The 66,781-nt window shown below is 44.1% G+C and overlaps 1 protein-coding gene and 1 non-coding gene across 2 annotated transcripts; one reads left to right on the forward strand and one right to left on the reverse strand.

Moving 5' to 3' along the window:
• The first annotated feature begins 18,434 nt into the window (after window positions 1-18,434).
• TRNAS-GGA (transfer RNA serine (anticodon GGA)) lies at window positions 18,435-18,506 on the forward strand. The gene has a single exon. It is a non-coding gene; the product is annotated as a tRNA-Ser (tRNA).
• Window positions 18,507-22,509: 4,003 nt separating this feature from the next.
• LOC138069261 (neuroblastoma breakpoint family member 4-like) lies at window positions 22,510-56,162 on the reverse strand. Its single transcript, XM_068960496.1, has 14 exons — window positions 55,985-56,162; window positions 53,918-54,032; window positions 52,640-52,854; window positions 51,534-51,585; window positions 47,069-47,277; window positions 45,804-45,855; window positions 44,719-44,933; window positions 43,716-43,767; window positions 42,901-43,076; window positions 41,858-41,909; window positions 40,897-41,129; window positions 36,181-36,408; window positions 33,800-33,986; window positions 22,510-22,849 (listed from the first exon to the last, which is right to left on the reverse strand). The coding sequence occupies exons 1-14, from the start codon at window positions 56,160-56,162 to the stop codon at window positions 22,510-22,512; spliced, it is 2,304 nt and encodes a 767-aa protein (XP_068816597.1).
• Window positions 56,163-66,781: the final 10,619 nt, after the last annotated feature.

The raw sequence follows: 66,781 nt of genomic DNA on the forward strand, positions 1-66,781 counted from the left end.
ATGGTCCTTGCCCTCCAACCATGTCCTCTGCCTGCCTTTTGCCTGTGGAAAGCTTCAGTCAAAGAATAAATTTAATCAGAGGCATGCTGAAACAAAGGAGAACAGTCTAAGGAGACTAAATAATAATAGGAGCTTTAGTTCTTTCTCATGTGCTCAACAGACAGTATTATCTCAATAGATGATAGAAATTCTGAGCCATATCCAGGGAGCTGTCTTATGGATACCAAAACACCAGGTGGAGAAGTTAACTGTATTGATGACCAGACTATACCCAGGACTTAAGCTGCCATAATTTCAAGAATTGACTGCAAAGAAATGAGAACAAGTGTACCATGGAACTGAAGATTTTTAAAATATAAATTTATTTATTTTAATTGGAGGTTAATTACTTTAAAATATTGTATTGATTTTGCATACATCAACATGAATCCACCACGGGTGTACACGTGTTCCCCATCCTGAACCCCCCTTCCAGCTCCCTCCCCGTACCATCCCTCTGGGTGATCCCAGTGCACGAGCCCCAAGCATCCTGTATCATGCATTGAACCTGGACTGGCGATTCGTTTCATATATGATATTATACATGTTTCAGTGCCATTCTCCCAAATCATCCCACCCTCTCCCTCTCCTACAGAGTCTGAAAGACTGTTCTATACATCTGTGTCTCTTTTGCTGTCTCGCATACAGGGTTATCGTTACCATCTTTCTAAATTCCATATATATGTGTTAGTATACTGCATTGGTGTTTTTCTTTCTCACTTACTTCACTCTGTATAATAGGCTCCAGTTTCATTCACCTCACTAGAACTGATTCAAATGTATTCTTTTTAATGGCTGAGTAATACTCCAGTACTTTGGTCACCTCATGCGAAGAGTTGACTCATTGGAAAAGACTCTGATGCTGGGAGGGACTGGGGGCAGGAGGAAAAGTGGATGACAGAGGATGAGATGGCTGGATGGCATCACTGACTCGATGGACGTTGAGTTTGAGTGAACTCCGGGAGTTGGTGATGGACAGGGAGGCCTGGTGTGCTTCAATTCATGGGGTCACAAAGAGTCGGACACGACTGAGCGACTGAACTGAACTGAATACTCCATTGTGTATATGTACCACAGCTTTCTTATCCATTCATCTGCTGATGGACATCTAGGTTGCTTCCATGTCCTGGCTATTAGAAACAATGCTGTGATGAACATTGGGGTACACATGTCTCTTTCAATTCTGGTTTCCTCAGTGTTTATGCCCAGCTGTGGGATTGCTGGGTCATAAAGCAGTTCTATTTCCAGTTTTTCAAGGAATCTCCACACTGTTCTCCATAGTGGCTGTACTAGTTTGCATTCCCACCAACAGTGTAAGAGGGGAACTGAAGATAAACTGTACCTAAAACAACCAAGATGATGCTGGTCACGCCACTGATGACCAACTGAAGTTGACTGCGAGATGACCACCTGCATGTTACCACCTCCAACCCCATCTATAAAAGCTCTCACCCACTACTTGTGTGTGGGGGATGACCTTTGGACAGATGTCTGCCACCCTTTTCCCCAGCTGCTGGCATCTGAAGTAAAACAAACTTTCCTTTCCACCAACCTGGCCTGCTTATTGGCTTTTGAGCAGTGAGTAGCTGGACCCCTCATGCATACATTTCAGTAACAATATCACCAGCCAGAATTTGGGAAAGGTCAAAAGGAGAAAAGAGACTCCCGGCCGTATGCCCTACCAACCTCCAAGAATCCTTCTGGCTGGATCCATCTTGGTTGAGTGATGTGCATGCCACCAGTAAGGACCCTAAGAGTTATTGGCCAGAGACAACCTGGAAACTAACCCCATCACCATAAAATCCGAGACTGTGAGTCACATGGCACAGCAATTTTCCTGGCTTCCCGGACCCTGCTGCTCTCTGCCCAGGGGCCACTTCCTAGTAAAGTCTCTTGCTTTCTGTGTCTCCTCAGACAATTCATTTCTAAGTGTTAGACAAGAGCCCACTCCTGGGCCCTGGTAGAGGTCCCCCTTCCTGCAACATACCCATGGGTTAGGCATCCAAAAATTCAACTGCAGATTGAAATATTCAGATAAAATGTCCCAGAAAGTTCCAAAAGCAAAACTTAAATCTGTTGAGCATATTTGCATAGAATTTACATTGTATTAGGTGTTTAAGTAACCTGAGATGATTTAAAGTGTACAGGAGGATAGGTTATATGCAAATGTTATACCACTTGATATAGTGAACTTGAGCATCGGCAGATTTTACTATTAGTGGGGGGTGCTGAAACCAATCTCAGGAGTATACTGAGATATGACTGGATTAGATATAGATATCCTCTGAAATATTACCTATATAAAAGAACACTAGAGCCAATTTCATGTCCATTAATTGGAGACCATTTATAATAGTCCATTCATAGTCTGAAAGGGTCTGCAGTTGTTTAAAAGAACAAAACAGATGATAAAAATGCTGACAGTGAAGGACAGATACAAGCTACCAGGTATCAAGTGTTTACTACATGCTAGGCACTGGACTAAATGCTTTACCTGCACAACTTATTTAAAACCTTGGGCAACCCATGTAGGAAGAACTCCTATTTGTCCCATTTTTAAGTGAAAAATTGAGCCACAGAATATTCCAGAAACTTAGTCAAAGTCACAATGTAACTCAGTCAAGTTTGAACCTACAGCTTGAGATATCAGAGTGCTCTGATTTCTCGTTGTAGAGATCTCCAATGAGAAAGAAAAATACCAGCCTCTGATGTCCTGAGATGGCCTGACACTTACAGTCTGACTGATTTCTTCTCTTGTTGGAAATAAACAATCTCAGATACAGAATATCAACTTGTTTTATTGAGACCTTGATAAAATCAATAAAAGAAGGCACCCTCATAATTTTGCCCAGAGAAAAATAAGGTCACTGGGCAACCTACAAAATCTCAAACATCTTCCTCTTTTCATAAGGAAATAACTGCTACTTCTTACTCCAATCATAGAATTGCCCACACTAACAGTATTCAACATGGAGCAAACCATGTTTTTTCCAATCTTTCCCCAAATCACAAATTACCCAACCAAGCCCAAATCCTATAATAGGATTACACCCAACCACACCTTGAAACCAAGTATCCTGAAGGCCAAGTTCCTCTGGGAGTTTATTTTAAAATTATTTATCAAAAAATATTATTCCTTTTCTTGTCCAACACCTGATCCTCTCAAGACTGAGTATCAAAGAAAAGCAGGCCACTGAAATGGAACAGGACCCTGTGGGGCTCTCCTATTTACAAAAGCCTTTCCATGTCCCTCATTTCATATTTGTTGGGTAAAAGTTTCAGCTTCCTAGACCTTCACTGGATTTCAAAGGCCAGATTCAAACTAATTAGAGTGAGGGAATGCAGAGACAAAGATGGTCAAGAAATAATAATACATGTTCTGAGTTAAAGTTACCCAAAAGGGGAATATGGCCAACATTTAGACATGGAGGTGGAGCAGCTGTTGTTCTCTGAAGGTTGTTCACAGTATCGAGCAGATACCAGATCACCACAGTCCCAAGCCCTACAAACACTTAGCAGCAGGTGCCAAGAGGTGACAGCTACACTGTGACACACGTTTCCCAAGACCTCCCTAAGCTTCACTTTGGTAGCTGGAAGTCCTTGCACTGTTGGATTGACACGTTTGTTGACTCTTCAACTTCTCTCCTGAGTGGACACGACTGAGCTACTCAACAACTTCCCTCCTGAGCTTTCACTTCCCCAATTCTTCCCACAATTGGAAAGAAAGAAACAATAATGCAGCCATGGGGCAGGGTCCAGGTTCCAACTTAAGGAACGTACATAACTATCTGATACATATCTCTTAATTTCTCCAGGAACTAGGGCCTCACCCACGTGGGAAGGATGGTGGGAGGATGGTAAATTCAGGCAGAGCACAGGAACCCCAGATTAGTTAGAACCGGAAGACTGACTGAGATTCCTGGAACAGGACCGTGTTACCTCACCACCAACCAGTCCAGGATCACATACCCTGCAGCTCTCCCCCTAAATTACTGGCTATAAAAACTCTTCCCCAAAACTCATCAGGGAGTCTGAGCCTTTTGAACAGGCAAGAGACCCCTTTCTCCTTGACCGGCCCTGCAATAAGTCTTTCTCTGCTTCAGACTCCTGTATTTCCTTTTGTTCGGCCTTACTGTACCTCCAGCACACAAACTGCTGATACACAATCCAGCAGAGCCTGAAGGGCACGGGTGCACATAGTGTGGAGTGGGGCACGGTGGTCGCCTCGGTTTCCACCCCCCAACGAAGCCGGCAGCGCCTTCCCCCCATTCTACCCTGGGCTCCCAGGGAGGGGACATCCCACGAAGTCCCAAGGGCTCTTCTGGGGACGTTCAGAGTTCCCAGGGCAGCGGGAAGAGGACGATTGCAAAGAGGAAAAGGACTTTTTCCCTGGCGGGAATTTTACCTCAGGGCAGAGAACTCTACAAATGCAGGGGGAGCGGGTGCATTTAGGGGAGGCCTAAAAGTCCCTCCCTGTCGCTCACCCCGAATGGATTTCAACTCTCTCCACCACGTCCAAACCTGAAGAGACGGCCGCGGGCCGGCGCCCCCTGGCGTCACGGAGGAAGGGGCTCGGATCCGGGTGACGAGAGGCGGGGCGGGAGGCGAGTCCTGGACCCTCCCAGCTGAGTACGGCCTGGATCAGCTGTGGGATAACATACTTAGTCGCGGTTCGATCGTGTAGCGGTGAGCGCTCTGGACTCTAAATCCAGCGATCCAGGTTCAGATCTCGGTGGAACATTTCTGTTTAACTAGAAGAACGCTTTTTACTCCCCTAATAGAACCTGTTTTCCGGCTCCCGCATCCGCGAGCAGCACGTTGCGCACGGATTTGGCAGGCATGTGTGAGATCATCCCTTGCGTCTGGGTCTCCGCTGGCCCCGGGCGGCTCTGCCCGTCACTGGCCGTCCGAGGCCCGGGCCGGCCGCCAGGGGGCGCAGCGACCGCGCCATTGCCATCGCCCTGTCGGGTCCCTTGGGTCTCGCGGGTAAAAGGCAGAGACAGAGCCCCCAGAGTCCTGCCTCCCCAGGGGGCTTCGCACCGCACGTCTTGTAACTGCACGGCTGTCCTTGTGATTTTGAAATAATGTTTTGCACCAAGAGAAACCAGAAATTCTTAGAGAAATGACTGACTCCAAGTCAGAAAATAGTCAAGATGAGACAGAAGCACCTTGTCATACTGATATCAAGAAAGGTCTCAAAGAGAATTAGAATCTTATCAAAAGGATGAAGAGCCAACTTGAAGTCACTTTCACTACTGAAAGAGAAGGTAATTGGAGTATCAGTAAGGGCTATATTGCAATAAATTGAATTACTTTAATGTGCTTTAAACTTCAAATTCATATTAGCATGGGGAGGGGGAAATAAGCTTATTGGTGACCACAAAGGATACTTGGGAAATTGCTCATTAAGTTGCAGTTTTCTTTACAGAGGGTACCACTAAGTAAGTAAACAGTATTTAGGGGAAGTTTCTTTTTATACAACTGTTCCAGTAAATAACACATAATGATGGAATATCACCATTTTACTCCACATAATCAATTAATGGGCATAGAGCTTGAACTCGAAGAACTGCTAATACTATTTGAAGAAACACCCAGGACTTGATGTGTCTCCTGATCAGAGAGCACATACCACTTCTGAGGCAGTCTTGCCAAGAGATTAAACATGAATCTCCTCAGTCTCTATGACAAATAGGGAGAAACATGGAAGCAGTAACAGATTTGATTTTCCTGGGCTCCAAAATCACTGTGTAAGGTGACCGCAGCCATGAAATTAAAAGACGCTTGCTCCTTAGAAGGAAAGCTATGATAAACTAGACAGTGTATTAAAAAGTAGAGACATTACTTTGTGAACAAAGGTCCGTAAAGTCAAAGCTATGGTTTTTCCAGTAGTCATGTATGGATATGAGAGTTAGTCATAAAGAAGGCTGATGCTTTCTAACTAGGGTGTTGGAGAAGACTCTTGAGAGCCCCTTGGGCAGCAAGGAGATCAAATCAGTCAATCCTAAAGGAAATCAGCCCTGAATATTCATTGGAAGGACTGATGCTGAAGCTGAAGCACCAATACTTTGGCCACCTGATGCAAAGAACCGACTCGTTGGAAAAGACCCTGATGCTGGGAAAGATCGAAGGCAGGAGGAGAAGGGGACAACAGAGGATGGGGTGGTTGGATAGGATCACTGATTCAATGGACATGAGTTTCAGCAAATGAAACTGATGTTAAAGGACAGGGAAGCCTGGCGTGCTGCAGTCCGTGGGCTCACAAAGAGGTGGACTAGACTTAGTGACTGAACAACAAGTAGGACTGAGGAACTGGATTTTAATTATATTTAATTTATAATTCATGTAAAAGTAAAGTTAAAAACTGAAGACTTGCACAATATTTTTCTATTAACATAGCTTTAAAACTCTGGTAGAATTACATTTCCTTTACTGTGGTGTAGTATTAATTAGCATGTAGAAGATTATGTTTGTATTATTGTGTGCTTATAAAGGGGCTTCCCCAGTGGCTCAGCAGTAAAGCATCCTCCTGGAGTGCCGGAGCTGCGGGTTTGATCCCTGGGTTGGGAAGATCCCCTGGAGGAGGGCATGGCAACCTGCTCCAGTATTCTTGCCTGGAGAACCCCATGGACAGAGGCGCCTACAGTCCATAGTGTGGCAAAGAGTCAGACACGGCTAAAGTGACTTAGCATACAGGCACTTGCTTATGATGCTTATACTTTTTTAGTTTTCAGTGGGGCTACTAGAAAAATTTGCATTACGTATGTGGCTTGCATTTTCTTTTCTTTTCTTTTTTTTTTTATAGCATGGCTCTAGATTTTACCACCAAAAAGGAAACATAGAGAACAGAAGAATTTTTTAAATTACATTCAGGTATACAATTTAGATTGCTGTAATGCTACAGAACAGAAAACTCAGTTTCTTCAACAAATGATTAAAAACAAAAGGCATGTAAGAGACCAGGAGAGAGCTAGAGCGAGAGAGTAAGAGCAAGAAAGAGAAAGGAAGGAAGGAAGGAAGAAACCAAGGGCAAACATATATGTAAAGACTTAAACACATATGCTACTGATTACAGTTTGTGGATTTTATTTGGATACCAAGAAAGGATACTAACTTAAAAACAATAATTGGAACAACTTTGAACAATATTTTATGATATTAAAGATGTTTAATTATGAATAAATGTAATGCTATGAGGATAATACTTTCAAAAATAGTTCTCATTTAGAGAAACTTATCCATGGGGTCACAAAGAGTCAGGCACAACTGAGAGACTTCACTTTTCTTTCACTGATGTAATTGGGGCTTCCTAGGTGGCGCAGTGGTAAAGAATCTGCCTGTCAATGTAGGAGACCCAAGAGTTGCAGTTTGATCTCTGGGATGGGAAGATCCCCTGGAGAAGGAAATGGCAACCCACTCCAGTATTCTTGCCTGGAAAATTCCATGGACGGGGGAGCCTAGTGGGCTATAGTCCATGGCGTCGCAAGCAACTGGACATGACTGAGCACACACTGGCATAATCACAGATGAAATATGATGTCTGAGATTTGCTTTAAATGATATAGGAATAGGTAAGTGGGCGGACTATAGTAAAACAAGTTCAGCCATAAGTTGATCATTGTTCTGTTATGTCTACTTTTATGTACTATTGAAATTCTGCATTTGAAAAAGAATGATAGGAGAGCACAAGTCTACCTGAAATAATGGCAGCTGAATCTCTCAACATGAAATTCAGAGGGCTAGGGACTAACATAGAGAGTCAAGGACACCACTCAAAACCCTGCCCCAAACAACCAGGGCCCAGAGAACACTATAGATCCCAAGTGGTTTGTATTCAGCTCTGTGTGGGAGCCACACAGCAGTAGCAGGACCAGCAAAGACTGCACATGGAGGAGAGGACAGCAGGGAGGGAGTACTCGGGAGGGGACTCAGGTAAAATTACTCACAGAAAGAGCATCTGGATAAACTCATAAGATGTCTGAGACCTGGTTGGCTATAGCTCTGGCGATTAGGGAATTGACAGGAACGGGTTTCACAGTGCAGAGAATCAGAGGGTGGCAACCTTGAAGAGGCCCAATTACTGAGATCAAGTGTGAGACCTAGCAGAAGGGAGCATACTTCGGATGCTTGTAGTGAAGAAAAAGAATGGTGCAACTGGCAGAAATGAAAGTTCCCACTGAAGGAAACAGAATCCCAGAATCAGGAGACATATGATACCTTTCCCAAAACCTTATCTCTGCTAAGGTAATTGCACAAGACAGACCAAGAACTAAGGAATCAACTATGCCAATCAAAGCACTAGTTTGTTCCTACCTAGAACTAATCATGTAGCAGACACTTATTCCAAGGTGACAAAAAAAAAAAAAAATATACAAAGAGTCAAAATGTTAGTTCTTGAAAAGATTCCCTTCAAAATCACCCACAAAACATAGGATAAATGTAAAATAGCATCTGTATCTGAATTGTTTCTGAACAAAACATTTGTAGAAGCACACAAACACACACATGGGGAAAAGCCCCAAAACTTCAAATGAGAAATACACAAGAGAGAAGTAAACAAGAAAGAAGAAATGAGAATTGCCAGAAATTAGAAAAAAATTGAAGAAAATAAAATTCTCTGAAAAAGAGGCTAAATGACAAGGTACCTAAGGGATCATATTTGTGTAAAATTATAAGGGACAATGAACTAAAAATAGTGAAAGATCAAACAGAATAGAAATGAATAAAAGATAATGAGAAAGGATCAGAGAGAAAGTCATAAAGACCTGGGAAAAACAGAACTGGAACAGTCAGCTTTAAGACCTTTCCCAGTAGAAGCTACTAGATTAAAAAAAATTTTTTTTTCCTGTGAAACCCCAGGTCTCCCTTTGCCCTCAGTAGAAAGAAACTCAATTTACATTCTACATCTCAACACAACATACAAAGCAAGATGATTAAAAAAAAAACAATAAATTCATTGTGGAAAAGTCATTTATGTTCTCCTAAGCTGTTCATTCAGACTTAAATTGAAGAAAGTAGGGAAAACCACTAGACCATTCAGGTATGACCTAAATCAAACCCCTTATGATTATACAGTGGAACTGACAAATAGATTCAAGGGATTAAATCTGATAGAGTGCCTGAAAAACTACAGGCAGAGGTGTGTGACATTGTACAGGAGGCAGTGATCAAGATCATCCAAAAAAAAAGAAATACAAAAAGGCAAAATGGTTGTCTGAGGATGACTTATAAATAGCTGAGAAGAGAAGCTGAAGGCAAAGGAGAAAAGGAAAGATATACCCATCTGAATGCAGAGAGATAAAAAAGCCTTCCTAAGTGATCAATGCAAAGAAATAGAGGAAAACAATAGAATGTGAAAGACTAGAGATCTCTTCAAGAAAATTAGAGATACCAAGGGAACATTTCATGCAAAGATGGGCAACAAAAAGGACAAAAACAGTATGGACCTAACAGATGTAGAAGAAGTTAAGAAGAGGTGGGAAGAATACACAGAAGAACTATACAAAAAAGATCTTCATGACCCAAATAACAACAACCGTGTGATCCCTAGAGCCAGACATCCTGGAGCACAAAGTCAAGTGGGCCTTAGGAAGCATCAAAACGAAGAAAGCTAGTGGAGGTGATGGAATTCCAGCCGAGCTATTTCAAATCCTAAAAGAAAATGCTGTGAAAGATGCTGCACTCAAAATGCCAGCAAATTTGGAAAAGTCAGCAGTGGCCACAGGACTGGAAAAGGTCAGTTTTCATTCCAATCCCAAAGAAAGGCAATGCCAAAGAATGTTCAAACTACCACACAATTGCACTCATCTCACACACTAGCAAAGTAATGCTCAAAATTCTCCAAGCCAGCCTTCAACAGTATGTGAACTGAGAACTTCCAGATGTTTAAGCTGGTTTTAGAAAAGGCAGAGGAACCAGAGATCAAATTGCCAACATCCACTGGATCATAGAAAAATCAAGAGAGTGCCAGAAAAACATCTACTTCTGCTTTATTGACAATATCAAAGCCTTTGACTATGTGGATCACACAAACTGTGGAAAATTTTGAAAGAGATGGGAATACCAGACCACCTGGCCTGCCTCCTGAGCAATCTGTATACAGGTCAAGAAGCAACTGTTAGAACCGGACATGGAACAACTGACAGGTTCCAAACTGGGAAAGGAGTACTTCAGGGCTGTATATTGTCACTCTGCTTATTTAACTTACATGCAGAGTACATCATATGAAATGCCAGGCTGGAAGAAGCACAAGCTGGAATCAAGATTGCTGGGAGAAATATCAATAACCTCATATATGTAGATATCACCACCCTTATGGCAGAAAGCAAAGAGAAACTAAAGAGCCTCTTGTTGAAAGAGGAAAGTGAAAAAGCTGACTTAAAACAGCATTCAAAAAACTAAGATCATGGCATCTGGTCCCATCACTTCATGACAAATAGATGGGGAAACAGTGGAAACAGTTACAGACTTTATTTTCTTGGGCTCCAAAATCACTACAGATGGTGACTGCAGCCATGAAATTAAAAGACACTTGCTCCTTGGAAGGAAAGCCATGACAAACGTAGACAGCATATTGAAAAGCAGAGACATTACTCTGCCAATAATGGTCCATCTAGTCAAAGCTATGGTTTTTGTAGTAGTCAGGCATGGATGTGAGAGTTGGATCAGAAAGAAAGCTGAGCACTGAAGAATTTATGCTTTTGAATTGTGGTGTTGGAGAAGACTCTTGAGTCCCTTGCGCTGCAAGAAGATCCAACCAGTCAATCCTAAAGGAAATCAGTCCTGAATATTCATTGGAAGGACTGATGCTGAAGCTCCAATACTTTGGCCACTTGATGTGAAGAACTGACTCCTTAGAAAAGACCTTGATTCTGGGAAAGATTGAAGGCAGAAGGAGAAGGGGACAACAGAAGATGATATGGTTGGATGGCATCAGCAACTCAATGGACATGAGTTTGAGCAAGCTCTGGGAGTTGGTGATGGACAGGGAAGCCTGGCATGCTGCAGTCCATGGGGTTTCAGAGTTGGACACGACTGAGTGGCTGAAGTGAACTGACTGAAGCTGTCCATGCATCAAACCAATAATAGATATGCCAAACTTAGGTAGTCCTCATTCCATTATGAGGAATCTTTAAGGATGAACTCTAATATTTAGAGTTCCTCCAGAACTGACTGAGGAAACTTTGAATTCTGTACATCTGGTCATCATTGCCTATATGTAAGTGTAGATTTAAGATAGTGGGTATTGGGCCCTGCTATGCAGGCAGCCTGGGCATGCTCTTGACCTTCTGCAGGGAATCTGTTGGCACTCTCAGGGTGGAACAACCATCCTGTGCCAGCAGAGGGTCCAAAGGACCCAGTGGGTCTCTCCTCCGGCTCCTACATCTACCCTACCAGTAAATAGATGGGGAAAAATGTAGTATATAAAGGCTATACATTTGATTGTGTTGAAATAATACTATAAGAAGTGATAAGTAAAGACAGAAGAAAAAAGTATAATAATGTCCTTGATCATCACAGTGATAAAAAGTTGAAGTTGACAGATATCACTTAAAAAATTATACTTCAAATATTAGAAATGTACAACATACTAAGGGATTAAGAGGTAAAAAAATTCAGTGCATTAGCTATCTAGTCCTTCCTAAATATCAAATACATACACACAAATATGGCATACACAAATAAAATAAAATAACACAGAGGATAAGCACAATAAATACAATCTACTACAAATGGTAAATATAGCTTAAAAGATGTGGGAGAGTTTAAGATATAAAGATGAGTAGGAAAAGCAAGAATATTTATATTAATTTATATCCATATCGACTAAAATCAATCATGATAATAATGGATTATAACACTGAATTTTAAAAATGCACTAGTCCAGAGTGAAATTCAACATAAAACCTTTAATAATATAGAAGGGGTAGAAATTGTCCTTCCCACAGCATGAGGCCTGCAATACAAGTTTATAGAATGATAGAATTAAAAATTTCCAGTGCACAAACACAAATATAATAATTGACACATATCAGGGATGGTAAAATTTTCAGAGAAAGAGTATCATACAATATGATGTTCATACACTCTCAAATTACCACTAATCAAATTATTGATTATAGACAGAAAAATATGTCATTCCAGTGAATGGGCCTTATGAGCCCCTGCATAACAAAGTGTCCAATGCTAAAATGGCAATAGTGGTGACAGGAAGAGTGGACATTCTTAGACTCCAAAGGGGCTGCACTAGGAAGCACATAGTATACACTAGCTGGTGTTCTTGGCAAAAAGGGTTCACCTGAATTTAATTGTGAGGAAATAATCAGACAACTGCAAAATATAGATCACTGAGCAGACAACTGGCCTGTCCTCTGCAAACAGGTCAATGTCTGCCATCAAAGACATCTATGAAAAGGAGAGGAGATGTTTGTGGTTCCAAAGGACTAAAGAAATATAGTAGTAACACACTATAGTAACATATACTTCTTTAGTCCTTTGGAAACTGAAACATCTCTTTTCCTTTTCTTTTTGTCTTACTTGGGGAGATATTGACTTTTTAAAATTTTTTTAAAATTAACTGTTTGAAGAAAGACAGGCCAGTTGTCTTGTTCAATGATCTAAATTCTGCAGTTATCTGATAACTACCTCATGATTAAATTCAGGACAGACACTTTCAGCAAGAACACCGTATAGTAAATGCTGTCTGCTCCTAGCACAGTCCATCTAGTGGCAAAGAATGACAGGGTTGATATGGTGCATTCTTCCAATTGCTCCCATGCTGGTGTCTAGAGGATGAATATTGAGGGGAACAAGAGTTAAGGTCTCTCCAAACTGTGTATCCATCAAAGCATTGGTCTCCTTCTCAATGGATGACACTTGGAGGCTGATGAGTGAGATTTCTCCCATCAATTCTGTTTCATGGAGAGTGGTTGTTGGTTGGGATGCTGATTTTCAGGTAAGGATCCCTCCAGTGTTCTGTTTGGGCTTTAACTTGCTGTGTAGGTCTTTTTCATCAAATGGAAAAGGTAAATTTTATGGTGTGGTTTCTTAGAAATTGGCAATATCTTTTCTTAGTTCTTAAGTAACTGGTATCTGCAAAAGACAGAAAGAAAGAGAGGAGAGGAAGGGAGAGAGAGGAAATGTGAGTGTTTGTTAGGTTCTGGTGATAGCTGAGCCTGGAGGGATGGCCACATGGTAACTGAGGCCAGGGGCAGACAGAGCTCCTGTTGACAGTAAGAGCTGAATTGAAAAAGTGAGATCCATGAGTTAGAAGGAATACCTCCCTAAACTTTCACCCAGCCTGTGGTGCAGCATCTAGGGACCCCTGTCCTCACCCCCCTTGTGCTTGGTGATAGCTCAGCTCAATGCTGCTTCCAAGCCTTAACTGGATCCCCCATCACTTAGTCCTCAACAGTCATTTCATTCTCGAATCCCCTTCATCTGGACCAAATGCTAGCTTTCCACACATACCAGGGATGAATGTGCTGCACACTCCTCGTACAGAAACAGACCGCTATGGGAGCAGAGGCGCCTCAGTAGAAAGACACCCTCTTCTTCCTCTACATCCCTGCCTTCTGAGGAGGAGTAGGCTACGGGGAGAATCCTGGAATGTGAGCACCAACAGGGACCTCAGAATGCATCCAAGTCCAATTCCAAAATTTACAGATGAGGAGCTATGCTTTCCTGGGGCTAAGGACTATCCAAACCCACATGGCTTGTTACTGACAACCCAGGCCACAGGCCCTTCCTATACATTTAGGGGAAGGGAGAGGAAAGGCTCCAATCTGGAGAAGTCCATAGTTAATAGAGGGTGTTTGGTCACCCTCCTGGACAGGAAAAACACTTTACAGAAAAATCCTGTTCCAAAGAGGCTGAGGAACGAATGAAAAAACAGGAAACTTGAAATCAGCAAAGAGAGAGCAGGGTGTAACTGTGGCTCAACCTATTTGCATCCCATGGATAGCAGAATACAATGAAGGTGATTGCATGCTGGATCCACCTGAGTCATTTCTAGGAATATTCTCAACATCTAGACAAAGAAAACTCTGAAGTGAAAAAGCATTCATTTTAGATATACTAGATTCTCATGACTTTTTAAATCAAACTTTCCCCAGAATTTCTCCTAGTATTTTATGCTAGCACATAGAAGAGCATGAAAAAGAAGAAACATTTAAGAATGAGGCCTAAGATTCATTATGGAGTTTTGCATACATAAAATATTTAAAGAAAAAACAATTTGTTAACTCTATAATTCTAAGCCAATTAGTAGGCTGGGAAACCCATTTAGTGAATAGTGAACCACAAGTTGCAGTTGCATTAACAGTAGAAATGAAAGCACTGAGTTTCATTCTTATGGTAACAGGAGGTAGTATTTTTTTTTTTTTGGAAGTGGAAAGTAATATTTTATACTCTGGGTAATGTTTCTATGTAATGTTTATTTTAAATTTACATTTATTTAAATTTCTGTTTACTATAGAAATTGTGAGAAACTTGGATTCAAACAGGGATTATATATCTAACTCATCTGTATTTTTTTTCTCTCATTTCTCTTCTCTAGGTTGTACAGTTGAGAGGAAAAATGCTAATTCCTTAGTGGCTGCTATTCAGCTTTTTTATGAAGCAGCCACATACTGGCCGCTGCCATAAATGCTACTGATAGCCAATCAGATCCACAGACCTTCTAATCCCTGATGCATATTAGCAGAGTTTTGAAAGATATTGACACCCAAACCTCACCCCAGAACATTAAAATCATAATTTCTATGGTTTGGGTTAAGGTATTCATATTAGATCAAAACTCACCCAGTTTTTATTTTATAATAGCATGATTTAGAACTACTCACTAGACCTATATATTTCATACCACTCTTTTTTTCTCTCTTGATAGAGTCTACCATGCACTTATTTCTCCCTGACCCTAAAGATTTTTTGGTCTTTCTCAGACCCTCTCATATAAATAACTTGTCTTTTCAACTAGATTTGACTGAAGCAATGACTATCTTGTATATCTCCCTGGGTCTTCATTAATGTGGCCCTAAGTTAATTCACTACAATGCTGTCCTACATTCCCTGCCCTCAGATTCCAACTCAGTTCATTTTTGGGGATTTTTACTTAACGTGTAGAAAGAGTAATTTCAAGAAAAGAAGGGAAGAGGTCTGAATGCCTGTGCATCTCATGCTCTATGAATATCGAAAACCTGGCCTCTGTATCTCCATTTGGCCAATGTCCCTTTAAGGATCCATCTACTGTCCTCTACCTAATGCCAGTTCCAGTGAGTTCCTGGAAGCCCCCTGCACATTAGCAAAGTTCTGTCCACCAAGGCCTGAGGGGAAACAAGACTCAGGTCAGTCCAGCACTTCTACCTATGACCCAGGTTCTTATTTAGTTTTTGTAATCAGGACTCTTTTTCCTCAGTTTCAACACTTCTTATTCAGGTGGACAAATTGAGGGTTAAGGATTTTCCTAGGTTAGATTCTCCAAAAGTCAACCCACATGCAAGTAATTCATTAAAACATGATCCTGGAAGAAAGAATTTGTTAGGGAGCAGGGGTGGGTGGGATGCAAGTAAAGGAAGGAGAGGAAACCAAGAAAGTGTGTGACTTTTGTACCATGTGTTCAGCATGGTACATGCTAAACGACACTCTTACGATAAAGAACACCATGGATCTGGGCTTCCCTTTGGCTAATAGGAAAGGTCAGAGGGAACAGAGGACAGCAGCAGCACAGCAGAGCTCAGGGTGCAAACAGGAGACTGAGATGGAAGGGCACTGCAGGTGGCAGCCCCCATGGAAAGCAGAGGAAAGACCACACAGAGGTAGTGTCAGCTGTTAAGTGAACAAGTGAGGAAGAGAAAAATCAGTGGGAGACTGAGCTATAACCTTAGATAAGGAGCATAAGGAAGAAGTGCATGGGATTACCTCTGTACCCTAAGCTTGAAGACCAGGGAATCCGCACGCTAGTCTCCATTTGCTGAAGAGCAGTTTTCTTCTGATAATCTTCTGTTTCAGGACACTTAAGCCCTTAATCTTGCTACAGACTGAACACTTAAGCGTTCTTGCTGTGGAGCCCTTATCCTCCAGGTTGGGAGGGTTCTTCATTCCGATGGAAGCATCCAAACTCAGCTCTGAAGATAAAACCACAGCCAATAGGATCCATTGTTATTTAGGATGTTTCTATGACTTACTCCTCCACCCAGGAAGGACATCAAGTACAGAAACTGTCCAAGAACAGGAAAGGCTATCTGAAAGTCCATGGTGAAGTGAATCCAATGGAGAAACTTTATATATTTTCTTTTTTGTTGATCTTCCTTATACTAGCCAATATTGGTAAGACTGCCACGGGGCAAACATGTTCCCAAATGCCAAAACAGAGTAAAGAAATAAAATTGATGACAACTTCTTTCCTAGGTAGAAAAGACAAAGGCAAGAAATTCCTGCAGGACACAGATTGTAGTGTTGGAAGGGAAGAGATCGTAGAGATGAAAAAGTCAAAGTTGAGGGAAAACCTCATAAGAGGAAAGAAGTGAGGAAGTCTAAATTGGAAAAATGTTAAATGTGCCTCAATATAGACTTCACACATATATACACAGTGTATATAATATTTATACATAATAAGTGAGGCATGGACAATATAATAAAAATGCAACAATACTCTCAAGTGTGTCTGTGTTTGTGTAATGCAACAAATGAATGAAGGAGTTGAGATATGGAATGGATCATTCTAATGGCTTCTTGATGAGTTGAATTTGGAAAAGAAAAAAGAAAAATAAGGAGAGAAAAGCTCTGGTGGGTGACAGGAACTAGGAGTTATGGGGGGTGGGAGTCACAGGGTGGAGGGGTATGAAAATAAAGGGTATTAAAATTACCCTTTGCTGCAAAATCTGCTGTGAAGCCTGGATTCCTGCTCATGTTTCCATGGAAGATGACCAGGAAACAGTCACTGAGGAAGTGGGGGTCGGTCTGGGCTGGGAATGTGGGAAGCCAAGCACAAGAAAAGGAGAGACGAGAGGGAAGAGAAGACAATAAATGCTACAAGACCCAGTGGCTCTTGTCACGCTCTGCACCCCTGCCCGCCCTGAGCACTTTCCTTGAGACTCTCCATGCTGCCACAAGGGGGCTCCTTCCCATCTCAGCTCCGCCTGAGGACCTGGGTCTCTCCTCATTCCTCAGATGAGGCCACAGCCTGAGGCATGAGCGCCAGGTAGCAGAGGATGTGGAGAGCGATGGAGGGTGAGAATGAATACGTCCCAGATGAAATGGATGTGAGGGTCTGAAAGCTCTTTTAAGGAAATTTGAGCATATGTGGACTCGGAAGAGATGAAAACTAGGAGACGGACATGGAGATGAGTGGAGAGAATGAATTAAATGAAGTGTCATAAAAGAGACTGATCACTGCGCTTCATGGATAGGGTGGAAAGAGGGGAAAACAAGGGAAAATAAACTGGATGTGAAAAGCAAACACGACCCTGTGTTGCAGGGCCAGTGTTTACATTGCTGTTGAATGTTACTAATACACTGTTACTGAGAGCACCTAATAGGGGTAAATTGATTTGATGATGGATGTTGAAAGGAGAGAAAAATACTGACCAAGTTGCCTTTCTGAGAAAGCAAAGCAAGATGGGGTCCAGAGAAAGTGGACCCTAAAAATTATGCCGTCTCAGAAGAAACAACCATTGTGCAATCATTTTGTAAATGTTAAAGCAACAGAAAGACACAGTGCTTAGATATTACATATCCATAATGGTTATCATCACTTTTTAGTGAATCAGACACTCTGGACATTATGTTGTTTAAGACTCCCAACAATTACGGAAAGGAGATAGAATTTTTCAAGCGTTCAGATGAGGGACAAGAGAGATAAGTACATAAGAAGATAAATAACTTGGCCCAGTTAAACAAGCAGGAATTTGCGAACCCAGGGCCTGAGGCTGAGCTGGTCCTAAGTCACCTCACTCTGTTAGAGTGTTACAGGTTTCAACTGGGCCAACAGCGGGCGTGGGAGAGGCCCTCTGCCTCCTCCACACACAGCCCTGTGACAACCCACACATGGACCGGAGCTTCCTAATCCCCTTTTCTTTCTTACCTAGAAAGAGCGGTCCTTGGTTTACAGAATCAGGGTTGGTAGTAAAGCCCCAGATGGTGGAGAAAAGACCAAGCGTGACTTTGCTGTCACCACAGTCGAACTGCTGGTCCAGCTGCCGCTGCAGACAATTGGTCACGTGGGTGATTTTCTGAAGCTGTGCTTGTGAAGTTGGCACCTCTGACCCTGGGAAACTCACAGGCCCCCAATGACAGTCCTCCCAGGTGCAACTGGAAAGGAAAAGAGGGTTCAGAATGACCAATGGAAGTTTTTTCTTGATAAGCCCTACCAGACACGCATTTCTGATATCCCTGCTTCCCTGGTGGCTCAGAGGTTAAAGCATCTGCCTGGAATGCTGGGGACCCAGGTTCAATCCCTGGGTTGGGAAGATCCCCTGGAGAAGGAAATGGCAACCCACTCCGGTACTCTTGCCTGGAGAATCCCATGGAGGGAGGAGCCTGGTAGGCTACAGTCCACAGGGTCACAAAGAGTCGGACACGACTGAGCAACTTCACTTCACTTCACTTCACTGCCCATGAGTAAAACCCAATAGCCCAGACAACAAAGACAGACATCAATGTGAAGAAGATGTCATATTTATGGCTGTGACTGGGGTGCTGAGATGGCAGGTGCTAGGCTGCAGTGTCCTTGAAACGAGTAATCACCCACTTGAGTCTAGAGAGTTTGGGGTGGCACAGGAGGTCAGGGTTCTTATTCTGTTATTAGCCTTAGTCCTGTAGCCTAGAGAGAAAGAAGGTTCTAGACAGGCCTCTAGGTATAGGGGAGAAAGAAAAAAAGAACTATGGGAGACATACAGCATAAAAGCTTCAGATACCACTAGAAAAGGGAGTTGAGAAACTATCGCATATTCTGGAGCCCTTTGAACTTCCTTGCTTGAAATGTTTGTCTACCCTTCCACTCACTCATACATGTATATATTCTGTTCCCACATGGGGTAGAGTGGGGATGGACAGATGGACATATTGGAACCCTCTTTGTCTCTCTTCAGAGAGATAACACAAGGTGCAGTCCTTATATTACAAGCCCCTCCAGTGGGGACTAGACAGTGCTCCTAATGAAATCTGTTTATACATCTACTGTGAAATGGGTACATATTCTCAGAACGTGGGCTTACCTAAAACATGAAGTACCCTCATCCAGTCTGGGTCAGGCTCAGGTGGGGTCACAGCCCCCAGAACCTGCTCCACATTGATGTGGGGCTCTCCTCCCATCCCCTCCTTATACCTCCACACCCTCAATGAGGTTTGCTTCTGTAACTGTCTCTCACATATCTGTTACCACTTAGTCTTCCAGAGAGCATCTGTGTCTGACTCTCATCAAAGATTCATCCAACCTCCTTCCAACTGTTTTCTCTGATTCAGTCCTCTCCACATTCTCAAAGGTCACCTGTCTTATCACCTAAAATCCTGTTTTATCACATGCTCCTTGGCTTATGGAAATTCATCCTCCCTTCCCTACTACATAAATCTAACCTCTTTACTCACCTTTCGAGTCCTCCTATTCTGGCCCTTCTTTCTTCTGCAACATCGCTGCCCACAGCTCCCTCTGCAAATCCTCCCGGGACTCAGGCTGGCCCCTTCCTGACCCCAGCCCTGCACCAGGAGTCTCTGGAGCCTCCGGGTGTTTTTCCACAAGCACTTCTCTCAGCCTGGTGCGCCCTTCATATTTCCACCAGGCAAAGTTCATTCATCATTAATCATCATATTTTAGGACAGTCAGATTTTATGATAATTCCTGTTGGGCTGATGGATAAAACTTTGTACATTAACAAATCTGGTGGGTGAAATAATTGTTAAAACCACATATCCCCTCATTCCCCAATGTTATTTGAATCAATGTCTAGGACTGTTTTTAATTATCACTGCATAATTTCATCATCTAATTTGATTTGTCTTTTCCAGACTAATGGGTTTTATTAAACCTATGCTTTGAATATTCTTTACATTTGCATGGGAAAAAGATATAACACTTTATCCAACATTGACAACATTGCCCAATATTATGAGCATAGGGAAAAGCCTCCAATTGGAGATCAAGTTTTAATTTAAAAATCAGGTGTTTATTATGTCTACAGGATTTCTCCTTGCAGGGAGAGGGTGGGGTGGACCCAACCTGTGCCAACGCTGCTGCAACACAGCTAGCCACACTGTCTCAGGTTATCATGTAGCAGCCAAGCAAACACAGGCTCTGGCAGCACAATGGACTCCTAGAAATTCTGTGTTTTCAAGACCAATTTTTAAATTATATTTGTTTATTATTTTTGGCTTCCCTGGGTCTTTGTGCTCTTCATTGCTGTGCATGGGCTTTCTCTAGTTGCTATGATTGGGGGCTACTCTCTAGTTGTGGTGACAAGCTTTTCCATTCACTGGTTTCCTTTATTGCAGAGCAAGGATTCTAGGGTGCTATCAGGCATCAGTAGTTGTGGTATGAAGGCTGTAGAACAATGGCTCAGTAGTTGTGGCCCACAGGATTGGATGTCCCGTGGCATATAGGATCTTAGTTCCCTGTCTTGGGGTCAAACCTGTGTCCTCTACATTGGGAGGCAGATTCTAACAACCAGATCACAAGGGAACCCGAAGGTCAATTTTTCAAATACTGAGATGCGACATGAATTTTTTTGTTTCCAGTTACTTTCCTTGCCATGAAATACCTGTCAGTGTGGTAAGGCCAAACAAGCAGAGGCAGATACACATCTCATGCTGGGTTTAATAAAAAGGAGAGTGCAGGAAAGTACAAAAAATCCTGTGACTGATTAGTAGCCCTGCATCAACTGACTGAAGGTTACTATAATTGAGAGGGATTCATAAAGGCGCCTATACAAGTACATGGTGAAAACAGAAAACCTTGTTATAGGGACAATTTGTGGTTGTCCAAACAGAAGAAATAGGCATATTTAGCACTTTCCAATTCCCTGCATCTGAGATAACCAGATGTCACTACTGAACTCAGACCCATGTTTCTCCATAGTTACCCAGAACAGATGAGGTCTTGGTCTTCGTCTTCCTCAAGAAAAGCATAATTTCCTACCGATAAATTCAGACAGGGCCAGAAACATAAAGCAGATCCCCCTATGTAAATTAATAATGCAGTGTCCAGTACTTCCACCAGGACAACAATCTCACCAGTGAGACGATAGAATATTTTAAAAGGATAGTCCAGGTGTCTCAGGTTGTGTATCTCAGACTCTACTTGGTTTGCTTTCCCAAGACATCAGGCAAGATCTCCCTGACCTTGTAGAGCCTCACCTCAGTATCCTCTTCCAAGTCTCCCTAAAAAGTTAAACATTCATCTTGCCCACAGAGTCTGGGGAATAGCTCACCTGCATCCTAGCAGAATACTGTAATACTCAGGCTTTTCTCATCATATGCTGGCTGCTTTAGCAGAATGATGAATGGAATCTACAAAACCTCAAACCAAAATGAACTTTGGTTGCTCCACTGAATCTCCAGCCATTCATGGGGTGGGAAATGCCAGGGCTCTGCCTTGCTTCGTGGAAACATTACAAGCGAGGTGATGGGAGAGGTCCTTGTGTCCTGTGGTCCAGATGACTGCTTTGCTAAGACAGCCATCTTAGAGAAGACAGGCACAGAAAGTGACAGCAGTGACACCAGGGAAACAACAAATGGTTAACGCTGTCAGCATCTCTGGAAAGTCACAGAAGTTCAAGGGACATTTTTGGGTATGAAAATGGAAATACTGTGGGCAAGAGGAGACATTTCATTGGAATCAGGAAAAAAAGATAGTCATCTCTGTGCACTTGCACACATACAAGTGAGTGAGTGTGTCACACTTGCCTTGGGTCCATGATCTAACTTGGGGCCTGACCCATAGGCTTCACCTGGATGAAGAGGAGAGATAGGCTCTCAGACCTACGTGATGCCTGTGCTTAAAACTCTACCACAGTCTGATTCAAAACACTGTCTACAGAGCTTCCACACAGGGATGACAAATCTCAGCACCACCAAAGGCAAGGAGTACAAAGAATACAGTCTACCTGGGCATCCAGGTGGAGTTCTATCACATGGTAATACTCACTGGTTACATCCCAAGCATAAGAGACATCCACTTCCTCAAGTGGTAAGACGGCAGTGCTCCTATACGGCCAGGAGTCTGACAGGCCGGGAAGAACTCTGGACTCTGAATCCAGCGATCCGAGTTCGAGTCTCGGTGGGACCTTTCCCTCTAGGCCGCACGCAGGGTCTTTCACTGGCGCAGCTGGAACTCAGTCTCCTGAGAGCGAACTGCGCCTCAGGTGCGCGCTGAGTGGACCTAGTCTCCCGCCCCAGCGCCCAGCTCGTCCTGCTCTCGGGACCAGAAGGTCTGGGTCCCGCGAAGGAGGCCCTGGGCCCCCGTGCCCTGCCGCCTCCCGCTCAGCAGTCGAGGTCCGAAACCTGCTGCTCTGAGCAGCGCAGGGCCCTGGAGCACGGGGAGGTGGGGGACGAGCCCGTGGCGTCCCCGCAGGACCCTGCGGCTTCCCGGTCAATGGTCATCGGGGGCCCGGCCCCGCCGCCAAAGGGCGCAGCGACCGAAGCACTGCCAGCCCCTGTCGGGTCACCCTGGGTCTCGAGGTAAAAGGCAGAAGCTGCGCCCACTGAGTCCTGCCCCACGAGGGGGCTTCGGGCCGCACGTCTTGTCCCTGTGATTAATGGTCCGGGGGCTGTGATGTCATTGACCAGCCAGGGTGACAGCTTTCCGGGCGGGGTTCCAGACCTGAATGGGAAGTACTATATTTTATGCAGGTGCCCTATTATTCGCAGTTTTGATTGATCCTGTTTCAGTTTATTTCAGAACTTCTCGCTCCTAAGTCTCCTTTGGACACAAAAAACCGCTGTTAGGCTAAGACTTGAACCTTGACTCCAGGAAATCTTGTCCTTTCACCAAACTCAGCCAGAAAGAGGAGTCTGGGCGGTGTATTCCAGCTTCTGAGATCAGGGGTCGGTCACCCACGCCTTTGAGGCACTTGCAGATCTTATAGTCGGGGCCAGAATAGTGAATATATTCTATGCAGTTAGATTTGAGTTGGAAACGGCATTCACTTTTTTATCATTATAAAATTCACTTTTTAAATGTCACTTCTAGACATTGGAAACATGATGTAACTTTTGTGGAACAACCATATAGATGAAAACTATAAAACAGAATAATTTATATGTACCACGGAACAGTGACAATTTTTTTTAAAAAGTGTTTTCCTTAATTGTGTTATTATTGGCATTGTTGGTATTTATTCTTTTTCCAAATGATGGGGAAAAGCAAAGGAGATTGTATGAAATCTTGTATTTCTGTTACTCCCAGTGTCCTTAAAAACAAAAATACTGGTATATAGAAAAGAGGCAGATGAAAGATAAACATTCAATAAAGCCTGACATTCTGAATTTGAATATGTACATTCATACAAAGATGAGTATGTATTTCCTAGCTCTGTCCACTGGAAATGCCTAGAAATAAACCAAATCCAGTAAGCATCTTAAGGTTACAATTTGATTTGGGAATAACATTTTGCACAAAAGGAAACCCAAGATTCTTAGAAAAATGACTGAGTCCAGGTCAGGGGCAGAAAATATTCAGGATCAAAGAGAAGCACCTTGTCATAGTGTTATCAAGAAAGTTCTCAAATACTATTAGAACCTTTTCAAAAGAATTGAGGAGCAGCTTAAAGTCACCTTCACTGCCAAAAGAGAGAGAATTTGAGTACTGATAAGAGCTATATTGCAATAAATTGAAATACTTCATGGTGTTTAAAATTTTGAATTCATATTAGCACACAGAGGACAAAAAGAAATAAACAAATTGGTGACCACAGAGGATACTTGGAGCATTGCTCATTAAGCTGCAGTTTTCCTTACAGAGGGTACCACTGAGTAACTAAACAGTATTTAGTATTTAGGAGAAGTTTCTTTTGATGCAAGTATTCCAGTTAAATACTACATGATGATGGAATATCACCATTTCGTGCCACATAATCAGTAAATGGATTGAGAGGTCTTGAACTAAAAGGGCTGGTAATACTATTTGAAGAAACACACAGGACTTGATGTGCCTCCTCATCAGAGAGTGCACACCACTTCTGAAGTAGTCTTGCCAGGACTGCAAGTGTGACTCTCTGTATCTACATGTCCAAAGTAGGGACCGCTAAGCATATGGCTGTTGAATAGTTACAAAGTAGTAGGACTGAGGACCTGGATGTTCATTTCTAATTCATGTGACTGTCACCTTAAAAGTTGGAGACATGCACAATATTTTTCTATAAAACACAAGTTTAACATATTGGTAGAATTCTATTTCCTTTGAGTGTGTGCTCAGTTTTATCCAACTCTTTTGGGTCCATGGATCATATCCCACCGGGCTCCTCTGTCCATGGGATTTCCCAGGCTCAAATACTGGAGTGGGTTGCCATTTCCTATTCCAGAGGATCTTCTTGACCCAGGGATCGAATTCTCATTTTTTGTGTCACCTGCATTGGCAGGCAAGTTCTTGGGAAGCCCCATATTTCCTTTAAGGTATATATAGCATTATCAGCTATGTAGAAGATTATATTTGCATTATTGTGCTCTTATACTTTTTAGTTGTCAATGTGGTTACTAGAAAATTTTAAACGAGTGTGACTTGCATTTTCGTTACATTACAGCACTGCTGTATATTCTACCACCAAGAAGGAAGTGTGAAGGACAGAAACACTTATTAAAGTACACCCTAGTATACAGTTTAGACTGTGGCAATGCTACAGAAAACCAACTCAGTTTCTTCAACAAATGAATGATTTAAAGGGGAAATAAAGTGCAGCAATAGACCAAGCAAGATGGAGAGTGGATTTGAGAGAGAGCAAGGAAGGAAGGAAAGAAGAAATTGAAGGTAAGCATACATGTAAGAGACTTAAATGCATTATCTTAGTGATTCCAGTTTGTGGATTTTATTTGGATCCAAACAAGAAGACTAACTTAGAAACAATAATGGAGGAGCAGGAGGGGGACTTCCCTGGTTAAGAATGTGCCTAGCAATGCAGAGGACACAGGTTTGATCCCTGGTCCAGGAAGATCCCACAGGCTGTGGGGCTCCTAAGCCCACAAGCCGCAACAATTGAGCGCATGGGCAGCAACTACTGAAGCCCAAGAAACCAGCAAACGACAAGAGAGTAGCTCCCCCTCTCCACACCTGGAGAAGCCGTGCTCCAAGCTATAAAGACCCAGGGCAGCCATAAATAAATAAATTAATTTTAAAAACCCTATGTGATCAAATAAACTGGAAAAAATGCTGCATTTTAAAAAATGGAAAATGTGAATAGTCTTTTATGATATTAAAGATTTTGAATTAATTTATGATTATAATGCCATGATGAAAATACTTTCAAAAAGAGTTCTCATTGAGGGGAAACATGCTGACATAATTATAGATGAAACATGATGTCTGAGAGTCCCTTTAAAAAATATAGGAAAAGGTAAGTGCATGGATTGTAGTAAGACAAGTTCAGCCATAAGCTGGTCATTGTAGACCATGCCTGACAAAGATGGGCCTGTTCTGTTGTGTCTACTTTTGTGTACTATTTAAATTTCAGATTTGAAAAAGGGTGATAGGAGAACACAGGACCACCTAGAATAACAGGAGCTGAATCTCTCAACATACAATTCCAAGGGGTAGGGACTGAAAGAGAGTCAAGGCCACCACTCAGAACCCAGCCCCAAACACCCAGGGCCCAGAGAGGCCTGTGGGCGTGGCTTGGTCTGTACTCAGCTCGGTCTGGGAGCCACACAGCAGCAGAGGATCAACCAGGACCCTGCACACAGAGGAGAGCGCAGCAGGGAGGGCGTACTCCAGACAGAGCTCAGGTAGAGTAACTCACAGAAAGAGCACGTGGATCAACTCAGAGGGTGTCTGCGACACGGTTGGCTCTAGCTCTGGTGACTAGGGAATTGATAGGAAGGGGTTCGACAGTGCACAGGACCAAGGGTGACAGTCTTGAGGAGGCACGATTACTGGGATCAGGTGTGAGACCGAGCTGAAGGCAGCATCCTTTGCACACTTGTGGTGATGAACAAAGAACAGTGCAACTGGCAGAAATGAAAGGTCCTACTGGAAGAAATAGAATCCCCAAATCAAGAGACACACCATGCCTTTCCCCCAAGCCTTAGCTCTGCTCGAATAATTGCACAAAAGTTAGAAAGTTAAGTCGCTCAGTTGTGTCTGGCTCTTTGCGACCACATGGACTGTAGCCCACCAGGCTTCTCCATCCATGGGATTCTCCAGGCAAGAATACTGGAGTGGATTGCCATTTCCTTCTCCAGAGGATCTTCCCAACCCAGGAATCAAACCCAGGTCTCCTGCATTAGAGGCAGACACTTTAACCTCTTAGCCACACGGGAAGAGTCATAATTGCACAAGACAGACCTAAAACAAAGAAATCAAGTAAGCCACTCAAAGCACTAATCCATTTTGACCTGGAACAACTGTTTGTCATTTAGGTAAACCTAGTCATGTGAAAATGAAAACTATATAGCTGACGTTTCTTCCAAGGTGGCAGAAGAAAAAAGTGTCAAATGAGAGTCAAAAATTTCAGCAAGTGAAAAAATTGCCTCAAAATCTATCAAAAAACCTTGGGAAATGTAAAATGGCATCCATATTTTGATTTGTTCTGAACAAAGCACTTGTAACTTGTAGATACATGCACATGGAAAAACCTTCAATATTTTATGTAAGAAATACAGAACACGAGATAGAAGTAGACAGGAAAGAAGAAATGAGAAATTGAAACTGGCAGAGATTTAAAAAATTAAAAGTAAAATTCCTTGGGAAAAAAAAAAGACTGAATGACAAGGTACATAGAGAACATATTTATCCCAGCTTATAAGGGACACGGCATTAAAAATGAAAGCATCAAACAGAATAGAAGTGAACAAAAGAGAGTGAGAAAGGATCAGAGAGAAAGTCATAGAGACCTAGTGGAAATAGACCTGGAATGGTCAGTTCTAAGACCTATCCTAGTAGAGTGAAAGAGTTTTTTTAGAAAAAATGTCCTGAAGCTCCAGACCACCCTTTGCCCTCAGTGAAGAAAAATCAGTTTGCATTCTACATCTCAGCAGAACATACAAAGTAAGATATTACGAAAAAAAAAAAAATCAATAGAACTCATTGTGGACAAGTTCTTTATATTTAGCCAAGGTGTCTGTACTGTATCACAGCAACAGAAAACTAGTATTAAATATATCAAACTTAAGGAGCCCTCAGTCCATCATGAGAAATCTTTAACAATGAACTCTTCTCATCAAGAATTGACAGGAAACTATGAGTTTCGTATATCTGGTCATCACTGAATGTATGTAATTGTAGATTTAAGCCACTGTGTCGTGGGCCCCGCTCTGGGGGCAGCCTAGGTACACCCTCAAACTTCTGCAGGGAGGCTGTTGGTACTCCCAGAGTAGGACAGCCATCCTGTGCCACCAGGAGGTCAAAAGGACCCAGTGGGCCCCTCCTCCAGCTCCTACCTCTACCCTACCAATTAGCACATTAACAAAAACAGGTAGGAAAAATATACTATATAAAGGGTATACATTTGATTGGGTTGAAATAATACAATAAGGTAATACTACTATAAGGTAGGTAAAGAGAGAAGAAAAAAGCAGAATAATGTCCTCGAGCATCACAGCACTAAAAAGTTGAAGCTGACAGATCACATTTAAAACATATACTTCAAATACTAGAAAGAAAGTGAAAGTGAAAATGAAGCCGCTCAGTCGAGTCCGACTCTTTGCGACCCATGGACTGTAGCCCACCAAGCTCCTGCATCCATGGGATTCTCCAGACAAGAATACTGAAGTGGGTTGCCATTTCCTTCTCCAGGGGATCTTCCCGACCCAGGGATCGAACCCAGGTCTCCCACATTGCAGGCAGACGCTTTAACCTCTGCACCACCAGTGCTAGAAAGGTGACAAAATACTAAAGGACTAACGTGTCAAAAATTTTAGTGCACTAACTAGCTATCCAGGCGTTCCAAAATACCGAGCAAAAGACACAGACCCACAAATATGCATACACAAAGAAAATAAAATAACAGAGAAAGAAACACAGAAGATACAGTCTACTACAAATGGTAAACATAGATGAAGAGATGTGAGAGGAGTTTAAGATACAAACCTGAACAGGAGAAACAAAGGGGCTTCCCTGGTAGCTCAGCTGGTAAAAAATCTGCCTGCGATTCTGGAGAGCCCGGATCGATTCCTGGTTTTGTAGGATTCCCTGGAGAAGGGATAGGATACTCACTCCAGGATTCTTGGGCTTCCCTGGTGGAATCCACCTGCAGTGGCGGGCACCCGGGTTCGATCCCTGGGTTGGAAAGATCCCCTGAAGTAGACCATGGCAACCCACTCCAGTATTCTTGCCTGGAGAATCCCCACGGACACAGGAGCCTGGCGGGCTACAGTCCGTGGGGTTCAGAGTCGGACACAACAGAGTAACTAAGCACAGCATGGCACATGAGAACAAGAGTATTGATATTAATAAAATCAATCACGTTAATAATGGCTTGTGGATGGGGGAGGGGTGGGAAGGAGGTTCAAGAAGGAGGTTCATATTTATTCTTATGTTTGATTCCCATTGTCGTATGGCAGAAACCAACACTACATTGTAAAGCAGTTAGCCTCCAAATAAACATAAATGCAAGAAAATAGTGGATTATAATGCTGAATTTTAAAAAAGCACGAGTCCACAGTGAAACAAAAATATTTTTAATAATATGTTTGGGGTAGGGATTGTCTTTTCCACAGCGCAAAGCTGGCAATACCACAGATATGATAATTGACACACATCAGAGATCAATAAAGGATGGTAAAATTTTACAGAAAGAGCATCATAGAATACGATATTCATACACTCTCAGAATACCACTCATCAAATTACTCATTGCAGACACGAAAACCTGTCTTTTCAATGAACAGATATTATAAGCCTCCGCATAACAGTGTTCAATGCTAAAATAATAATAGTGGTGACAGGTAAAGTGGACACTCTTAGCCTCCAAACAGGCTGCCCTAGGAAGCACACAGCATGTACTAGATGGTGTTCTTGGCAAAAAGGGTTCACCTGAACTTAATCATGAGGAAATGACCAGACAACTGCAAAATGTAGACCTTGGAGTAGACAATTGACCTCTCCTCTGCAAAGCAGTCAACGTCACGACCATCAGAGACAAGTACAAAAAGGTGAGGAGATGCTTGAGGTTCCAAAGGACTAAAGAAATAAAGTGACCCAATCTTTTTAGTCCTTTGGAACCTAAAACATCTCTTCTCCTTTTTGTTGTCTTTTTGGTGCAAACATCGACTGTTTGAAGAAAGACAGGCCAGTTATCTGGTTCAAAGGTCTAAATTCTGCAGTTATCTGATATCTACCTCAATATTAAACAGGATAAACACTTTCATCAAGAACAATCCATAGTAACTGCTGTCTGCTTTGAGCACAGTCCATCTGGTGGCAAAGAATGACCAGGTTGATATGTTGTCTTCTTCCACTTGTTCCCATGCTGGTTTGTGGAGGATGAATATTTAGAGGAGCAAGAGTTAAGTTCTTTCCAAACTCTGTGTCCATCGAAGCATTGATTACCTTACTGAGGATTACATTCGGAGGCTGATGACTGGGATTACTCCCATCAATTCTGTCCCTTGAGGTGTGCAGAGTGGTTGTTGGTTGGGATGTTCATTCTCAGGAAAGTATCCCTCCAGTGTTGCTGAGGTTTAAATTGAGTTTCTACTGTAGATTTTTTTCATCAAATGGAAAAAGTAATTTTATAATATGGTTTCTCAAACTGACAATATCTTTTCTTAGTTCCTAAAGTAATTGGTATCTGTGAAAGACAGAGAGAGAGAAGAAACGTGAGTGTTTGTTAGGTCCTGCTGAGCCTGGAGGGATGGCCACATGGTAACTGGGGCCAGGGGCAGACAGAGCTCTTGTTGACAGGATGAGCTGAAGGGAGAGCCACAGGCTGGCTGGAGAGAAAAGTGAGATCCATGAGTTAGAAGGAATACCTCCCTAAACTTTCATCCAGCCTGTGGTGCAGCATCTAAGGACCCCTGTCCTCAGCCCACCTTGCTTGGTGATATCTCAGCTCAAAGCTGCTTCCGAGCCTTAACTGGATCCCCACCACTCAATCCTCAACAGTCATTTCACTCTTGAATCCCCTTCATCTGTGCACTTTCCCACGTGTTCAGGGATGGACGTGCTGAGCATCCCTCATACACAGTTAGAAACAGACCGCTATGGGAGCAGAGGACCCTCAACTGAGAAAGCACCCTCTTCTACCTCTTCATCCCTGCCTTCTGAGGAGGAGAGGCAGGCTACCGGAGAGTCCTGGATGGTGAGCACCGATAGGGACCTCAGAAGGAATCCAAGTCCAGTTCCATAATTTACAGAGGAGGAGCTATGGTTTCAAGGATCTGAGGACTGTCCAAAACCACATGACTTGTTACTGACAACCCAGAACACGGGCCTTCCTATACATTTGTGGGAAGGGAGAGGAGAAGAGGAAAGCTCCAATCTGGAGGAGTCAACAGTTAATAGAGGATGTTTGGTCATCCTGCTGGACAGGAATAAGGCTTTCCAGGGAAATCCTGCTCCAAAAGGACCGAGGAATGAATGGAAAGGGGGGAAACTCAAAATAAAATTAGCAAAAAGAGAGCAGGGTGGGTAACTGTATCTCAAGCCATTCGCATCCCATGGACACCAAAAGTCTATGAAGGTGATTTCATTTCATGCTGAATCTACCTTAAGGCATTTCTAGGAATATCCTTGACATCTACACAAATAAAACTCTGAAGTGATAGAGCATTCAGTTTAGTGATACTGAATTCTGATCACCTTTTCCTCAAACGTTTCTCACAGAAAGAGTCTCTCCAGGTATTTTATGCGAGTGTATAGAAAAACATCTACTTCTGCTTTCTTGCCTAGGCCAAAGCCTTTGACTGTGTGGGTCACAACCAACTATGGAAAATACTTAAAGAGATGGGAATACCAGACCACCTTCCCTGCCTCCTGAGAAACCTGTATGCAGCTCAAGAAACATCATTAGAACTGGACATGGAACACAGATGGGTTCCAAATTGAGAAAGGAGTATGTCAAGGCTCTATTTTTTCACCTTGATTATTTAACTTTTATCCAAAGTACATCATGCGAAATGCTGGGCTGGATAAAGCACAGCTGGAATCAAGATTGCCAAGAGATAGAGCAATAACCTGAGATATGCAGATGACACCACCCGTATAGCAGAAAGCATAGAGAAACTAAAGAGCCTCTTGATGAAAGTGAGAGAAGAGTGAAAAGGGTGGCTTAAAACTATGCATTCAAAACAAGGAAGGGGGGGATGTCATGAAGATCAAAATCACTGCAGATGGTGACTGCAGCCATGAAATGAAAAGACGCTTACTCCTTGGAAGAAAAGTTATGATAAACTGAGACAGCAAATTAAAAAGCAGAGACGTTCCTTTGCCAACAAAGGTCCATCTAGTCAAAGTTATGGTTTTTCCAGTTGTCATGTATGGATGTGAGGGTTGGACCAGAAAGAAAACTTAGTGCCAAAGAACTGGTGCTTTTGGACTGTGGTATTGGAGAAGACTGTTGAGTCCCTTGGGCTGCAAGGAGATCCAACCAGTCTATCCTAAAGGAAATCAGTCCTGAATATTCATTGGAAGGACTGATGCTGAAGTTGAAACTCCAATACTTTGGCCACCTGATGTGAAGAACTGACTCCTTAGAAAAGACCCTGATGTTGGGAAAAATTGAAGGCAGAAGGAGAAGAGGACATCAGAAAATGAGACGGTTGGATGGCATCACCAACTCAATGGACATGAGAGTGAGCAAGCTCTGGGAGATGGTGATGAACAGAGAAGCCTGGTGTGCTGCAGTCCATGGTGTTGCAAAGATTTGGACACAACTGAACAGCTTAACTAAACTGATAGAAGGGTATGTAAAATGATAAATATAGCAGGATAAGGCCTACTGTTCATTATGGGGTTTTTGCATAAAGAATATATTCATTGAAAAAAATTTATTGAACCTGCTGTTCTGAGCCAGTTAGTAGTCTGTGAAACATGTTTAGTGACTAGCCAACTGCAAGTTGCATTTTAACAGTAGAAAAGGTCATACTAAATTTTATTCTTATGGCAAGGGGAGGGTCAATTTTATACTTTGGGGTCTATGTAAATTTTTTTTTAGTCTTCTATTCTAAAAATTGTGGGATATTTTAATCCAAACAGAGAGATTATATATCTAACTTTACTATCCACATCTCCTTTTTCTCTTTTGTCTTCTGCAGGCTGTATTCTGTTGAGAGAAGAATGCAAATTCCCTTAATTGTTGATATTCAGCTTTTTTTCGGAAACAGCCACTCATAGGCCACTGCCATATTGGTTACTTACATCCTATCAGATCCACAGTGCTTCTAATCCTTGATGCATATTAGCAGAGCTTTGAAAGATACTGATATCCAAACCTCATCCCCAGAACTTTGAAATCAGAATCTCAGTGGATTGGGTTAAGGCATTCATGTTAGCTCAAAACTCAATCCGTTTTCATTTTACAATAGCATGATTTAGAGCTACTCACTAGACCTACACTATTTCACACCACTCTTTTTATTTTCTCCTTCTAGTCCAACGTGGACGTCTCTCCACTGGCTCTAAAGACTCTTTGGTCTTTCTCTGTTACTCGCATATAAATAATTGGCCTTATCAATTGGATTGTCTGAAGCAATGATTATCTTGTATTCTTGTGTAGCTCGCTGGGTCTTCATAAATGTGGCCCAAACTTAATTCAATATAATATTGTCCTACATTCCCTGGCCTCAGATTTCAATTCTGTTCATTTTTCTGGGTTTTGACTAATATGGAGAAGGAATAATGTGAGTAAAACTGGAGAGGTCTGAATGCCTGTCCATCTCATGCTGGATGTATTTTGAAAACCTGGCTTCTGTATCTCCTTTTCCCCAATGTCCCTTTAGGGAGCCATTTACTGCCCTCCACCTAATGCCAGCTCCAGTGAGTTCCTGGAAGCCCCATGCACATTAGCAAAGTTCTGCCTATCAGAGGCTGAGGGGAATCATGACTCAGGCCAGTCCAGCACTCCCACCTATGACCCAGGTTCTTATTTTATTTTGGGAATCAAGGCTTTTTCCTTCAGTTCTGGTATTTCTTATTCAGTGGAAAAGCTGAGGGTTAAGGGCTGTCCTAGGTTCATTTCTCCAGAAGCCAACTCACATGCGAGTGATTCCTTAAGACATGATCCTGGAAGAAAGAGACAGTGGACTTGGAGGCAGCGGCAGGGAAAGTAAGGTGAAGAAACCAAGAATGTGTGTCATTTAAGGCCAGTGCTTTCAGAGGCTCACATGCTGCTATTGTGATGAGGAGGACCATGGATCTGGGCTTCCTTGTGGCTAATAGGAAAGGTCAGAGGGAATATGAGGATGGTAGCAATGGGGAAACAGTAGAGGTCAGAGTGGAAACAGGAGCCTGAGATGGAAGGGCCCTGCAGGGTGGCTGCCCCCATGGAAAAGAGAGGAAAGACCACACAGAGGTAGTGTCAGCTGTTGAGTGAACAAATGAGGAAGAGAAAAATCAGTGGGAGACTGAGCCATAACAGATCAAGAGCATAAGGAAGAAGTGCATGGGGTTACCTCCGTACCCTACGCTTGAAGCCCCAGGAATCTGCAGACTAGTCTCCACTTGCCAAACAGCGGTTTTCTTCTGATGCCCTTCTGTCTCAGGACACTTAAGCCCTTAATCTTGTTGCAGACTGGATGCTCATGTGTGCTTGCTGTGGAGCCCTCACCTTCCAGCTTGGGAGGGTTCTTCATGCTGATGGAAGCACCCAGCTCTGAAGATAAAACCACAGCCAACAGGATCCATTGTTATTCATGATTGACAAAGACTCACTCCTCCACCCAAGGAGGACATCAGGTACAGAAAGTGCCCAGGAACAAGAAAGGCCATCGGAAAGCCCATGGGTAGGTGAAGACATGGAGATAGTTTTATATTTTCTTTTTTGCTGATTTTCTTTATACTACCCAGTATTGTTAAGTGTGCCACAGGGCAAACGTGTTTCCAAATGCCATAAGTGAGCAAGAAAAATAAAATGGATGACAACAAAGAATTCCTACGCAGAAAAAACTAAGGCAAGAAACTCCCACAGGATGCAGTTTGTACTGTTGGGAGGGAAGAGATGAAGCAAGGTCAAAGCTGAAGGAGAACCTCATGAGAGAAAAGAAGTGGGGAATTCTAACTTGGAAAACTTTTAAATATGCATCAATATACACTTCATATATATGTAAACACACTACATATGATATTACACATAAGTTAAATAAGGCATAGATAATATGATAAAAATGGAAGAAACCTCACAAGTGAGTGTGTTTGTGATGGAATAAATGAATGAAGGATTTGAGCTATTGAATGGATCATTCTATTGGCTTCCTGATGAGTTGACTTTGGAAAAGAAAATAGAAAAATAAGAAGAATGAGAAAGAAACTCTGGTGACAGGAACTAGGAGACATGGGAGGGGGGGCGTGGATGGGAGTCACACTGTGAAGGGGTGTGAAAGTAAAGGGCATTAAAACTACCATTTGCTGCAACATCTGCTGTGAAGCCTGGATTCATGCTCAGCTCTCCATGGAAGGTGAGCAGGAAACAGTGACTGAGCCAGTGGGGTTCAGTCCTGGCTGGGAATGTGGGAGCCAAGCACAAGAAAAGGAGAGACGAGAGGGAAGAGAAGACAACAAACACCAGGAGACCCAGGGGCTCTTGTCACGCTCTGCACCCCTGCCCGCCCTGAGCACTTTCCTTGAGACTCTCCATGCTGCCACAGGTGGGCTCCTTCTCATCTCAGCTCCGCCTGAGGACCTGGGTCTCTCCTCATTCCTCAGATGAGGCCACAGCCTGAGGCATGAGCGCCAGGTAGCGCCAGGCTCCAGTGGAGGGTAAGGATGAATACGTCCCAGATGAAATGGATGTGAGGGTCTGGAAGCTCTTTTAAGGAAATGTGAACTGAGGTGGACCCAGAGAAGAGGAAAACTGGGAGATGGACATGGAGATGAGTGGAGAGAATGAATTAAATGGGGTGTCATAAAAGAGACTGATGGGTGCACTTCGAGAATGAGAGTAGCCCTTTATTTTAAAATGAGGGGGAAATGACGAAAAGAAACTGGATATATAAACAACCACGGGACTGAGTTGCAGGGCCAGTGTTTATACTGCTGTTGAATGTTGCTAATACACTGTTGCTGAATTATTCTTGGTGAATGTGCCTGCAAGGCAGGACACCCGGGTGTGATCCCTGGGTCGGGAAGATCCCCTGGAGAAGGAAATGTCAACCCTCTCCAGTATTCTTGCCTGGAGAATCCCATGGACAGAGGAGCCCTGCAGGCTACAGTCCATGGGGTCACAAGAGTCGGACACGACTTAGTGACTAAACCACCACCAATACACTGTTCCTGAGAGCACCCAACAGGAGTAAACTGCCTTGATGACAGATGTTGAAAGGAGAGGAAACTATTGGCCAAGATTCCTTTCTGAGAAAGCAAGGGAAGATGGGGTCTAGAGAAAGTGGAGACTGTCAAGCTTATGCTACCCTAGAGGAAAGAACCATTGTGCAGTCGTTTTGTAAGTGTTAAAGCACCAGAAAGACACAATGCTTAGATATTATATATTCATAGTGGTTATCAGACAAAGGTTAGGGAATCAGATGCCCTGGACATTATATTGTTTAAGATTCCCAACCATATGCAAAGGAGATAGAATTTTTCAAGAGTTCAGATGAGGGACGACAGAGGCAAATACCTAGGAAGATAAATAACTTGGCTCAGTTAAACAAGCAGGAATTTGCAGAACCAGGGCCTGAGGCTGAGCTGGTCCTAAGTCCCAGGCTCTTGATCACCTCACTCTGTTAGAGTGTCGGAGGTTTCAACTGGGCCGACAGCGGGCTTGGGAGAGGCCCAGTGCCTCCTCCACCCACAGCTTTGTGATGACCAGCACATGGACCGGAGCTTCCTAATCCCCTCTTCTATCTTACCTAGAAAGAGTGGTCCTTGGTTTCCAGAATCAGAGTTGGAGGTTAAGTCCCAGATGGTGGAAGAAAGACCAAGCACGGCTTTGCTGTCACCACAGTCAAAATGCTGGTCCAGCTGCCGCTGCAGACAACCAGTCACGGGGGTGCTTTTCTGAAGCTGTGCCTGTGAAGCTGGCACCTCAGACCCTGGGAAACTCACAGGTCCCCAGTGACAGTCTTCCCAGGTGTCACCTGAAAGGAAAAGAGGGTTCAGGAGGACCAATGGAAGCTTTTTCTTGATAAGCCCTCCCAGAACACCCATTTCTGTTGTCCTAGCCCATAAGTGAAACCACACAAGAACCCAGACAGCAAAGGCAGACATCAGTGTGAAGAAGATGTCATATTTATGGCTGTGGCTGGGGTGCGGAGGAGGCAGGGGCTGGGCTGCAATTTCTTGAAATGAGAAATCACCCACTTGAGTCTAGAGGGTTTGGGTGACACAAGAGGTCAAGCCTCGTTTTCTGTTATTAGCCTTAGTCTTGTAGCCTAGAGAGAAGGTTCTAGCCAAGCCTCTAGGCATGGGGGAGAAAGAGTTCTTGATATCTACCCACAGGAATAAAAGAACAGGGAGAGACATTTGGCCTGAAGGCTTCAGGTGCCACTAGAAGTCGAGCTGAGAACATACAGTACATTGCAGACCCTTTTGAACTTCCTTGCTTGAAATTGTGTCTACCCTTCCACTCACCCGTCCATGTATATACAGAGTCAACTCTATTCCCACACGGGGCAGAGTGGGGATGGATGGTACTAGCAACTAGAACTAGTGGAGGAGAGGGCCGAGACCCTGCTGGAAACACCTTTGTGTCTCTTTACAGAGAGAATATACGTACACTCCTTCAACCCACTGGTGCCTGGACAGTGCTGCGAATGAAATCTGCTTCTGTTTCTACTGTGAAATGAGTACATATCCTCAGAACGTGGGCTCATCAAAGACGTGAAGTACCCTCACCGGTCCAGGTCAGGCTCATGTGAGGTCACAGCCGCCAGGGCCTGCTCTACACTGCCGTCTGGGCGGCTCTCCTCTCACCTCCTGCTTAGGCATCCGCACCCTCAACAAGGTCTGTTTCTGTAACTGTCTCTCATGTTCCTCTTATCTCTCAGTCTTCCAGAGAGCATCTGTGTCTGACTCTCATCAGACATTCATCCAACCTCCTTCTAACTGCTTTCTCTGATTCAGTCCTCTCCACACTCTCAATGGTCACCTGTCTCATCACCCCCCAATCCTGGTTCATCACATGCTCCTCAGTTGATGGAAATTCATCCTCCCCTCCCTGCTACACAAATCTAACCTCCTCACCCGCCTTTCCAGTGCTCCTGTCTTCTAGGCCCTCTTTCTTCTGCAGCATCACTTCCCACAACTCCCACTGCAAATCCTCCTAGGACTCAGGCTGGCCCCTTTCTGCCCCCAGGCCTGACCCAGGAGCCTCTGTGAGCTTCCAGGGCTTTTCCCAGAAGCTCTTCTCTCAGTCTGGTGTTCCCTTCATATTTCCACTAGGCAAAGTTCATTTTCACTAATCATCGTATGTTAGGACACTTAATCAGATTTTATGATAATTCATTTGGGCTGAAGGGTAAACCCTTGTACATTTGGTGTTTCAAAGAACTGTCAAAACTAGTCTTATTCTCTAATGTTATTTTGAATCAATGTCTAGGATTGTTTTTAATTATCATTGTGTAATTTCATCATCTAATTTTATTTGTCTTTTCTTGAGAATGAGTTTTATTAAAACTATGCTTTGAATATTCTTTGTATTGACAGAATATAAAATAACCAAAGGAAAAGGAAAGTGAAGTCACTCAGTCATGTCTGACTCTTTGAGACCCCATGGACTGTAGCCTATCAGGCTCCTCCATCCATGGGATTCTCCAGGCAAGAATACTGGAGTGGGTTGCCATTTCCTTCTCCAGGAGATCTTCCCAACCCAGGAATTGAACCCGGGTCTCCCGCGTGGTAGGCAGACGCCTTACCATCTCAGCCACCAAACCAAACATTTTATCAAACATCAACAATACTGCCCAATATTGTTAGTGTGGGGAAAAGCTTCCAACAGAAGATCAAGTTGTAATTTAAAAATCAAGTGTTGTGTTGTTTCTGCAGGGTTTCTTCCTGTACAGAGAGGGCAGGGTAGAGTTGACTCCTTGTACCCACATGGCTGCATAATAGCTATCCACAGTGTCCTCGGGTTATCATGAGAATCAAGACACAGGATGGATCCCTGTATAGATTAGATATTCTATTCTTTCATCTCAACCCATCTGTGGGGATTGGGCCTTTCGTGGCCCATTGTGAACAATAGACTCCCAGGACTGGGCCGTATCACACACATCTCACACACATATCTGAAGCACATGTATGAGCCTCACTCATGCTCTTCATAGGAACCCACACCTGGCTGTCAGTGTTTCTGAGATAGAGCTCCACAGTTTTTTAATGGCTTCAGCACAGCCAAATTCAAAGTCTACCTGGACCCGTCGTGACAGCAGGTGACCAGGGGGCAGGAGGTGGGGAGAGGCATGGACTCTCACCCTGGCTGATTCTCCAGAGAGAGCCCTGTGGAGCTGTGGCTCCACCTGGAGGGGCTGCAGGAGCCACTGGCTCTGCTGTCGGGACAGAGTGCACAGAGGGTTTGGGAGCTGGCAGATCTGAGTGAGGGACCACAGGGTTCTCTGCAGCCCTCTGGCAACTTCTGTTGAAGATTAAGATAGTTGCAAATCATTTGGTTCAGGGCAAAGAGAAAACGGTGAGCAACATCCTCTCTTACTCACTGATGGTCCAACTGCTGAGAGGAGAGGACGCAGCCTGAGCCAAGAAATCAGGCTCAGGAGAGGTCAGTGTCCCATATGCTAGTGGCCAGGAATCCAGGGCAAGTGAAGGACCTCGCGCAGCCTCAGTGCCCTCGGCTCCACCATGAGACACCACAGCTACCTGAGAGGGTGCCTGGGAGGACTGGAGGGGCTACAGTGCACTTGGAGCTCGCTTAGTAAGGAGCATGGCAGACAACAGGTGCACAATAACTGTGAGTCCCCTTTCTGGTTTGTGAACTACTGTGATCCTGAGAAAGCCTTTGCTTCTCTGCTCCTCAGGGAAGAATGGGAAAAAAGAAAGAAACTGGTTCCAATGTGAAAAGGCACCAACTGACTGATGGACAACATTTGTATGCCCCATATCATTTTGGGCATACACACCAAGGAAACCAGAAATGAAAGAGACACATGTACCCCAATATTCACTGCAGCACTGTTTATAATAGCCAGGACATGGAAACAACCTAGATGTCCATCTGCAGATGAATGGATAAGGAAGCTGTGGTACATATACACAATGGAGTATTACTCAGCCGTTAAAAAGAATACACTTGAATCAGTTCTGATGAGATGGATGAAACTGCAGCTGATTATACAGAGTGAAGTAAGCCAGAAAGAAAAACACCAATACAGTATACTAAGACATATATATGGAATTTAGAAAGATGGTAATGATGACCAGTATGCGAGACAGCAAAAGAGACACAGATGTATAGAACGGACTTTTGGACTCTGAGGGAGAGCGAGAGGGTGGGATGATTTGGGAGAACTTCATTGAAACGTGTATACTATCATGTAAGAAACGAAGTGCCAGCCTATGTTCGATACAGGATACAGGATGCTTGGGGTTGGTGCACGGGGATGATCCAGAGAGATGATATGGGGTGGGAGGTGGGAGGGGGATTCAGGATTGGGACCTCGTATACACCCGTGGCAGATTCATGTCGATGTATGGCAAAACCAATATGGTATTGTAAAGTAAAATGAAGTAAAAATAAAATTAAAAAATAAACAAAATAAAAGAAGTAAGATATAGTCTGATACATAATGGAGTTTCTCCTTGTTTATCAAGATGATCTTATGAGTCAAAGTCCTAACAATAAAAATGCATCTCTTAAAGAAAAAGTAAAAAAAAGAAATAGCCCCAAAGGATTTCATATTAGGTTTTCATTGCCACACCCTATGAACTGCTGCCCAAGAGACCTGGCTCATAAATTAGGTCAATATCCCTATCAGATACACAGATTATGGAGAGTTTCCAAGAAATTATACCACTGAGATTGTGTGAAACATTGAAACTATAACCCACACATGGAAGACTCCTTTTTGCTGCACAAAGGATGAAACACAAGGATGTTTCTAGAGGATGGAACAACAGAGACAGATACTTGGCTTCATGGAAATTACAGGGCATAGGAGGATTTGATGTTCCGGATCTAGTATCTAAATGCTTCAGAGGGAGGTAGGCAGCCCAGGGGTAAGATCCGGAGCTGGGGAATAATATAACATGCATTACAAATATGGAGCAGATCGCAATCATGAATGCAAAGGCAGAGAGCTTGCCAGAAACTATTCAAGAAATAAAATTAGCAACAAAATTTCATGAGTATAAGGATTCTTATCTTGATAAAAAGAGCTCTGTTACACAAATTCCTGCAGGTGAGACAGTGGTAGCTGAGATTCTGCCCTTATCCCTCCACTTGCCCTCTCTCGTCTGACTTGATACCACAAGCCTGTGCTGATGAGATGAGTTCAGGTGACAGAGGGCAGCCTGGGGCAAGAAGAATGCAAAGGCTCGTGATGCCTTCTAAAAATTAAAACTGAGAACATAGTTCTAATCAACCTGAGCCTAAGAACCTGTCTGGGAGTACTCACCGTTTACATCTAGAGCCAAGCAAGCTTCTCTTCTCTCTGTTGGGAAGGAGGCACTTCTAAAAGGATGACAGGAGCCTGCCAGATGATGGCCAACAGAAGCAGCCAGATAACATTCATCCAGTGAGTCCGGCTGGACTTCATTCTCTTCTACCACCAGCTGTTCCACACTGAGATTTGTGGGGTTGGGAGAGCAGATGGTTAAACAAGAGGGATTAGTCAACCTGGAGCCATAGCTGGTTTTGATACGAGGGTTAAGGGACAGGTTGCAAAACACAAATGGGGAGTCCCTTAGAGGGAGGTATAACAATCCCCCCACCCACAACTCCCATCAGGGGCCTGAAGGCGCTGGCAAAGGGAAAGGGAGAGAGAGTGAGGGAGAGTGAGCATGAGATGCTCTGAGCACAGAGAAGAAATGACTTCAGCAGGAAGGAGATGAGCCACCCAGGACACATAGTCATGACACATACGTCCTCAGAACATCAAGGGGACTTCAAATACAACATAAGTTTTGTTGAAATTTACATGCTGCATACAAATGAACACCAGCACTGGCAGCATAATAGACTCCTAGAAATCTTGCGTTTGCAAGACCAATTTTTCAAATATGCAATGTGACATGACATTTTTCTAGTTACTTTCCTTGCCATGAAATATCTGCCATGGTCGTAACCCAGAGAGACAGAGGCAGTTAAGTATTGCATGCTGGTGTTAATAAAAAGGAGAAAACAGAGGAGTACATGAAATCCTGTGGCTGATCAGTAGCCCTGCTTCAACTGACTGCAAGTTAATATCACTGAGAGGGATTCATAAAGGGTGAAAACAGACAACCTTGTTACAGGGACAATTTGTGGTTGTCTGAATGGAAGAAATAGGCATGTTCTGATAGCACTTTCTGACTCCCCTGCATGTGAGATGACCAGATGTCACCAGTGATGTTAGACCCAGGTTTCTCCACAGTTACCTCGAAGACATGATGTCTTGATCTTCCTCGTCCTCAAGATCAGCAAGATTTTCTATGGATAAATTCAGAGAAGTCAAGAAACACGTAGCAGATAACTGTGTAAATTAATAATCCAGTGTCCAATACTGCCACGGGGTCAACAATATCAGCAGTGAGGTGATAGGCTATTTAAGAAAGATATTCCAGATGCCTCAAGTTGGATCTCTCAGATATTCTTGGTTTGCTTTCCTGAGCCATCAGGCAAGACCTCCCTGCCCTGGTATATCCTCACCACAGTATTCTCTTCCAAGTCTGAGGAAAAAGTTAAAGATTCACCTTCCCCACACAGTCCGGGGAATAGCCCAACTGCATTCTAGCAGAATACTGTAATCCTCAGGCTTTTCCCATCATATGCTGACTGCTTTAGCAGAATGGTGAGTGGAATGAAGAAAACCCCAAATCACATGAATCCTAGTTGTTACACGGAACGTGCAGTCATTCGTGGGGTGGGAAAATGCCAGGGCTCTGCCTTGCTTCATGGAAACATACAAGCAAGGTCATGGGAGGGCTCTTTGCATCCTGGGGTCCAGATGATTGGCTTGCTAAGACAAGCAATTCAGAGGAGACACACTCTGGGGATGACAGCAGTGACACCAGGGAAGCAACAAATAATTACGGCTGTGAGCACCTCTGGAAGGGCACAGAAATTCAAGGGACACTTTGGGTATGAAAATGGGAGCATTTTGGGCAAGAGGAGACACTGCATAGGAATCAGGGAAAAATACAGTCCTCTGCGGACACCTGTACACATACGAGTGAGTCAGTGGTCCATGATCTAACTTGGGGCCTGACCTATAGTCTTCACCCGAATGAAGAAGAGAGCACAGCTCCCAGACCCACCTGATGTCTGTACTTAAAAGCCTACCACAGAGTCTGATTCAAATCACTGTCTACAGAGCTTCCAACAGGGATGACAAATCTCAGCACCCCAGAGGCGAGGAGTACAGAGCATACAGAGTCTCTGTGGGCATCCAGGTGGAGGTCTATCACAAGAAAATACTCACTGGTTACATCCCGGGCATACGAGACATCCACGTCCTCAAGGGAGAAGATGGCATTGCTCCTATAAGGCCAGAAGGAGTCTAACAGGCCAGGAAGAACTGAGTAAGTCAGATCGTAGTCATCCAGAGAGTCCCGTGGGACACCATTCTCTCTCATCTGTGGCAGCTGTCTGCTGAACCTGGTGGGGGAGGGAGGGCAAAAGACTAAGGCAAGGCTGATGAGAAACTGTACAGTCCTATCTGGTTTTGATGGAATGTTTGAGTGGTGAAGCGCGCCAAGGGTCTGGTCCATTAGAGAGAGAAAACTCTGTTTTGTGCGGGAGACACAGCAGTTTTACAGGGCAGAAGAGAGAAAGAGCAGCAGGTGCTCAGTGCTCTGGCCAAATAACAGGCTGATGAACAGCCTGAATTCCCTCTGATGGTACAGCCACGCCTCACACACAGGGACACAGAACCCTGGCTTTCACACTTCCATTTGCATTGCACTGACATCACTATGACACGCATGCCAGGAATGCTAACACCAAACAGAAGCCGATATGCATCTCACCCTGTAAACCACACCTGATATAAGAATTGAGTGCAAAAAAATCACTCTTAGTTCACCTGGTCAGCTGACTTGGGATTTAAACTTGACAAGTAGATAAGAAATGGGAAACAATAGAAGTACCACAGTGAAAGCAGATAAAAGTATGAAATAGGATAATAGTGGTGGGCAAAACAGACGACACAATATATTCAGCACTTTCTGTTTTTCCCTGGATCAGAGGTCTGCAGATGTCATCACTGCATAGGAGCCCACAGATACTCAAAATTACCTCGGGGCAACCACCTCTGGTCGTTTCATGTCATCGTGATCATTCTGGTTTTCTGCAAATAAATTAACAGAAGAGTTATATCAGGCAAATGCCTTTCAAAAACGCCCAATCCTGTGCCTGTCTTCACAAAGTGGTAACAGGCTATTGAGACAGAAATAATACAGGAGGCCCTAGAAAGAGCCTCATAAGAAGGCACTGGGTTTCCTTCTTGAGCCATTGCACAAATTACCTTCATATCATATGTCATTGGCAGAGTATCGTGGTCCAGAGTCTGTACAAACAGCTAAATACATCCTTTTCCCCTCAGTTCCTGGGGAACAACTTAGCTACATCCTCAGCCTGCTATAATACTCAGGCTTTTTTCATCTGAAATGTTGTTTATTAATGGGATGAGTGATTACACGCTGAGATATAATGGGAGTGGAATCCACACACCATCAAGTCAAATGAATCTCAAAGCTGCAAACAGTGGCCATTCATCAGGTTGGGAAGTTCCAGGGCCCTGCCTTACCTCAGAGAAACATCCCAAAGGATGACAGTGTGGCTTACCTTCTGGTTTCAGAATACTTCGAACAAGATAAGTCAAAGGGAAAGAGAGAGACTATGGGTTGGTAGAAGTGAACCAAAGTAGTGACATCTCCAAAGGTATAAACAAGACTGCCAACAGCATTGGACAGGTGTAGGAACTCAAGGACATTGCCCAGAAATGGAAATTAAAGCATTTCACCTGAGATAAGAGGTTCATTCAAAATTGTGAAGCCTGAGAGGTACCTTCTGTGCCACAACTGCTGAGGTACACGTGAGTCTGCCAGGACCGCCTTGGGTAGCGTGGTTTACCACAGGGACCACTATGACAAGAAACTTAGGAAGGTTCATTCATAGAATGTCTTATTTTAAATGCAGTTATACAGTCTGGTTCAAACCAGGGTTCAGTATGTTAGCACAGGGTCTATCAAAGGGGATCATCTTCCCAGAGTAGACTAACAGATAAATTGAAGACTACCTGGGAGACCAGTTGGAATTTCATCCTCTGCAGCGTGAGAGCAGCCGCAGCCTCCATCCACGGCAGATGCCACATTCTCTTCATCAAATGCAAATTTTCCATCATTGTAAGGCTGGTTGCAGGCAGAACCTTCCTGGAGAGTTGAAGGTACTGAAACACATTCATCCTGGGATTGCTGGAACTCCACCTTCTTTTCATCATCCTGCAAGTTCACACTGTGCCAGATGGAGAAGGGACGACAGAAGGTTAAGAGGATTCAACCCCACGCTGCTGGTTTTGATGACAGGCATTGGGAGTGGTCACAAAAGACAAAAGGGCAGCCCCCTTAAGGAGGGAAGGAACTCCTCCTCATATGGAGTGGAGGGTGTCTGCCATGGGGTGGGAGAGAGACAGCAGGTTCTCTGGGCAATGGGCATACAACCAGCGGTTGAAGGAGGAGACGGAATTTTCCCTGCATGCTAACATCCTGACCCTCAGCACACACAGAGGACAGGGACAGTGGTTCAAACTTTCCTGCACATATTGTGTTGATCTGGATGTCTGCGTCCAATGAACACAGCTTTTAAGAAGTTAAAGATTTGAGTTTGGACTCTATTCCATTCAATTAAAATTTTTATTTACACGAATACAGCTTCAAAATAAGTTTCTCAGCATTGGAGAATAAGGAGTTATAGACTAGATATTCTGCCTTCAAGAACTATTTTTTCAATATTTTGTTTTAATATGAATATCATTCTATTTTCTTCCCTTGCAATCCAATATTTATGAACATGCTGATGCCAAACCAGTGTAAGACCCATAGAATCTCACCCTACTTTAACCACTCAGGAGAAAACAGGTGAGTACAGGAACTCCCACCTTTAGTGATATCACCTGGGTCAACTCACTGTACTTTGCTAAACTTGAAGGATTAAAAAAATGAAATGCACAAACTTGAGAAACCTAAGCAGACCACCCTGTGAAAGAGATGATTGCAGTTGAATGAACAGATGAAAGAGTCACACAGAGGACTTTCTATTTGTCTCTGGATCTGAGGTCTCCTGCTGTCACCACTGGCATTCACAGCCCACAGATCTTCAAATTACCTGGGAAATGGGAGCTCTTGTCCACTCACTGGCTTGTGATAATTTTCATTGTCTGGTAGGAAATTCAGAGACAGCAGGTCATAATAAGCAAATCACACCTCAGACATATCTACTCAGTAAACACTTTTACAACAAGGACGTTAATACGCTCATTGTAAGAACATAATTCTTCAGCCCAGATATTCTAGAACACTTACTCTTATGAGAATTAGACTGGACTGCGTCCAGACCCATCGAGGAAATTTGCTGCTTCATCTGGTATCTCTCCCAACACCCTTTGTTCTGAGTCTGTATAAGCACTTAAAAATGTATTTTCAGCAGAGATGCTAGACAATGATCTGAGTTATTTTCTAGATTATTTCTATAGTACTGCTTAGTCCCATCAGATTATGTGGTTGTTGATGCTTTAGAGGAATTTATACTTGAGACTAGAATGATGGGGGAATTGTGAAAGTGTTAGCTGCTCAGTAGTGTCCTTCTCTTTGTGACTGCATGGACTACAGCCCACCAGGCTCCTCTGTCCATGGAATTCTCCACACAAGAATACTAGAGTGGGTGCTATTCTCTTCTCCAGAGGATCTCCGTGAGGCAGGGATTGAACCTGGGTCTCCTGCATTGCGGGCAGATTCTTTCCCATCTGAGCCAGCAGGGAAGGCCAGTGAATTGTATTAACCCGCAAATCAAAACGAATCTTTGGTGCTACACAGAAACCATGGCATGTGAAGCTGGAGGAACTGCCAGAGCCCAGCCTTGCTTCCTGGAAACATCCAAGCAAGGCAATGGTTCAGTTGTCTCTGTCTTGGTGTCAGATAACATCTTAGCTAAGACCTGCCAACATCGAGAAAAGGGAGACTGGGGCTGAGAGCAGTAAAACAAAACCTGGAAACCACCTCTCCTTAGAAAGAGGCAAGTCTGTCATCATTTCCGGAGAGGCCAGGAGCATTTACAAGAATTAGATCATTGCAGGGAACAACACACTGGCTCCAAACTAGTTCTGACAGACACCTCCTGGGGATTTCCAGCTGAGGTGGCTGAGAGTTGTCACAAGTGATTTGGGCCAAATGCCTGACACTGGGGTCAGGATGACAGAGACTAGCCCAGAGCAAAAAAAAAAAAGAATGCAAGCTCCCTGATCCACCTGATGTCTGTGTTCCATAATAAACCCTTTTTCCTGGTTTCATCTGAGATGTGTCTATGCAACCTGTCCTCAGAGATGACCTTCTTTGGTCTACAGAGCTTGTGAGGAGAAATGATATGGGGGCTACCTGAGACGTTGGTTGGAATTTCCTCTTCTTTAGCATGAGAGCAACCACAGGCTCCATCCTGACCAAGCTCTGCTTCCAGGTCATTAAATTTGTCATTACTGTAAGGCTGGTGGCTGTCAGAACTTCCTTGGAGAATTGAAGGCATCAGACCACATTCATCCTTGGATTCTTCAGGCACTTCCCTCTTTTCAACCTCCTGCAGCTCCATGCTGTGTCAGATGGGAAAGGAATGACAGAAAATTAAATGAAGAAGATCTGACCCCAGCCATTCTGGCTGGTTTTGACAGGAGGCATGGGGAGTGGTCACAGAGAGCAAAAGAGCAGGCCCCTTAAAGAGAGAAGGGACTGTCCTCTCTCCTATGAAGTGGAGTGTGTCTGTGGGGGATGGGAGAGGGGGACAAGCAGGTACCCTACATACCGGCTACAAACCTCTGATGAGGAAGGACACTCAACCATCCCAGGATGGTCCTTTCAGGAGCAGGAAGCACAAATGAACTTCCACACCAGGTGCTTCCCCCGGGTCCTAAGCCATGTTGAATTCAAGATGAAGTAGCCAAGTGAATCAGGGCCTCCCCGGTGGCTCAGTGGTAAAGAATCTGCCTACCAATGCAGAGATGTGACATCGAACCCTGGGCCAGGAAGACCCTTTGGAGAAGGAAATGGCAACCCCCATCCAGTATCCTCGATGGGAAAATTCAATGGACAGAGAAGCCTGGCATGTTCCAGTCCATAGGGGTCACAAACATTCAGAAGCAACTGAGCATGCACAGTGACATGAATACAGATATTAAAGCTTTATAGACTCTCTGAGATGTTCTACCTTCTCTTTAGGAATTGAAAGGCCTCCAAGGCCTCTTTCACTTACTATTGTCACAGACTACCAATTTTGGGGGGGACAGTTGTCCTCGTGTTTAATTTTTCTGTTTGCTTCTTCACTAATTCCATTGCTAGTTACCTTCCTTCCAAGGATCTAAAACAGCTGTGTACAAATAGATATTTATCTCACTTGGACTTTCTTTAGAAGAGAACAGATGCTCTCTGTGTGTATATGAAATCCTAAGGGTGCTGCATTCGCCTTGGGTCATACATACAAGTAACACAGAGACAACAGACAACCAAGTACAGGGACGTTTCCATGTGGGTTGAGTGTATAAATTATGCCATCTGCAGTTGTGCTTATTTTACTTCTGGCATGTGACTCTCTTGAGTTACCTGTTGTTCTTCTGTGACCCTGTCCATATTTTCCCTACACATTACCAGCTCCTGATGGACAGCCTGAAACCACAAGCACAGTAACTACCCAATCTAATCACATGGTGCACAGCCTTGTCTCACTCAATGAAACTATGAGCCATGTAGGGTCACTCAATGAAACTATGACCTGTGCAGTGTCATGGTGGAGAGTTCTGACAAAATGTGGTCCACTGGGGAAGGGGATGGTAAACCACTTCAGTATTCTTGCCTTGAGATCCCCAAGAACAGTATGAAAGGCAAAAGGTAGGGCACTGAAAGATGAACTCCCCAGGTGGGTAGGTGCCCGATATGCTCCTGGAGATCAGTGGAGAAATAACTCTAGAAAGAATGAAGAGACAGAGTCAAGGCAAAAACAACACCCAGTTGTGGATGTGACTGGTGATGGGAAGCAAGGTCTGATGCTGTAAAGAACAATATTACATAGGAACCAGGAATGTTAGGTCCATGTTTCAAGGCAAATTGGAAGTGGTCAAACAGGAGATGGCAGAGTGAACATTTTAGGAATCAGCAACCTAAAATGGACCGGAATGGGTGAATTTAACTCGGGTGATTATTATATCTACTTCTTTGGGCAAGAATTCCTTAGAAGAAATGGAGTAGCCATCATAGCTATCAAAAGAGTCCGAAATGCAGTACTTGGATGCAGTCTCAAAAATGACAGAATGATCTCTGTTCATTTCTAAGGCAAACTATTCAATATCCCGGAATCCAAGTCTATGCCCTGGCCAGTAATGCTGAAGAAGCTGAGTTGAACAATTCTAGCAAGACCTACAAGATCTTCTAGAACTAACACCCATAAAAGACGTCCTTTTCATTATAGAGGACTGGAATGCAAAAGTAGGAAGTCAAGAAACACCTGACGTAATAGGCAAATTTGGCCTTGGAGTTCAGAATGAAGCAGGGCAAAGGCTAATAGAGTTTTGCCAAGAGAATGCACTGGTCATAGCAACAGCCTCTTCCAACAATACAAGAGAAGACTCTACACATGGACATCACTAGATGGTCAACACCAATCAGATTGATTATATTCTTTGAAGCCAAAGGTGGAGAAGGTCTATACAGTCAGCAAGAAGAAGACCAGGAGTTGACTGTGGCTCAGATCATGAACTCTTATTGCCAAATTCAAACTTAAATTGAAGCAAGTAGGGAAAACCACTGGATCATTCAGGTATGACGTAAATCAAATCCCTTATGATTAGACAGTGGAGGTGAGAAATAGATTTAAGGGACTAGATCTGATCAAGTGCCTGATGAACTATGGACAGAGGTTTGTGACATTTACAAGAGACAGGGATCAAGACCATCCCCAAGAAAAACAAATGCAAAAAACCAAAATGGCTGTCTGAGGAGGCATTACAAATTGCTGTGAAAAGAAGAGAAGCGAAAAGCAAAGGAGCAAAGGAAAGATATTCCCATTTGAATGTAGAGTTCCAAAGAATAGCAAGGAGAGATAAGAAAGCCTTCCTCAGTGATCAGTGCAAAGAAATAGAGGGAAACAATAGAATGAGAAAGACTAGAGATCTCTTCAAGAAAATGAGAGATACCAAGGGAATATTTCATGCAAAGATGGGCTCAATAAAGGACAGAGATTGTATGGACCTCAAGGAGCAGAAGATATAAGAAGAGGTGGCAATAATACAAAGAAGAACTATACAAAAGAGAGTTTCAAGATCCAGATAACCACGATGGTGTGATCACTCACCTAGAGCCAGACATCCTGGAATGTGAAGTCAAGTGAATTTTAGGAAGCATCACTATAAACAAAGCTGGTGGAGGTGATGGAATTCCAGGTGAGCTTTTTCAAATCGTAAGAGGTAATGCTGTGAAAATGCTGCACTCAATATTCCAGGATTTTGGAAAACTCAGCAGTGGCCACAGGACTGGAAAAGTTCAGTTTTCATTCCAATCCCAAAGAAAGGCAATGCCAAAGAATGCTCAAACTACTGCACATGCTAGTAAAGAAATGCTCAAAATTCTCCTAACCAGGCTGCAACAATACATGAACTGTGAACTTCCAGGTGTTCAAGCTGGCTTTAGAAAAGGCAGGGAAACAGAGATCAAATTGCCAACATCCATTGGATCATCGAAAAAGCAAGAGAGTTCCAGAAAAATATCTATTTATGGTTTATTGACTATGCCAAACTCTTTGACTGTGTGCATCACCACAAACTTTTGAAAGAGATGGGAATACCAGACCACCTGACCCACTTCTTGTGAAATCTGTATGCAGGTCAGGAAGTAATAGTTAGAACTGGACATGGAACGGACTGTTTCCAAATAAGAAAAGGAGTATGTCAAGGCTGTATATTGTTACCCTGCTTCCTTAACTTACATGCATAGTACATCATGAGAACGCTAGGCTGGATGAAGCACAAGCTGGAATCAACATTGCCAGGAAAAATATCAATAACCTCAGGTATGCACATGACACCGCCCTTATGGCAGAAAGTGAAGAAGAACTGAAGTGCCTCTTGATGAAAGTGAAACAGGAGAGAGAAAAAGTTGGCTAAAGGTCAACATTCAGAAAACCAACACCATGGCATCTGGTCCCGTCACTTCATGGCAAATAGATCGAGAGACAGTGGAACCAGTGGCAGACTTATTTTGGGGGGGCTCTAAAATCACTGTAGATGGTGACTGCAGCCATGAAATTAAAAGACACTTACTCCTTGGAAGAAAAGTTTTGACCAAACAAGACAGCATATTGAAAAGCAGAGACATTGCTTTGCCAACAAAGTTCCATGTAGTCAAGGCTATGGTTTTTCCAGTAGTCATGTATGGATGAGAGAGTTGGACTATAAAAAGAGCTGAGCACTGAAGAATTGATGCTTTTGAACTGTGGTGTTGGAGAAGACTCTTGAGAGTCACTTGGTCTGCAAGGAGATCGAATCAATCCATTCCAAAGGAAATCAGTCCTGAACAGTCTTTGGAAGGACTGATGTTGAAGCTGAAACTCCAATACTTTGGCCACCTGATGAGAAGAACTTACTCAGTTGAAAAGACCCTGCCGGTGTGAAAGACTGAAGGAGGGAGGAGAAAGAGACGACAGAGGATGAAATGGTTGGATGGCATCACGGACTCAATGGACATGCGTTTGAGTAAACTCTGGGAGTTGGTGACGGACAGGGAGGCCTGGTGTGCTGCAGTCCATGGGGTCACAAAGAGTCGGACATGACTGAGTGACTGAACTGAACTGATAGTTAATTGTTACCTGGGGGTTAGTTTTTCTTGTGCTTGTTCATCGTCTTCATCTTCATAAATTTCTGCAAACAAAATCAGAAATGTCCAGTCAGCTTCTAGTCACTTCACCTACTACAAACACAGGGACTCATAGGATCACAGAGTCATAAATATCTATGTATGAGTTAGTACTGTATGGAAGTTGTAATGCATTGTGTTTAAACAACTGCCCAAGCATGGATTTCTGATCCAACAGGCAGTCTGTTTCTGAACTGGTAGACCATCTTCAGGACACCTTCTGCATGACACTGGGCAAACATTTAAATTTTGTCTTTTCTTCTTTATATCACCTCACACTGTCCACCTTCCATCTCCACTCTATAAATGTATCATCCATCCTGCCAGAAATTCTGCCAAAGACACAGCCTCTATAAACCTTCTCAGGCCTCACAAGATGCCCTCCTTTCTCTAAGCAGAACAACCACGTCCCACATCCCTCCATCTGGGAACATCCTGGCTCCTCAAGGTGGCTTTTGCATGTTATCTGGGAAAGTCTCTCTATGGAAAGTGAGTGCTCCAGTTTAAACCATTTTTCCAAAGCCAAGTTCAACTCTGTCAAGTACCTTAACCTTATCCAACACCACAAAGTGAAGGGCTTTTTTTCTGCAGTGTACTTGTAAATATTCCAAAATTTCATCACTCTAGCTACCATCAATAGATTATTTCGTCCATTTTACAGATGACAACAGTTAGTAACATAAGGAGAAGCAACCATTCTCACATAGTGTCATCACAGCACTCAGCCTGGAACCTGGGAACTTCCAAGCTTCGTCTAGGGCTCTACTCACTCTAACAAGCTGCCTCCTGTCCCCTCCTCCTTTCTGTGCCTTAATGCTGGCTGGATGTTGCCTCCTGCCCCAGTGGCCATGGTCCATCAGGGAGGAAGCCAACCGTTGGGATCCGATGACCTCCACCCTGTGCACTTCTCCTCTGTCCTCTTAGACAATCCTGCTCCTACATAGCCCCAAATAGGACACGAAACAGGAAAGCTGATAAACATTCCTAGTGGAGGTGTTCATCTTATCAACTGGGGACCTAGGAGAGGATCCGTGGTATCAGGGTCTGTGGCCCCCTCACCTGGGCTGAGCTTGCAGGCAATGCGCTCTGCCAGTCGGTATCCCTCAGACAGTCTCTCTCGGAAGCCCTGCCCCTGGTGGCTGCCCAGGTCATTGTGGGTAAGGAGGTCCTTGAGGTGCTGCTTGAGCAGGACAGAGTCATCTTTCCCATGCTGTAGTGTCTGCCGTAACTGGGTCAGCTCTCTTGCCTGACTTCGAATTAGGGTGTCACACGTCCTAGGTGGAACAGAAGATGCAATTGTAAAAGGCAAAGAATTAGATGAAAGACGGTTAGGGATTTCTGTGAGAACATCCCCAAGGAGACCTCGAAACAGAATTCTGGCACGTATCTGATGACTGGCTCAGTCACTCAGTCGTGTGAGACTCTTGACCCCATGGACTAGAATGCACCAGTCTCCTCTGCCCACTGGGTTATCCTGGCAAGAATACTGGAGTGGGGTGCCATTTCCTACTCCGTATCTGATGACTGGCCTATGTCAAAGAGAAAGAAGGCAAACAAAGGTTTCTTCTGTATCAGAAAGTACTCCTGTAAGATTTCATGACACTTCATTCATCTTATGCTTCTGAAAAGATAACCTAATGTTGACCCTGGTGGCTCAGTTGGTAAAGAATCTGACTGACAGTTCTAGAAACACAAGAGATGCAGGTTTGATCCCTGAGTCTGGAACATTCCCTGGAGCAGGAAATGGCAACCCATTCCAGTATTCTTGGCTGGAAACTTCAAGGACAGAGGAGCCTGGAGGGCTAAGTCCATGGGGTCATAAAGAGTCAGACACTAATGAGTGCAAACGCTTGCGTCAATGTCTCCCTAAATCTGCACCATGAGGATGTCTCCTCGGTTCCTCACTTGGCCATGCCCATCTTCATTAAAAAATACACAAAGCATTTTCTGTATTTTTAATGTGGCAACACAAAGTACTGTCCAGTGAATGACACACAGCCAGATATAGAGTGTGGACAAGTACAGCGGGTGTGAATTGGAAAGAACGTAAGAATGACAGGGTCAAGAAAGGATTCCAGGATGTAGTCAGTCAGGAGGGGGTTGTGGTTTAAAGGCAAATAAGGTATTGATGGCACAATATTGTGAATGAGCCAAGTGCCACTGGTTCACTTGAATGTGGTGAATTTCATGATGAGATTCGAGTCAGTAATTTATTTAAAAGCAAAGTAAATTACTTCCTGAATAACACCTGGAATCCATAATTCACCAACTGGTGTTCTCCACCTATTTGATAATATTGTGCCCTGTGCTCGCTGTGATCATCCCTGCCCTCCTTACCTCAGCCTTTCATCAAGCGTTGGCTTCTCTGCCGGCTTCTCTGCTGGCCTCCGCACCTCAAACAACAGCTTCTCCCCCAGCACGGATTCAACGATGTCCTTACATGCTTCACACTCTGAGGAAAGAGAGACACGGCCTCAGGGAAAGCTGGCCTTGCTGCTGTGGCCACTGCCTTCAAGGAGGAGGACGGGCCACCTCAGTGGTGGATGTAACTCCTTCTTCAGTCTCAATGGAGTGGTTTCCACATCTGATTTTCAGCATCTGGACCGAGGTTACTCCCCATTGTAGAGGTGAGGAAAGAGAAGCTCCTAGGCACAGACCATAAATAGGAAGAACTGCCATTGGACAAAGTCAGAATTCACATCCCCTGAGACTGACCCTGAATCCTGGGCCACTGAACCAAGACCTGCAGCCTCTTAGGTGAGACACTGAGCAGGGCCTGCGGTGGCGATTCCTGTGTGGTCGGGAAGGCCCCAAGGACTGCAGGACTGCTGGTTCCCTCCTGCTGGGATTTCAGCAACGAACAAGTGTCTCAAGGTATAAAACTTGCCGGGACACACTTGTGTGAAATAGAATACATGAAACCATAAGGACCTGAAAGAGATATGCCAAACACTGAGAAAGTCTGTGTTATTAGGCACAATAGAACTATGAACTAAGTATATTTACACCAAGCCAGGCACTACGGTCAGGGCTTTGTCAGATTTACTCAGCATTCACTACAACTCAAACAATAGTTACTAATACAGCACCACAGAGACACAGGAGGAAACAGAGACACGGGAAGGTTTCCAACAGGGATGTGAGCCAGGAAGCCTGGCCCGGAGTCCACGTCTTTCCACTGTGCTTGGTGACTTCCACACCAGGGTCCTGGTGAGACATTTCTTCTTCACTAGCCACACAATTTGTTCCTACAATTTTGTGACTATCATAAGGAGCAGTTTAAATAACACTTAGTTTGCCCTTTCCCCAAAGCTCATCATTTCACTTTCTTAAATAAGAGTCTTGACTTCTTACTTGTCTCTGTGTCCGTCATTTTTCATTGACTCCCTCATTGCTTCACTGAAAATGACTGTAGGAAAGTGACACAGACACAAGTGGTCAAGATCCCTCTCGTCCCCTTGTTGTGCATGTACCCTGGTCTTGACTTCTTTCCTTACTCCAGGCCCCTTTTACTGAACAGGCAAAAATGATTCCAATCACCAGGCTGACTGTGGCTGCAAAGGGCTCCTCACACTCTGCCTGGGTTTTTGCTGGGGCTGGTGATCTCCCCCCACATACCGTCAATCTCATGTTGGTCTCACATCTTGTAGCACAGCCTCAGGTTTCTCCGGACTCCTGGTCACCCTGTATCACCAAAGTTTCACCAACTCAAGTGGGGAGGGGGGGAAAGTGCAGATTGTCTGGTTTCACCAGAAACACCTTCAATCTTGCCACAGAGTCACATAGCTTTCTAGGACTCAGGAAAGAGAACCTGCACACTCAGAAAGCACAGCTTCCTTCTCACCAGAGAACCTCTGTCTTGATGGCATTACAGAAACCATGGTTTCATTGAGAAGCAGACTCATCCTGAAGCTCCTTTAAATCATATCCCCTCCTTCTTACAGTGTCTAACCACATGTTACCCCAGTGTAACTAGCACAGGACTTTGCCAGTGGAACCTCAGGGAACCTCAAAATGATGGAGTTCATTAGTCCCAGACGTTTAGCCAAGAGGCATGCGGGATCAGATATGGGACAAAAAAGATTCCAGTCAACACAGCTTAGTTTGCTCCTGAGAGACACAGGCACTCCTGTGCCTGCACCAGGAACCACTGTCTGGAATTTTAACTCTAATCTCACCCTACACATCACTGCAAACTTGGAAAAGGCCACACTCCTTGTGCCTCCATTTTCCCAGCCCCAGGACACTGAAGGCAAAAGAGCCACTACTACCTTTCCTGGACTGTGGTCAGGATGGAATTCAAAATGACCAAGGAAATGGAGACCAATCCTGGAGACTTGCAGTTTCTTAGAGGGAAGACAGTGATCGTTCATTGCTTTGGTGACCATGACCTCAAAGACTTACTGTATTTCTGTAGCTGGTTGGCCAGGGAGTAAGCAGTAGCTTGGGATATGAGGAATTTCTCTGTGAGGTCTCTGAAGTCCTGCTTGCACTTTGCCAGCTGCAACTGAAGCTCCTGGTTGATTTCAATAAGGGTAGGTTCTGCCCTCAGATCCGATAAAGAGGGAAGACATACTGCCATGGTGACATGTGGTAGAAGGGGTAGAAGCCAGAGGTGGGGAGGAGATACCCAAGGATTAAAGACAAGCAAAGTCACATTAGTTTAATCAGCACTGAGGGATGACAAAAACTGGAATTCCTGACTTACTGTTGGAAACAACTGGAGGGTTCTCAACCACAAAAAGAAGTTGAAGATGCCAGAGCTCAGAGCCAAAGGAGCTGCTTAGGGCTCAGACTCAGAGAGAAGTGAAGGAGGGGGACCCAGCATGCTAGGCAACCATCTGGAGTTGCCATAACAGAACTGGTAGGGGGAGGGGTTCATGGAATCTTGGGGGCCCCTGCCTTCCAGGTGCCTACCCATGACCGTTTGTGAACATTACCACTGATAGCACCCAAGCCCTCAGCAGCCACTCTGATGTTGACTACACATGTCCCAATACCACTGATCTATCTCCTTCCAAACATTATCTAAGCTGAGTTCTCATTGTTCATTCTTCTGTGTATAAAAATATTCACGGGAGAAATACTTTGCCAGCAGGTCTTAATTTCTGTCGGGCTATCATAAAGTCACCTCACTTCAGTTCAGTTCACTTCATTTCAGTCACCCAGTCATGTCCGACTCTTTGCAGCTCCATGGACTGCAGCACACCAGGCCTCCCTGTCCATCACCAGCTCCTGGAGTTCCCTCAAATTCACATCCATTGAGTCAGTGATGCCATTCACCATCTCATCCTCTGATGTCCCCTTCTCCTCCCACCTTCAATCTTTCCCTGCATCAGGGTCTTTTCCAATGAGTCAGTTCTTTGCCTCAGGTGGCCAAAGTATTGGAGTTTCAGCCTCAGCATCAGTCCTCCCAGTGAATATTCAGGATTGATTTCCTTTAGGATGGACTGGTTGGATCTCCTTGTAGTCTAAGGGACTCTCAAGAGTTTCTCCAACACCACAGTTCAAAAGTATTAATTCTTTGACACTAGCTTTTTTTATAGTCCCACTCTCACATGCATACATGACTTGGAGAAACCATATCACCTCATCTTCTCTTTAAACAGACCTTAAGGCTTTTCCACAAGTGAAGAACGTCACACTTGTAGACTGTCATGAACTTCTTCTCTGGGTCTTCTCCAGTTTAGTCTGTGTCCTAAAAACTGTAGGGTAAAAATCAGAGTACAATACTAAGTGATTAAATAATTTTTAAAAATATTTCCTCTCCCATCTCAGTATTCTTTTGCTGCATCCTGTTGTTATCTCAATTTCTTCTCTTTACTGGGCAGCAGTAAAGAGAAGAATGACTTAAATATGACATCCCTACTTTCTAAATTCTTCCTCTGGGTCTGGGTTGTTTTATTTGATTATTTTTTGAAAATGTTACTAAACACCACATTTCATATTTCATTTATGTATTTCATTATAGCCTCACAAGAGCTCTTTCCAAGCTGTCAAAGTGACTAAAAGAGTTCATGTGTACATCCTTGAATACACAGTGTGCTTGTGCTCAGTCACCTCATTCTTGCCTGACTCTTTGCGATCCCAGGACTGTAGCCCATCAGGCGGCTCTGTCTATGGGGATTCTCCAGGCAAGAATACTGGAGTGGCTTGCTATGCCCTCTTCCAGGGGATCTTCCTGACCCAGGGATCCAACTTGCACCTCCTGTGTCTCCGGCATTGCAGGCTGCTTCTATACCACTGAGCCACTGAGTCCATGGGGTGCCTATCTGTTCAGGAAAGATGTGACAGCCTCGTGCTATTGTTCTGTGTTCATTCAGGTCACCCACCTATTGAACAGACCAGGGTTGCAGAGCAGTGTTTGTGGCACACAGTTGGATCCATCTCTTTGAGTTTTCCTCATGCCATTGACCTGTGGTTGTATTCCAAAAACAGAGCATGGTTAAGTTCAAGGTCATAGGTCAGGGATCATGATGATCCAAAGTGAACATAAGCATTGTGTTCAGTGATACAGAAGCTGAGTTTGAGGAAAGAGAGACAGGCAGGCCCTCGGACAGTGATGGTCTGAACCAACTCCTCACTTCCTCAGCATCTCTTCCTACCCGGGTCTTGTGAGTCTGAGACTTTTGGAACCCCCATAGCATCCATCTCTTCAGTTTAGCTGTTGGTCTAACCTGGATGGAGGGTGAAATGGGTGTGACAACAGGCTACTGAGCATTTGTTCACGTTAAGGTAAAAGATACAAATCTGGAACAACTACTTAGAAAGCTTGTCTTCCCCACATCCCCACACAGTCCTCCAACTACAATGCTTAATGATAGTTGGTGTGTGAGATTCAGCAAAGGCTTTAAGGAAATCTATTTTCTGGTTTCTGTGGGGGCCTGACATTCTGTGGGAGAAAGAAAAATGTGTCAAATGTCTTCATTTTAAATATGATGAAACCAATAAAGCTCACAAAAGGTATCTGACTTGAGGTCAAACACGGATGAATTTTGCCATGCTGAGCGCCGAAGAACTGATGCTTTTGAACTGTGGTGTTGGAGAAGACTCTTGAGAGTCCCTTGGACAGCAAGGAGATCCAACCAGTCCATTCTAAAGGGGATCAGCCCTGGGTGTTCTTTGGAAGGAATGATGCTGAAGCTGAAACTCCAGTACTTTGGCCAAGTCATGCAAAGAGTTGACTCATTGAAAAAGACTTTGATGCTGGGAGGAATTGGGGGCAGGAGGAGAAGGGGACGACAGAGGATAAGATGGCAGGATGACATCACCAAGTCGATGGACGTGAGTTTGAGTAAACTCCAGGAGATGGTGACGGACAGGGAGGCCTGGCGTGCTCCGATTCATGGGGTCACAAAGAGTCGGACACAACTGAGCAACTGAACTGAACTGAAATTTACTGAATAGAAGTATTAACAGGTACAGTTCATTAACTGATACCGTGCCAGACATTTCACACATATTTTGATACTTCTTTCATCATAATCATTCAAGGTAACATCATTGTAGAAGAGGTACATTAAAAAATTTATTAGACCAAAGTTAAAATAAAAAAAAAAAAAAAAGACCACTTTGTCAAGGCAAGTAAGCTATTGCCTTGCATTTTGTAGGGAGGAGAAAACTACTGTTTTTATCCTGCCTTTGTCCCATTTCATACTCCTCTTTTTCTCTGTGACCTAGAGCCCTACCTTTTTTCAACTAAACCATTTCTATGCACTGAGCAATTGCAGAAGTGATGGATGGGCCCTTCTAAGGCTTCCTGAGTGCTTATGTGTTTCAGGACACCAGATGCCCTCTGGAGCCAGAGCAGCCCGTCTGTTAGAACGTGTGCTGTGCTAAGTTGCTTCAGTCGTGTCCCACTGTTTCTGATCCTATGGACTGTAGCCCTCCAGCCTCCTCTGTTCATGGAATTTCCCAGGCAAGAAGACTGGAGTGGGTTGCCATTTCTTCCTCCAGGGAATCTTCCTGACCCAGGGATCAAAACCGTGTCTCTTGCATGTCCTACATTAGCAGGCGGGTTCTTTGCCACTAGCGCCCCCTGAGAATCCCATCTGTTAGGATGGGCAGCTGCTTTCCCAGCCCACTGAAGTTAGCAGAACGTCCCAGGACAGAAAGGATCACTTCCCTTCAACTCAAGGATCTTGTCTCTCAGTGACTGTGCTCTATAGGGCTGAACTCTCCTGAAATTGAATGCTCTTGCTAACTTTCTGGTTTCTTGTTAGGTGGCTTGAGTGTTTATAAAATTTTCTAACAAAACTTTTTTTTGAAGTTTGCATTTATAGCAATACGATTTATTTTTTAGAAAGTGGCAGCTTGGAGAAGATTGGTCCCATCAATGAGCAAAGAAGGGTGAATTTAGCTTCCACTCAAAACATGACTGAATTTAAAATTAGGGCTCTCACTTTCCTCAAGGTGGATAGTCAAGGGCCACAGGCATGTATCCCCAAGGACTTGTGTCTCTGCTATACACTGGACAAGAGTAAAATGGGGTCAGATGGGCCTAGTCCTTCAATGCTAGAGTCTTCCAATAGTACTCTGCTTTAGTCACTGGACTGGAAACACCCTTGTTCTTCTGCTCTGTCCTCCTTCTGTGTTTGGCCCATGGACTGCAGCCTCCCAGGCTCCTCCATCCATGGGATTCTCCAGGCAAGAATACTGGAATGAGTTGCCATTTCCTTCTCCAGGGGATCTTCCCGACCCAGGGATCGAACCCAGGTCTCCCACATTGCAGGCAGACGCTTTAACCTCTGAGCCACCAGGGAAGCCCTAAAAGGTATGCAGTTCAGTTGTTCTGTCCCCAGGCTGATCACTGTAGGAATCACCTGGGAGAGTTAGTACCCAAACAAGTGCACAGTCCTCACTGTAGCAACTGAGATTCAGCAAGTGCAGGTAGGACCTGGAACCTGTCTGTTAAAGGTACTCAGGTGTGCACTTAGTCTTACCCACTGATTTCATTGTCCTCCCTCATGATTCGAGGGGATGATTATTTCATTTATGGTACTTCTAGTGTTCAGAATTGACTGGCGCCAAAAACATAAGTCTGCTGCTTTGCAGAGGAAGAAACTGAGGCACAGAGAGGGTCTCTAACGGGGCAAGACCCCCCGTGCTAGGAGGGCTGGAGCCACACCCGGGTCGTGTTCCTTCTACTCCGAAACCCCATCCCACATTTTCCAGTTCACTCCTGTGTCAGATTCTTCCAAGTAGCTGTGTCCTTCACCTATACTGCATTTCTACCAAAATCTTCCCAAGTGTATTAATAATTTCTCATTTGATACTGTTTTTCACAACAGATAATTTGCAGAAAAGTCTATCATTACCCCGTGATGCATACTGGTGACTTTATTTAAAAACTGGATATGGCTATCACTTACTCTCTCCTCTTTCATTCATCAATTTGTGTTCTGTTTACTTAAACCAGTTAGTGTCTTAATTACTGTGTTTTAACCTGAGTTTTGAAATCTAGTAGAGTTAATCCTCCAACTTAATTCTTCAGTGTGTCTTGGCTAATTGAGATACTTTGATTTCCATTGACATGTTATAATTAGCCTGCAAAATATACCTCCCCCCAAATGTAGGGGCAGTACTATTGAGAATAACAAGGATTTGACATTCTAAAATATTGTCTTCCAATCTATGAATATAACATGCATTTCTATTCATTTAGGTTTTCTTTAATTCTCTCAGCAGTAGTTTTCAGGAATCATCAGTCTGTATTCTTAAGCATTAAATGATCATGGATGTTTATTTCTATTATGTTTTATTGAATTTCATTTCCTAATACTGCTGGTATGGAGAAATGTGGTAGATTTTTATATGAATCCTCTTGACTGCACCATTTAAAAATATACAACTAAATGCCTTTTGATAGATGTATACAATATGGAAACCACAGCTCCCATCAAGATGCAGGGTTTTTCCATCAGTCACAACTTTCCTTGTTCCCCTTTGCAGTGCATCACTCCCTCAACGCTTAGCCCCAAGCAACCAGTGTAGATGAATTTGTCTTTTTAACACATTTATAAAATGGAACAGTATACATATTCTTCCTTGTCTGCAAATTAAGCACTCAACACATAGTTAAGAGAAGATGTATGTAAAGCTTCAAAATTGTAAATGCAGAAGAAGATTGTTACCATCTCTGCTTCAGAAATGAGTCCCATTATCTTGTCCCCTGAGAAGAATGAAGATCACTAATTTTTCTCCAAACACCATTTATCCACCTTATTGCACCCTTATTTGGAGGACATCCATGTGTGGGCACTTCCAAGTTTCAGGCTGGGGGTCTAGTGCAGAGCCTCAAGGTCTCATCGTCCTCCTCCTGGAACTGGTGCTCCCAGCAGTATAAACCAACTGGATCCATCGTGTGGATCTCCTCGGCAGGTGCACAAGTTCGCTGTGAACCAGGATTAAGTTACCCTCCTGGTCCTTCCTGCTCAGTTCAGGTTGCTCCTTGAGAACTTAGATGATGTGTGCATTCTTCAATTCCTATTGTACTTTCCAAGCTCAACTTGTGCTTGTCCTCGCCTCCCTTGGCAAACAGCTCCTCGACCATTACCTTGCTTTTCTTTGGGTTTTCTCATCCTCCTAACCTGTTGATTTCCCCTCTTCCATCTCCTCTCTCCTTGCTGTGTTTCCAGTGTGTGGGCCCAGTTGAGGCTCCTATAGGAGACACACAGAGAAGGAGCCAAGGTCAGGTCTTGGCTGCACATCCCAGTGCACATTTAACATGCATCTCACTCTCGCATGCACTCAGGAAAAAACTCAGCAGGAAAGGAATTTGGAGAATTTGAATAACCTTATCTTATAGATGAGGAAACTGAGGCCCGGAGAGATATGGAGATTTTGCCGAAATTCCCACACCCTTATGCAGCCGAGCTACCACACAAACCTTGACTACAAGCCTTTGTATCCTAAAGCACCAGGAACCCACGGCTAAATTTCAGGGAACATTTGATCAAACTTACTTCTTATTTCCCTTCCTAAAATAAAAATACCTGATGGACATTTCCCCCAAAAAATTTCATCTCTTTCAGTAGTCCTATATTTAGACTCGGCATTCCTTTCTCCAGGGTAACTTCCTGACCCAGGGACTGAACTCAAGTCACCTGCATTGCAGGTGGATTCTTTACCATCTGAGTCACCAGGGAAGCCCAATCTCTTTCCAATGGTCCTATATTTATACTCTGTTTTCCCCCTTGGACACAATGGGACCAAGAAATGCATGAATACTAACTACATCACAGTCTTTATTTAAAAATTAGATGTGATTCTCTTTAAAACATCTGGCTCCTGTGCTAGAGGCCATATTCCTGAGCACCAGGCGCCCTCTGTGCCTTAGTCAGCCCTCCTCCCCAGAGCCTCTTCAAAGCCTGCCACATAAAACATTCAGTAAATACTTGTCAAGCAGATCAATACTAGTTACCAGGAATCACTAATTCTTACTGATGTCTCTACTCCCTACCCTATTCCATCGATCCTACCCTGTGTCTATGTGAAAACAATGAAAGCACAGCCCTGGTGACAGAAGTTCAAGATGCAAATTCCAACTCCACCAAAATAGCAGGTCTGCTGTACATGGAGATTTCATTGCCCTCTTTGTGCACATGGATCTCATGTATAGTGGAGAAGAATATGTATAATAGAGAAAGTAGTACTAACCTTGGATGATTGACTGTGATATCACACAGGAGACAGGCCCCAATCCCTGGGTGCTGGCTGCACAGTATAGAAAATCTACACCAGAGACACTACAGGGCCTGTTATAAACTTGAGGATAAGGCTCAAGAAACTGCATTTCAGACAAAATTTCCAGGGAGAGTCTCATGAAGGAAAAAGCCCCAACATTAAACAAATGGCCTAGAATGAAGACCTTGAAATCCTAGCAGCAACAAGCATGACTCAGCCTAAGTAAAGCAAGTCCCTTGTCAAGGTGGCTTCTCAAGGGGAAATGTCTCCTTTGCAGGATGGTGCCCAACCCTGCCCAGCCCCACTCTCTTCCAGGACACAACTGGGCAGCAGTGGCCAGGGGTACATGATGAGACCTCAGGAAGTGAGCATAACTGGACACCTATCCTTAGGCTCCTCCATGTGCCAGCTTCACTCCAAACCCACAGGTAAACACAAAGCTGGGTAGGTCAGCCTGTGAAATGAAGTCTCATTTAGGACCCACCTCTTTTCTACCAGGGCATCCTCTTCCCTTTCTCCTCTAGTCCCTGCTCACAGAGTGAGGTAAAGCAAAGGCCCTAGCAATGCCAAGTCCTTCCAAGTGCACCCCTCATCCTCCCCACCAATGGCCTCGGGGCAGAGCAGGGGTGTGAGAGAGTCAATGACTACATCTGTGCTCTCACAGTCACATGCTTCTCAGTCCTTGTACCCTGGTCCCCTCGCAGTCCACTCTCAGACCCTTCCAGAATGCCAGGTGCCAACATTTGCAGAACATTCTTCCATCATCAAGAGTAATTACAGAAAGTGGGATTGTTGCTACACAGATCCTCACCCCGTAAACGTGCCCTGTGTACAAACCCAATGCACACTCTCCTTATAACTCCTAGCTCCCTGGTCTCCACTGGTGGAGAGCTGCAGCCACACAGGTGAATGCTGGGCTGCAGCCCAGTTCCAGCAGGAGAGAATTGGGATTCTCAGAAAAAGGCTGTGTCCAGGCAAAATGAGGCATTTGATGGAGTCGGTCATCAGCACCCCACCCACTACTCTTTCCTGCATCTTTTTTTCTTTTCTTTGCGGTGTTTTTTCCAACTCTCTAATCAGCTGTCGGATTCCTACTTCAGTGCCGTACAGACAAAGATAATGTCATACTAGAGATGTTTTTGTGCCAACCCAGGTGCAGCCATTTATGGAGTAGTAGATAATTGTGACTGAGACTGAGCTGGCATTTCCAAATCAGGGTTAGTTACTATGTTGGAGGAAGAAGAACTAAGAAAAGGCATTTTAAGGTCTGTTTGCAAATAACAGGACATATAAAATAGGCCAATCTCCTTTGGAAAAGCAAATTCACCTGGATTACCTGCTGGAAGGACTGGAGATGGCAAATATTCAAAACTTTAGCAACCAAAGGCAATGGCCTTGATGAGGCAAGGGCTGGTTAGTTGAAACATTAAACAGCAGACATCAGTACAATCATTTTTTCTCCTCTCAAACAAAGACCACATCACAGATCTCTTTGGAAAAGCTGAGTGAGCTTTCTTCCTTCCATTATAAAAGTGATTTGAGGGAATTGTTGAGTACCAATCATTAACCACACAGGATGAGTTGACATGAGGTACTAACTTTTTAAATTTTATTTATTTATGTATTATTCTTGGCTGTGCTGGGTCTTCATTGCTACGCAGGAACTTTCTCTAGTTGCAGCAAGTGGAGGTTACTCTCTAGTTACCGTGCACAGGCTTCTCATTGTGGTGCCCTCTTTTGTTAGGGAGCCAGGACCCTAGAGCATGTAAGCTTCACTAGCTGTGGTGAACACATGGGCTTTGTTGCCCTGCAGTATGTGGAATCTTCCTGGTCCAGGTATCAAACTCATGTCCCCTGCATTGGCAGGCATATTCTTAATCCTGGGCCACCAGGGAAGTCCATGAGATACCCATTTTTACTTTAGGCCTTCTCTCTAAGGGTGGAGGAAGGGCACTGTTCCTTGCTAAGGAATGTTCAGTCAAGGGTCAGTGCAAGGAGAGGTATTAAGATTAATTGAGCTCCTCCCTAGTACCCTCAAGTCAACTCAGGCAAAGGTCACACCTGTCTAGGGTCTATACCGAGTTCCAGAAGCTTCAGTTATTTTTCTAGACAATGGGAAACCCCTTACACCTACCAGCTCCCCAGGTAACTGTACATATATTACAACTCCCTTACACATACCCCTGTATGGGAGGAGGCCACTGGGGCTTGCTTAGCATCACCTGTGCTGTGTTTGAAGCCAGTATGCTCTTCCAGCAAGCTCACATAAATTTCTGGATATCTGTGTGAGAGAGGATGATGATAGTTAGGGATTTTGCTGGCCGAGCCCCAACCCCAATGTGGGCCCCACTAGTGACCAGGGTGCTCCATGCCCACCTCCTCCTGTCCTGCTAGGTGGCTGCAGGGGCTGACCTGCTAGAGGAGCATCTTGGTGAACTCTGGAACCTGCGCCAGTGCCTGGAGGAGTCCATCTGCATTAACGACCGCCTGCGGGAGCAGCTAGAACACAGGCTCAGCTCCACTTAAGCAGGAGGAGAGGCCCAGAGCCTATTTCTGGCCTATTTAGGGAGTTTCTGAAGGTTGCCCTTCGAAGAACTTTGCAGATTTCAAAACACTGTGGTAGGCTTTCCGCTACTAGCTTTTTACAGTCAGCAAGGCAGGGGGCAAGGACCATTCCCCTCCCTTTGTGGCGGTATCTGAACTCAGAGAGTAACTCTCCTCACCGCAGATCTAATCAGGTCTGGTCCCCAGAATCCTGACTTCTCATCCATCCTAAATCTGCTCATTTGCTGCCTGCTGACTTCTGCACTCTAGTCCTGTGATTGGTAAGTGGTGGAGCCAGGTCTGTAGGGCCACTCCCAGCCACTCACCGTGGTGGCCTTCCTGCCCACACTCTCCCCCAGGTGCTGACACTGGGGGGTCGGCCTTCCCCACGCCCTTGTCCTACCCACGCCACAGCAGCAGGAGCTATTTAGGGAACAGAGCCTCCTGAACAGCTCACCCAGGGCCTGCGAAATGCGCATGAAGAACCCACACGGAGAAGATACAGGGCCCACAGGGTTTTACATTCAGGAGTTGAGGGCCTCATGGTCTTCTGCTGGGTTGGGCAAGATGTTTGGAGATACAGAATGAGCTGAGAGCCTCTGTTACTCAAATGTGTGACTTGCCTTCCTGCATTTCCCAGGACAGGCTCCACCTTTTACTTCTACAGTCCGGGCCTGGCATCCACACCTCAGCTCTGCCATGAGAACCGAGTTCTTAGAGAAGAACACCAGAGGCTTCAGGCTCAGTTCAGTCGCATTTCCATGAGTAGGAGGGCACTCCCAGGCCCCTTTCCTCCATGACCACACCATTCACCAATTAGAGAAGCAAAGAGAGAAAGTGGAGAGAACAGAGTTAATCAGACCCACCAACCCAAACTTCTATAGCTATTCTCAGTCTAGAAAACATTCTCTACTTCCTACGGAAGATCATGTCTGTATGCACATGTTTCCCCTAGGGAATGACAAAAGCCAT

Source organism: Capricornis sumatraensis, chromosome 2 (genome assembly GCF_032405125.1).
Source record: "Capricornis sumatraensis isolate serow.1 chromosome 2, serow.2, whole genome shotgun sequence".
In the NCBI taxonomy this organism is placed as follows: Eukaryota; Metazoa; Chordata; class Mammalia; order Artiodactyla; family Bovidae; genus Capricornis; species Capricornis sumatraensis.

Coding starts and splice junctions, on each gene's coding strand:
- LOC138069261 (XM_068960496.1), bottom strand. CDS start 56,162: ATGGCAGTATGTCTTCCCTCTTTATCGGATCTGAGGGCAGAACCTACC. Junction 43,077..43,715: donor CCAGAGGTGGTTGCCCCGAG/GTAATTTTGAGT, acceptor CTCCCCCACCAG/GTTCAGCAGACAGCTGCCAC. Junction 41,130..41,857: donor CAAGACATCATGTCTTCGAG/GTAACTGTGGAG, acceptor TATCAAAACCAG/CTATGGCTCCAGGTTGACTA.